Genomic DNA, 55,324 nt, shown 5'->3' on the forward strand with positions numbered 1-55,324 from the left:
AGAGAAATATAAAATCCTATAGAGACAGTGATGGATTGCTGTCTGAGAAAGCAATGGTAACTGAGCTGCAGGACTCACTTCACATTGCAGTTACAGAAACCTACCTGTACCCTCCACTAGATTGTTTTCATATGGGAAAAATCAGAGTGATGTGAAAGCAAAATTTCTATATTGTTTATTTAGTTGCTAATTTGTATCACTGAAGAATTTTTGAAGTCTGGAAACAAACAATATGACATTATTTGCATTGTGATTAAAGCCACCTTTTGAAACAAGATTAATATGCCCGCGGATGAGTTGCAGTTGCATGAGAACCACCTTCTTAGAGAATTCTGAGAGAAAGAAAGTCAGTAAATACTGTGATCTATTAATACACCCCACAAGGTTGTCATTTTGTTTTCTATTATTTAAGATGAGAAAGAATTAGAAGAATTAGTCTAGATGCAGAGACGAGTAAGTAAATAGATATTTTCCTGAGTAACTTTTATGGGCAGTATTACTGCAATGTACTAGGCTCCATCTTCAAACACACTGATCCTGGAGAATACATGAACTTGTCAGTGCAGAAGATGACTGATACAATCAGAAACATGTATAACTAATTCTCATATGATACATTACACAAGTATTTCCCCCTAAAGTAGTAGAAAGTAGTTCCTTAATAAACTAAAACCATATTCACTCCTATAATTATATCCATCCTGAAAATGAGTAGAGAAGAAAATTACATATTTTGGTTCATAATCTTCCTAACAATTTGTCAAACTTTAATTAAAAGATCTTAAATGTAAAATTCCATGCCTTTTTGAATTTTCTGTCTAAATGTGTGGAAGACGAGAAATATCTAAGGAAATGTGATTTTGGGATTAGAAACATATTTAACAGATATATAACTTTTGAACTTCGATCTATAGAGAACAACCACACTAGAGACCAGTTTTGGATGTGATCCAGTCTCGATAGTATGTCACCCGAGTGTAGACACCAGGTTTGTTTGGAAGTGCACATTCATCTCCCCAGCTTACAATACCGGCAAGAAACCAGATGCCATTAGAATCTTCACTAACCAGTGGTCCACCAGAATCACCCTGGAGAGAAAAAAGATATAGTCAATAATACAAATGAATGACATTGTCTGTTTTTTCCTGTGTAGAAATGGCAGGGGACACCAAAAAACGAGAACAAGACAAAACAATCCCCCCATACTTTGGCTATTTCAATACTTGAAGCAATGCTAGCCTAACATATTTTTCTGTCCCATTATTATTTTCTAAAGCCCAGTATGTCAGTATATACCTTTGGCTAATGCAATGTAATAGAGGGTAATTAGTATAAAATGTTTCAACTTAGTTATCAGTTAAGGAGTTGTTCAAGGTATTTCCTCTGATGCAGTCACCACCAATATTGAGGACTAGTCTTCCCTGTTATTCTGAGGAGAAAGGAAGGTGTGTATATTCACCCTCCATTAAGATTGTTCATAGTTTTCTATTCTTGAGCAAATGTTGTTCTGTACATTAAGGAAAGTAAGTTTTTACATCACATATTTACTTTCTTGTATGAGAGTACTAAGATTCTATTTTCATCACATTTCAAGGAACATATTATTATTATGAAGTAATTGTGCTATATATTAGACCCCAAAACTTACAATCTTTGTAAAGCAAAATTTGTACCCTGATTTCAACAGTTATCCCCATTTCTACCCACCTTCCCATTCTTGATAACCATTTATTATTATTATTATTATTTTGTTTTAAAGATGTATTTTTATTTCTGTACAATTGTGTGTATGCAGAACCTGAGCAGGGCAGAAAAGAGTTTATGTCCCATGAATCTGGAGTTAGAGGTAGTGGTAAACCACCCTATATTGGTGCTGAGAACAAAACTCACTCAGGTCTTCTGTGAGAGCAGTCAATGCTCCTAAATACTAAGCTACCTCTCCAAACTTGACACACACCAGTATATTCTGTTTTAGTGAGTCAGTCTTTAAAGATTTCATGAGTTCCCGCAGTTTTTAACTTTGACTTTCTCGGTAGGCTTTTTTTGTTTTGTGTTTGTTTGTTTTGAGAACTTTTCCATCATGACTGTTCCATTTTCTATCCATATCACTAGTGTATTTTCTCTATATCCTGGGAGTCATTTTTCTTTTTATTATAAACAATATTAATATCATCTTAAAGTGACATCTCATTGTGTTTAATTTGCACTTCCATGGTTATTGATTTTGAGCACATTTTCATATGAAAAAGTATGTGTTTTTGTGTGAGCACGTGTATGTGTGTATGTGCACATGTATGTGAGTATTTGCATATGTATATGCATGTTTGTGTGCATGTAGAGCTCAAAGTTGATGTCAAGTGTTCTTAGTCACTTCCCAACTTATTCTTTGTGACAGGGTCTCTTGCTGAACCTGGGCCTCACTGATCCAACTAGACTCTCAAGCTGGGGATCCCCCTTTCTCCATCTCCCCAGTGCTGGGATTATTGATCTGAATCACCGTGTTTGGCCTCTCCACCCCATGCATGCAGGAGAATAACAACTCAGGTCCTCATGATTGAGTGACAAAGCTATGTCCCTAGACCTTGTTTGCATTTTTTCTTTAGAAAAATATGTATTTAAGTCATTTTCCAATTCTGAAGTCAGAAAATGGTGCTTTGGGTATTCGTTTATGTGATTTATAGGAAGTTTCTAAGATTTGACTTGAATAAGGGACTTGATGATGTTTATAAGATGTGTAGAAGGGTTCAAAAGAATGAGGACTTTAAAATATGGAAGCAACATTAATAGAGAATACAAATAATTGGGTAGATGGGAGGAGACAGTGAAGAAAACAGGTGAGTGATTGGTTTTAAAGAGTAGAAGAGACTTGCTGAAACAAGAGAATGAACAGGGGTACAACTAGAAATGTATCACGAAGACAGGAAATAAAAGGGATTTAATCATTTTTCTAGTTATTAAGAAAACTGTAATATTCTAAAGAAGATTGGGACATATGTGTAGGAAAAATATGATGAAGGTTTGACATAGCACAGGTTAGAGTTGCATAGGTAAGGTCTCATATGCTATTAAATTCCTTAGGTTTACAAGAAGACAATATTTCATCTAGTGCACAGTATTGACAAAGTCGGCAGACTGCTCTGTGATTCACTGTGATTCCAGATTATTAGGATAGGTGTGGGGGAAGTGAGAGGTGAAGCCACAGAGGATGCAGTAAATACAGTTGCTGAAGCCTGGGTCTTAGGCTGTGGCAGGTAAGGACACACAAGTCTATTTAACCAATTATGTACAATGGGGTTTTAAGCTCTTCACCATCTCCAAGAATAGGTTTAGTATGTTTGAAAACTAGACACATGAAAATCTGCAATTAGAGAGGACAATTGTGTGTTATAAATATTTTTGTATGTCTTCTTGCTCTTAGAGTATAGGAATATGCTTATTTATTTCAATATCCCTATACATAGTACAAAAAACAGTGATTGAATAAGGGGTTTCTTCCTGGGTTTATCTCTAGTTGTGACTGCCTAGACCACTTTTCTTGTGTATTTTGTTAGCTCCAGAACTATTACTTATTAACAACATTGGGGGATTAGAAGCATGTTAATAAGGAAAAGTAATTGGGTTTAGAGTTCAGAAAACGGTCACAAGATCAAAGTTCCTCTGAAGTCCCTACTCTGTCAGTTTAATTAAATGAGCTACCTTGTCTCTTTGCCTGAACTCCTCATCAGAAATGGGTTTCAAACTAAACCATGCTGCAGAAGATTAATCATGACTAAAGTAAAGGAATTTTCTCAATGATCTTAAAGTCATACCTCGTATGTGGGGTTCCACTTAGAAGTTGTTAAGTAAATAAAGCAATTAAGCTGTTGGAGCCAGGTTGTGAGAGCTCCATAACTGATTAGCATTGGGGTAAGATGAAGACTTCTTGGTGATAGACCAGTCAAACTAACGTTATCAGTGATGTAGTTCACCTATTCATTGCTCATTCGGAGTCTCTTCCTCACTTCCACACAGTGCTTCTTGCAAAAAAACTGCTGACTTAGAATCCTACTATTTTAACCGATATCAATATACGTTTTAGTTAGATGACTGGGTCACAGAACACTTTCATTCTTTTGAGATTGAGAAAATTGCACTGGCCATTAGAAATAGAAAGCTATCAGAAAAAATATGTGTGTGTGTGGGTGTGTGTGTGTGAGAGAGAGAGAGAGAGAGAGAGAGAGAGAGAGAGAGAGAGAGAGAGAGAGAGAGAGAGAGAGAGAGAGAGAGAGAGAGAGAGAGAGAGAGAGAGAGAGAGAGAGAGAGAGAGAGAGAGAGAGAGAGAGAGAGAGAGAGAGAGAGAGAGAGAGAGAGAGAGAGAGAGAGAGAGAGAGAGAGAGAGAGAGAGAGAGAGAGAGAGAGAGAGAGAGACTGGGGCGAATTACCTGGCAAGCATCAACACGGCCCTCCAGGAAGCCGGCACACAACATCCCAGGGGTAATCACACCGCCATAAGCCTTTCCGCTGTTGCAGGTCTTGTTATCTATAATCTTCACTCTTCCTTTTTGGAGGATATTAGGACTTTCTCCTGAAGAAGTAATATCAGATAATTTTAAAAAGAGAATTAAGAAATTATATTTTTACATTCATGTGTCTATTTACCGTGTGAGAACACATGTGTGCACACATGCATACCTGTGCAAGGATGTGGGGGTCAGAGGTCACCCCTGGGGTGTCAGTTTTCTCTTTCCACCGTGTGGGTTTTGTGTCTAGGCTCAGGTTCTGATATTTGAAGGCAAGTGCTTTACCTGCTGAGTCACGTTGTCAGCCCTCTAAATTGTACCATGCTTTCAGAAACTCAATATTAGTTTCCCCGAATTAGTATTTAATTTTAAAATAATATTTGTTTTTCAGGCAATGTAAAACACATATTAGTAAAGCAAGAAATATTTATGAACATAACTTCATACCAAACTATTGCTGCAAACAATCACGTTTAGAACCAGCATTTATCCCTAGTGCACAAATGGACTTCGGGAGCCCATTCCTTATGGAGGGATGCTATTTCAGCGCAGATACATGGAGGAAGGCCTAGGCCCTCCCCCAAATGATGTGACTGATTTTGATGATTCCCCCATAGAAGACCTCACTATACATGGGGAGCGGTGGGAGTGGCCTGGAGGGGAATTGGTAGGGGGCATGAGGGAGGGAGAAGGTATAGGGGGTTGATATGTAAAATGATTGTTTCTAAATAAAAAATGTAAACAAAAAAGAATTCATTTGTATATCTTTTGTGAAAGGGTTTTTCTTTGAAAATGTTTTAGAGTTTTACATTTTCCATGTATGTTTTATAAAATAAAATTAAAAATTTATGTGTCAGAAGCAAATATTTCATAATCATTTATGTGCTTTTTTTGTCTAAGCTTACTACTATAGTTATAGATCTTAAAATCATTTAGCTTTATTTTCCTGCTTTAAAAATGTATTTTGAATAGATTTTGACACTAACTCTCTGCAGCTTTAAGGTCATGGAATACATGTGATAAGTGGGTTTTGTTCAAACATTGCCGTGTCGATGAAAGTTAAATATTTATTGAGTGAATTAATGACACAGAGGAAATTATGTATCAAATGAAAAGAAATTTGTGATAGCTGTCATTACAAGGGCATTATGGCAAACAGCTCTATGAAATTATTGTTTCTAAATAAAAGATACTGGGCACAATTTCCAGTCCATTTCACATTACACTATTTTAAATGATCTAGAGAGTATTTTCTCACATTTAGTTATAATTATGAATGTATTTCTTCTAATTCCTAAAGCTGGAGACCTGTAATGGAGAGATGTGAGGAACTTACCATCAGACTTTAATGTTCCCCATCCAGTGACCACCACATCTGAGTTGGGTGGGAACTTCTGAGTCACTTCTGGTAAACATGCCCTTCGGATGTTGCTTGCAAATAGTACTGGCGAAGACAGATGCACAACAGCTATGTCATTATCGTGTGCAGGGTAACTGTAGTTCTCATGGATTATAATATTCTTGACAGTTCGTTGCATTTGTGGTTTACTTAAAAGAAGCCCAAAACTAACTTTCCAGTCTTTTGGATTTGCATCCCTAAAGGAAATAGATTTTATTTATTAAAACTTCTTTATATTAGAGCTAAAGGAATTAGTCACTTAACTTTTGAAAACTAATTAGGTCATTTGTATTTCCTTCCTTCCTTCCTTGCTTCTTTCCTTCCTTCCTTCTTTCTTCCTTTCCTTTTGATACACAATTTCAGTGTCCTTTTCTTGCTGGCATGAATGTGCTATGTAAAAGCAAGTTTGAAGCTTGCCTTGAACTCACAGAGATCCATTTATCTCTGCTTCCTGATTTTATGCTGAGATTAAAGGCATACATCATTATTGCAAGCTATACCCCTCCCCCTGCCCCCCACACCACCCCCAGAAAAGCTGTATAGAAAAGAAGAAATAAAACAATGTTATTTACTATTTGTTTACATTTTGAGAAACTCTATAAAATATGCCTTAAAAGATGATCAGTAGCTGGGCATGTGGGCCTAACACTTGAGTGACCGAGGCAAGAGAATGCTGAGTTTGAGGCCGCTCTGGGCTAGACAGTAAATTTGAGACCATTCTGAGCAATGTGCATTGAAATGTTAACTTAAAAATAGTTAAAGAGAAAAGATAATTCATAGAGAGTGCATTTTGTTTCTTAGCTTGAATAGGAAATATTAAAGATAATTTAGAAAGATAAATATGATGGCATAAAATGACAAGACTTAATAAAATGTGGCCGGAGATGTGAATACAAAGAATTTATGGAAATTATATCATTTAAATAATTTCTTCGCCATTTTACATAACAAATAAAATACCTTTGTCTTCCATCTTTACTTGTTTGCTACTTTGTATGCTATTTTCTGAGAAGTAGCCCTGTTGAAATGTTTCCAAGCTCTTTACAAAATTGTTATTGTAAGCAAGGATGGTTTTGAATAGAGCTGACCAAGTTAGAGATAAAATTCTGCTTTTATCAAGCTCAGTGGTAGGGTGCTTGCCTGGTATGCAGGAGACACTGAGTTCAGTCCCTGGTACCGAGAAAAGACGAGGAGCTAGGGAGGTGGAGATCTCTCAGTGTAGTCACACACTCCTTAAAGCAGTCACTATTTCCTCTGGGTGTGGTAGTCCACACCTGCAATCACAACACTTAGTAAGCAGAGGCAGGAGGATTCCAAGTTTGTGGGCAGTTCAAGCTATACAGTAAGTTTGAGGTCACTCTGTCACTGAGACCGTTTTGTCAACTCACCTTTGCCAATGTTTTGGAGAATTTACTGTTGTTAATACTAAGATATATTACTGCTGGTTAAGGGAAGGAGTGATGCCAAGTGTTCCACAATACACAGGCCAGCTTTCTTTCCACAATAAACGATTATATCTAGTCAAAAATGTCAATATTTCTACTTTTGACAAAGTTCTTTAGGATGACTACTGTATTTACTATTTTCCTGATAAATCACTGAGCAATTTTGAGGCTTTATCTCACTGTAGTATGAAGTAGTTGGAGACATAGTTGCATGATCACACTGATAGTGAGATATCAGACTGTTAGTACTTGAATGCCTTTTATGCCTTCACAGGTCATACCTTACCTTATGAAACAGTGAGCGGCGGTGATAAGCCAGTTGTTACTAATCAGGGTGGCTCCACATCGGTGGACACTATTCTGTTGAAGGCTCGCTTGCCAGGGCCATTCTCCTTCTTCAGCATCCTGGCCTCCTGCTACTTTGTGACCTAAGGGAGTAATCGTGCGTCGTCCACAGCCTGTTCAAAGGAGAGCTCATCAGTGTTGATAATGCTTATGCATAAGTCATGCTGTGGTAAATACACTACCTATAACATATGTCCCTATTAACTGGTAACTGAGAAAAACCCCATTGTCTTGGAGAAATCTGGATGGATTTACTGCTGATATGATTTCCTGAAAATATATGCCAGGTACATTGACATCTCATCCCTCTGTGCCTATAACTCACATGTTCTCTGTGTTTTTCTTGTCTTACTATGACTTGATGTATGAGGCAGGTAGAATTGTAGGTTTGGTTTTAGAAGAGGCCAACCATACTACATTGCACAAGGAAGTATGTGGTTTTAAACTTTAGTGAAGGTTAGAAAGCAATGAATGCAGTAAAAATTCATATGAAAGCATGAATGACTATGCATGTTATGAGATAGAGTAAATAGAAGTCCTGATACACAGTGGTTAGACAAAAGAAATTGCAGGAAGATAGTCAGAGCTTCCAAAGTCACATGTTTATGTAAGGTAGGACTGTACATTATTTTCAGTTTAGAAGTGTAGAGACAGACTTTGCCGACTTCAAAGCAAATTTGTAGTAATAGTACAGTTTGTCATTCATCAGACTGGTTCTAATTCCCTTGCCTATCTTAACTTTTCACCAATAAAGTGCTGAATTTGTCCTTTAAGTCTGTGTCTTTTACTAGAGATCACTTTATAATAAATAAATACTTTTAACGATTAGGAGTAGGCATACATATATATTATGCCTATATATATATCATAGACAACATATCACATAAAAGGAACTCAATAAAGATTTGTAGAAATAAAGCCTATAGAACTTGAAATAAAAATACTTATCTACTACTTCATTTGGAGAGTGAAAAATTGTAATCAATTCAAGGCATAGATCAAGGCAGTAGCTAATATTTGGCAATGTTGAAGACATTTAGTATTATTATAAGTGGGTGGGAGCTTGGGGGAAGTGTGTATGGCTAGCCAGTGAACAAAGATCAGGAATATTGCTAACTACCCTATAGTATACTGGAGAGCCACTGAAACAAAGAATTAGCTGGCCTCATGTCAAGAGTGAATAGTAAGACACGGTAGATAACAGAATTGACTTGTACCAAGAATAAAAATGTTTAGCTGGGCGGGGTTACTCACACCTTTAACAACAGCACTCGGGAGAAGAGGCAGGCAGATCTTGGTGAGTTCAAGGCTAACCTAGCCTACAGAGGGAGTTCCAGAACAGCCAGAACTACTACATAGAGAACCCCTGTCAAAGAACATTTAAACTCTTAAAGGAATGAGAAAATTTAGCTGGTCAGTTGCTTCACAACTGATGTATGATTATAGTAGCTAGGCAAACTTTGAGCTATTCTTTTCTGAAGTAGGAAGGCATGAGAAGCACAGCAGTCATGTCCACTTTTAAGGGCCCCAACTGACCTCCAGAAGCTTTTTGGTTTGGGCACCACTGCTTTTAACATATTTCTAACCTCAGGTTAAAGCATCTTTGAGTCACTTGGCTGGGCTGCCATGTATAATGAGTACCTCACATTGACTCATTGGATGTCACTCCCTTCTGCTTTTCTTTCTACTCCCACATCATTGACTCTACAGAGGATAAAGCAACTAATCCGGAGCCCAAGGGATGATGGCTCCTCCCTAGCCTCCTTTCTGTTTGGGCTACTCCTAGAGGAAGCTGGCTTTTACTCAGCTTCCTTCAGAGAAATATAAAAACAAAGGTCCTTCTCTGTGGGATAGGTGCCTCCCTAGGAGGCTTGATGTCACTATTTCTGACTTTACTCATAATTCTTAATTTCTATCCATTCGTCAACTTCCATGCGAAGCTCTCAATTACTCATGGTGTATTTGTTAAGATTTCAGCCACCACCTCTGCAACCTTCCCTTGTTATTACCTCTGCTCATGTCCTATATGGAGTCTTGTAGCTTTATTATATCAAGGGAGAGCAGATGGTTAATTTCAGGAATTTAAAGAATATAGTGAAGATTGCTGGCTAATACTTCCAGAAACATCATGGAAACTACAAGGGTTTTTATCGCTATCCTACCATTTCACTTCTAATTTATTTTAATATACTTTATTGTGTCACACACTGATGCTCTATTCTTTATATTTATTTTGCTTTTCTGCATACCCTATGCTTTTTATAACAAAGGTGATCAGAACCCTAGATGGATCAAGTTAAATTGTGAATTCTGATATGAAATGGTCTTAGTGTTCCAGTTGGCAAGTAGATAAATTGCACGATATCTTTATTACCACTGCCCACAGACTTGTAAAAATTTCTATGAACTGACAACTTTCCAATTGGGGATTTTCAATTTACAGATACTGAGAATTGAACTGGAATAATTTTTTATGATGCTTTATTAAGTTGCTTGTGTATTGTTTAATCAAAATCTACAAAAAGGAAAACTTAAATAGCCTTGTGTTAAAATTTTGCTCAAATTCCCCCTAAATACCTAAGCGGTGACTAAGGGATAGTAAGAGCAGCCTGGGTCAGTGTCACCTAGCTCTTTGTCCCCAGATAAATGTAGTGATTTCCTTGACAGCTTGCTTCAGCCACTTTGAGGATCATATTTCCTAAGACAAGTAATGGGGTGGGGGTGAAAACAAAGCCTTGCCCAGCAAGGAAGAAGTGGTTTGCATATAAAGCATATAGCTTTCTGCACACCAATTTAGTTGCTAGGGGCAGAATTCCAGACAAATTTCCTAGGCCTGGCATACTTATAGGCGAAACAGAAAACACAAATAACTGACATATACTAAATAACTGACATATACTGAGTGCTAACTGTCAGTGCATGTACTCTGGTAAGTAATTTATTCTTATTACTTTGCTTTACCTTCACATTAATTTGAAACAAGGCTTTTGGAATGTTAAGGAACTTGTTAATTCTTCTCTTTAGATTTTGGCAGATCTAAAACTCCAAATGCACATGTAGCTGTTTTTGATTCTAAGTTCTTAAATACCACTGCTTATCCCTAGGTTCTCTCTGCCATTATGGTATGTGATAATGCTCATCATTTTACACTCATGGTATCAGTCAGTTTAAGGACAACCACAGTAGCATTCACACACATTTCTGAAAGTCAAGCTTCTTATTATACCTCAACTGCAGGCCTCCTCGGTATTCTAAATGAATTTGTGATGGAAAATAACATTGATAAACACTTACAAGTATTGAGAAGATCTTCTGCTATTGGCATTGCAATGTCTAAAAGTCAAGAAAATGAAAATATTTACATTTATAAAAACATTTATTTTTAACATCAATGTTACTCATGTTGTTTTTGGAGATATCCTGTAAACATTTTATCTATATTGATTGCCAGTTCTGTTCATGGATTAGCATAGAGAAAATAAAACATTTATACTTACTTTTTAAAAATACTATGTTCCCCACTATAATTTATTTGCAAAGCAGTTTAGTCTTGAAATGTCCTAAAATATATGAGAAACAGTGACCTTTAACCAAGTCCTAGAATATACCTTCACAAATCATCCTAGTAACCAGGATGTTGTTACTTTTACTACACCTTTAAAATTAAAATTATTTTTTTGGTTAACATATTAAGAGATGGATTGCACTGTGATTTCTCATACACATATAATTATACTTTGTTCTTATTGCCAGTCAGTTTTCTGAATGCCTCTCCTCTTCACTTTTACCCCCCAACATTGGTTAATTTCTGCTTTCATGACACATACTCCATTTCCCTTTCCTGTTCCTACATCTTCATCCCTTTAGACTTTTTCTCCTCTTTCATAACGTACCCTGATGTTCAACACACACACAGGCACACACACACACACACACACGCACACACGGGTACACACACATACATACACAGGCACACACAGGTACACATATATACACATAGGCACACATATATACAGACATACATACAGGCACACACACAGTCACACATACAGGTATAAAGACATACATATAGGCACACACAGGTACACGTACAGGTATACATGCATACACACAGGCACATACACAGGCAAACACTCAGGTATGCACACATACACACAGGAACACACACAGGTATACCCACAGGCACACATGCAAGTAAACACACAGGTATACACACAGACACACAGACACACAGAGAGGCACCCACACATGTGTACAGATGTGTGCATGCACACTTTCAATTAAGGTTCCACAAATGAGGGACAAATGTGTATTTGCATTTCTGAGTCTGTCTTATTACTCTTGAATGACAATCTGCAGTTGTGTCTATTTTCCTGCAGATGTTATAATGCCAGTCTTCTTTATAGATGAACAAAATTCCGTTTCATGTAGGTTCCACACTTTAGTTATCTAGTCTTCTGTTGATGGATATCTAGGCTGGTCCATAGCTTGGCTAATGTGGACAGCACTGTAAGTACACATGGATGTGCTGACTTAGGATTCTTTAGAAGTGTGTCCAGGAGTGCAACAGCTGGGTCAGGCTTTAGTTTTAGCGGTTTTATTTATTTATTCATTTTTATTTATTTATTTACTTATTTTTGTTTTTCGAGACAGGGTTTCTCTGTATTGCTTTGGAGCCTGTCCTGGAACTTGCTCTGTAGACCAGGCTGACTTCAGATTCACAGAGATCTGCTTGTTTCTGCCACCCGAGTGCTGGGGTTAAAGTCATGTGCCACCAATGCTCAGCTTGCTGTTTTATTTATATTAAGTGCATTTGATTTTGGATCAAAAGAATTTAATTGGGAAAAGAGACATAGTTTAATTTTTTTCTCTCATTTCTATACAGATAAATCATTTTAGAGATTTGAAAAGAAATCATTTATACTAGATAGTTTTGCTATGCAACCCATTAGTGAACAGAACTGCAAGTTTTCTCAGTTGATATGGAGAGAGTAAACTTCATATGTAGAAAACTGTCAATTCTCTAGCTAGTTCTACTTAAGAGTTCTAAAAGGCATTGCCAACTGCAGTATAAGGTAAACTACGCACATCTATGTTGATTTCTATAAATCAAGGTGGAAGTACCCAATCCTCCATGTCTGTTACAGTTACAGTTTTACATATGGTGGCACAATAAACCAGGGAGGTAAAAGACTCCTTTATCAGATGTTGACCCGTCTAAACAAAAGGCAAGGACACTCAACAGTCAGCTGGGCTAGAGAAGAAAGGGGACATACCTACTCAAAGAGAAATTTGTCATAGTTTCGTATACCTACCCTTTACTGTTTTCTTATAGAGGCTATTTTTGTTTGATATGATGTGTCTAGTTCAGTTTTGAATTTTTCATGCTTGGTAATGTATCAAATCATATTAAGATTTTTAGGAACAAATGTTTAAATGAACTGAACAAATGTCCTATATTCAAAGAACTAATATTTTTAAAACTCCATGTTATTCATACAAGTTTCTTCCTTTTTTGAAGTTTTTTTATTAATATATTCCTTGCCAAAGAAAACAAATGTCTCAGACTTGTAGTTTGCTTTTAAAAGTTGTGCTGTTCCGTAGCTCAATAGAATACTTATCACTTGGGTATGTGGAAGACAATTTACCATGAATTGAAAAATGACTTGTGATTTTCCTTTTTGATTTAGTCACACTTGTGGCTGTGTCTGTATTTCCTGCCATTTATGTTCCCTGACTGACACTCAGAGGTTAGAAATTGTGTGGATTGGTCTCACAATGACAAATTCAACAGTGTAACCTAAGATACCCTGCTTACAGTGTACTATATAAAGGAAGTGACAGAAAACAATAGCTGTGTCTGCGCCAAGGAGGAAATGAATACACAGAATCCTGGGAGTGGTGGCTCCCAGCTGTAATTCCAGTACTCCTGGGCTGAGGAAGAAGGAGTAAGGCTGGGCCAGACCAGTTTATAGGACAAAGAAATTGAAAAACCAAACAGCTCAGCAAATGTGCATTGGTCTTCTCCAAGGACACAGATACCAAAACACAGACATGGATTTATCTTCAGTGAATCCATTTGGTGGAGATGGAGATGAAAACTCATAATAATTTAAAAATAACCTCCCATTCTGTCCATTTTCCTTGCGGTAGATTTAATGGCTGACCTGGAGACAACTGAATGCATGAACAAAAGTTGTTAAGCAAAAAGGGAGGATTTGAATAGCTGACAAAATATTCTTTTGGGAAGGAGTCAAGGAATTTAGTTTAAGGCCAGAGAAATTTGGTATGATTGATTGCAGGTGAATACTAGATTTGAAACAGGCCCTCTGTCAGTCCTGTAAAATATCTATGTCTACTGTTCATATCGGGAAGTGTGAGAGCAAATTTGGGTGGACTGGAAAGAAGGAGGACCCCTGTCCTGGGATGGTGCTGCCCTCCTTTCATCTTAGCACTCAGGCGACAGAGGCACATGGATTTCTGTGAGTCTGAAGCCAGCCTAGTATACAAAGCAAGTACCAGGCCAGTCGGTGTTCAAAGTGAGATTGTGCGCCAGAGAAGAAGGAAGAGGAGCAGGAATAGGAGGGAAAGGAGGAGGAAGGAGCAACAACAAAAATGGACTCCTGCCCTTGGTGGTAGCATGTAGCCTTACACTCTTTAATTATAACCTTTGCATAGGGAGATCTGCCTCAATCCGTAAATCAATCAATTGATCGATCAATCAAAAAGATAAAGTAGTCAGAGAGGTAAAGACTTACAAAATGGAGACTCCTCTACAACCTGACTCTAGTGAACATTTTCCCTTGAAAGAAGAACTCTGAAACAGATAATAATAATGGAAACCAAACTGTAACACTCTAAGAATAATTTTTTACAGTAATAGGAGGTTCATCTGTAACATTAATCATATAGAATATGGACTTTAAGTCTAATTAGATGAATTCATTACTTCAACTCTACCTTTGAGATGCGTTTCCTGGATTGTTCTAGGTAGAAGCATTCAAACTCTTAGTAACATTTAAAAAATGCTCAACTGGTGGATTTTGGAAAACTCTAAAATCATAAATGTATATGGCTTTTTAACCTAAAGTATACAGTATAATTGTTTAATGATGCAAAAATGATATACTACCATAGTTTCTTATTTGGGATATTTTAGCACACACATAGTGATGTAACTGACCTGCATTAAAAAGCAAAGGAGGGGAGTGTGGCTGTGGACTATGCTAGAAGAGAACCAGAATGTTCCTCTCCCTATAGGTTTTGGTTGGTCACCTGGCTGCATATCTAGCCTTAATAATTGCTTTTCTTTATGTTTTCAGTTTGACTGAGAGGTGTCATGTGGTCAGATGTTGGGTGTCATTTGCTATTCCTCAGACTGACGTAGGTTAGTTTTTTTGAGTAAACACCTTCCCTGCTCACATTCTTGAAGATGACGATACAAACATCAATATTAAATTAATGATGAAATGTTTTCATAAATGATAGGTTTTATGGGTGGGTGACACATGCAAGGTCAGAGGATAACTGGTTTGGTATGTCATTTTATTATAACAATATTATATAATAGTCTATAAACATATCCCTATAGTATGTTTTGGACTTTTTTGTGTATGTTTATCTCATGTGCCCTGTTGATAATAGCCACATTTAAATAATGACTGTCTTATTAATGTTTATGATTTTCAGTGTCTAGTACATAATTGTGCTACTGAATTGTAAGTATCTCAAACTCTAAGCTGAAAACTACATTTAAAAATATACAAAGAATATTTGAAATAAATTCTTAGTGACTGGAAGCCATTTTCAATGTTAACAGGCATAGTCTTCTATACATTTTGAGAAACTTGATTACATTTTCTGTGTGGTAAAGTCAAGAATTGGGAAATAAAAGGGTGTCTGAAGTTTCTGTAATTAGGTAAACATCCAACGCATGTAAGTGGCCCAACACACTTTCCTTCAAAGGCCTTGTGATTATATATTTTTTATATATATGAACCACTCTAAAATACTGAAATAAATGGGGTGAGGGTAGAAAGAACTTAGGTGAGAGCACAGAGGAAAAATATAACAGTAAAGCTCTTGTTGATACAGAAAGATGATAAAGGAATTAAGTATAAAGAAAAAATATGAGGACTCAGAATGCCACATATTCAAGGAATTAAGTGAAGATGCCAATAACCTATACTTTCTCAAATGCCATGAGGCTACCACAATACCCATTCTGTATTAATGGATATTATTTATTTATTGTTGGTTCTTTTGGAGCCTATCCTACACTCATTCTGTAGACCAGGCTGGCCTCGAACTCAAAGAGATCCACCTGCCTCTGCCTCTTGAGTGCTGAGATTAAAGACCTGTGCAACCTTAACACTTGGTTAAGAAATTATTTTAAGAAAATATTTTTTGGGTGGGTAGAGGAGAAACATATAAATGTTTTTATGTACTTATGTTAAATAATCAAAGTCAGGTGATATAATTCTCTTACCTGGTAATGATTTAGTATAACAATAATGGGGTTATATAAAATGATTTTCTGAGGTAGGAGTGTTCATTAAGTATGGAAATGTTTGTTGACACTTTACTTGACTTAGTGCTTCCACGTTTACATGAGCAATGATCCTTATGCATGATTTACTTTATCCCTCAGCTTGTAAGATCACTTTTAATGGGTTTACTGCCCTACTTTCAATCCATACATGAGAAACACATATGTACATTCCCTAAGACAGCTGGTTGTACAGTGAGCATCTGATGTTTAGTGATAAGAGAAATCAATGAAGGAATAGTTTCTTGATGTATTTTACATAGAAACATTTCTTCCACTCTTGCTATGTACCAGGTACCACACTAAGGATTTTACTGTGATGTCACACTCTTCTTTAGAAGATGAGATAAATGATTAGGTTTTTGTGGGAGCTTGGGGTAGAGAGCATAGTTTCCTCTACTGTTGCAGTGTTTAGGAGGCTGTTTTTAGAAAGGTCTCGGTTTTATTCATTCAAATTACTAAAGCAACGTGAGTTTGATAAACCAAGAAGAGCATTGTTATAAAATAACACTTTACTAAGTGAGAATGCCTTAAGAGCCACCTATGGACCAGGATGAAAGCTCTCAAACAGATACCAGAATTATTGGACTTTGTTCTTGTATTTCATCTTCTAGGACATCGAATCCTACTAAACTTCAGCCTGATAGCCCTGGGAAGTTTACTCCAGAAAAGAAACTGTCATTTGCTCACCATTTGCTTTCTCTTGACTGTTGGATGGCATAAGAATTAAATTATTATAGACAACTATCAGAAACTATAAAAATGAGACAGGCAGTTATCAGTAGTGACAACCCACTCCAAGGATAGTCTCAGATGACAGTTTTGACAAGAGATGGTGTATCTGCTATTTGCCAGGATTTCATGGGAGAAATGTCCCTCTTCATTCTTCATTCATGTAGTTTAACTGTCATGTAACCTGAGTTGTACAGAATTTTCTACCATACTGTTCCCACTTACTGGTTATCTAGCAGGGGAAAGCAACACTTCACACTGGACTTTTCTGGCTTACTTAACAACACCCATTTCTTCTTTCATTAGAATTGCCCACTTGATGATTTTGTAAGTTGAGAGCTGCTGATACCCAGATTTGCCATTAGAAGCAGTGGCAGGAAAAGTTTTCCTGGAAATGATGCTGAAATGGAAAATCAGTTCTCTGTAACCTGTTTAGAGGCTTCAAATATACCCTACCATTAGCAATCTGTATCCTGGTTCTCATGGAGGTATGAGGCAATAGAAGTTAAGTTGAATTGGTTTCTGTCACATAACAGTGACTCATGCTATTGAGTGGTATTTATCGACTTTCTGTGATAGATTTTCATTCTTCCAGACAAATAAATTTAAATCTTTACATGTAGTACACTGGTGCTCAAGAGCCAGTGGAGCAGATAAATCTTGTTTGGACTAATTGTGGATAGTTAGCAAATCTTGAGATGTCAAAGGTATTTTCTTCCTTAATGTCATTAGTTTATTCAGTCTAACCAGTAAAGACTATGCTTCCATTGTGGGACTTTCCCAGTAGGATGCCACATTATATTTAATGAACTCTTAGATAATCACCACTTTGAATGTGGTTGACTCCAGAAACTTATCTCTATTAGGTTCATTGTGATGGTGTAATAATATATCACAAATGGTGTGATGTGACATAGTTTATCTCTTATAGTTATGAAGGCTAAAGTCTGAAGTCAAGATAGCAACAGGGTTATGTTCTTGAAGTCTCTGGTGAGAAATGCCTCCTTGTTTCTTTTAGGTATCTGGTCCTTCCCAGGACTCCTTGATGTTCCTTGGTTTATAATGGTTGCTCCAACCCTGTCTATCCTCACATGGCTGATGTGTATTTATGCTTTCAGATAGATGTATTAGGACACTCTTCATAGGAATAAGGTAACCCTACTCCTCTGTGATATCTTTTAATATTTTTCTTTTTATTAAAAGGATATATTTATTTTTATTTTATGTGCATTGGTGTTTTACCTGCATATATATTTGTGTGGGGGTGTCAGATACTCTGTAATTGGAGTTATAGAGAGTTGTGAACTGTCATGCTGGTGCTGGGAATTGAACCTTGGTCTTCTAGAGGTGCCGAGTAATCTCTCCAACTCCACATGATAACATTTTAACTTAGCTAATTTAATGTGTAAAGACTCAGCAAATACAATAGTTCCTATTTATGCTGAGGATCTAATACAGGGTCTTCAATGGATCTCTAAAATGTTTGGTATGTTTATTCTAGATATTAGACTCAAAAAATAGTAAAGAAAAAGTAAAAAAGTGAAACAATACAGTGAAGTCAAATGAACATGGAAAAGAATGGGGTGATCTAGTGCAAATTTGAAACCTATTTCTCATCTGGGAGTTGGTCCATGATGCTGTTCCTCTTCCCCCGTGACAGACTACATATCCAGCACTGTGGAGGGCACAGAGTACTTGTGCTCACAGACAAGCTCCAGGGAAACCAGGAGTGTTAAGCATGGTTTGTCACCTGGAAGACTGGATGCAGATGTGGTTAACAGCCTGGTGACCTCTGTGTTATCTGTATGGCTACAGGCTCCCCTAGACTCTTACAAACAGAACCAGGCATGATTAAAATCTTAGTGACCTTTGCCCTAACAGGACCAGGAATGGTTAAAAGCCTAGTGACCTTTGCACTATCTGTATGACCATGACCATACCAGATCCCACTCCAGGCCCTTAAGATGACATATGTAGTCTATCTATAGAACTTATTTCCATGGAGGAAGTGGCATGTTCAAAGAGTTTTGATATAATCATGCCTTATTATACAGCTGGGATTGTGTTACACCAGGAGATAGTTTCCTAAATTTTACTGTACTTAAATATACCTAAAGTAAATGGCCCAGTGTCAGATTCTTAAAATTTGAACCAACACAGCTTCTTAGTTGTGTTGAACCAGATTTCCTCAAGGCCTCATGTGGATCATTATTTTGCCACCCTGGCGTTTGCAGAGATTCAGCCCCCGCAGTGTGATCTGAGGAATGTGTAATCATAACATAAGACTTCAAGCCATGTGTTTTTGTAAAAAGTAACATATTTTATGCTTTAAAATGTACTAACAGATATATAAGAATAGAGTATGAAAAATACCATCTCTACTTTTAGAAGCAGCCACTGTCTTTATTCCAGAGTAGTGAGTGGGACCTTGACATCCAAGCTTGTGATTCAAGGACCAACGCAGAAACTATCAAATTAAGTAGAATAATGATCTACTTACCTACCTACCTACCAGCCTACCTACCTACCTATCAACCTTCCTATCTTCTGTTTTTATGACTTCATTTTTTTATTGTATCCATTTATTGGTGTGTGTGTTGTGTGTGTGTGTGTGTGTGTTAGACAATTTGTGAGAATGGCTTCTCTCCTTCCACCATAATCTCAGAGAGTAATCTCAGATCACCATACTTGTTATTAAATATATCTACTTGCTGAGCCATCCCACTAATCCACATTTTGTCCTCTCTCTCTCTCTCTCTCTCTCTCTCTCTCTCTCTCTCTCTCTCTCTCTCTCTCTCTCTGTGTGTGTGTGTGTGTGAGAGAGAGAGAGAGACAGAGACAGAGAGAGAGACAGACAGACAGACAGACAGGCAGGCACATTCACAAAAGGCCCTCAGTTGATGAAATTTCTGTAGGTAAGTCAGCTGGGCATTTTCTTGATCTATGAGTAATAAGAGAGGACTTGGCTTATTGTGGGCAGTGACAGCCCTGGGCTGGTGATCTTGAGTTGTACAAGAAAGCACACTGAACAAGCCATGGGAAGAAAGTCAGTAAGCACCATTCCTCCATGACTTTTGCTTTAGTTCCTGTCTACAGGTTTCTGTCTTCGAGTTCTTGCCCTGACCTCCTTCTGACCCATCAGTGACCCACAAGTCATAAGATGAAAGAAATCTATTTGTTTGCAAGTTTCTTGTGACTATGGTGTTTATCACAATGATAGAAACCATAACTAAGACAACTTCCAAATATATAAAATATATATATTGAGTGGTTTTGTTTTCTCTGGATAAGAACTCAATAATTGATAATAATTTGTGTTAAACTTGTCTTTAATTGTTCCTTATAGTGTATCAGTTCTCCAAAATCTTCACAAGAACTATAAGAAGAATTTTTCATCCTAATTCTCATTCCTATTATGACATGGTTAGACTGAGGCATTCAAACGTTAAGTAAATTTCCCAAAGTCATATAGCTAACATATAGAGGACTGAAAAATCCAAACATCAAAACACCTAATAGCAGAATCTGTGATTTCAACTTCTGTTTTATATTGCTTTTTCCCCTCGTCACATTGTAGGATACTTGTGCTACAACCAACCATTCATTTAGTTAGCAGCTCTGACCAGTGGCACATAAGGTTTGTATTAAAAATGTAGAGATTTTCTTGTATATTAAGCAGCATGGATGAAACTGGACTACACAGCCTTGGTGTATCCATTGTAAGAAACTGAGCTGTTAGTCATCATAGGGTCATGGTATTTAATAAAGAGCTGAAACAACGACTTTGGCTGCCAAATAAATTTCAAGATCCTTATGGCACAGGCCTTTTTACATCTTGACCAATGATTAAAACTTCATCTTGGCAAGGGATGTCCTGAGTATAAACCCTGTATTAACGTGTTTCATTGTGGTTTTGGGAGAATGGCTTTGTCAGCTACTGGATTTGCTTCTACATGGGTGAAACCTCACTCAGTTTTATGAGGCACCTAACTTATGATGAAGGATGAAGAGGGAGGGACAGAGTCTCTAAGACTAAAGACAATACCAGAACACAGCCTGTCCTTAATCTACTTTGTGTAACTATTCCTGACAATGATGTAGTTTAGCATTGTGACATGACTCCTAAGGAAAATGAGTTGTTTGGAAGAAACCACAAGAGTGTAAGTTTTTCTGAGATATCATATAGTATTTTACAATTTGGAAGGATGCTGGGAATATAATATGTCTTTTATGTTTTAGTTTATGTAGTTAGCAGACGAGTTTCTAAAAATTTCCCTTTGGTTGTTAATTCTCTACAACTTGGAAGGTTGCTTTCTTCCCGCCTTTCTAGTGGCCACTATTGTATAGAATGAACCATGTGAGAAGGAAGGTTGTGAGAGGAAACATCTCAGGGAAGTTACAATACAGCAGTGATGGCCACTTACCCAGGAGAAGCATGTTCAGATTTTTCCTTTTATGCTTTGATGTTCAGTGAAAATGAACACTTGCCCTGGGAGCCCCCATCCTAATCTTTTAGACCTTCCTGTAGTAGTGGCAATACTTTCTGTTTCAATTCTGTCCCCCAAATTTTCTGCATGGTTCTTATAACAGGATTTGTAGTAGGAACTGACAGCCTATCTTAGAGATGACTGCACTTTATTGCACTACAAGTTATGCTCACAAACCAGGGGTAAGTTGTTTCTTCACTAAGAATCAGATCATATGTGATCATATGAGACAAGTTCCATTAAATGCAAGTCAAGATGGGAGATGGAATCTTAAAAAGTTCCACCAGTCCTGGCAGTCTACATTGTTGAGACTATTAGAATAGAAGGGGCCATCATGGCTGCAGAGTAAGCCATGTTTGAAGCTGCTGTGTTTTGCAGCAAACAAACAAACAAATGAAATGTTATTTAAGAAACTGATTACTTTCATAGTGCACAAACATAGGTACCATCTTATGTGGTACAATATTTAAAGGAAGAAATCCTGCTTTGTGTGTATAACAAAACACCGTATTCAGATTAAAAGATGAAAGTCATTCCACACCATAGGTATTCTTACCTGAAAATCTAAATGAGGAAGGATCTATAAGTAATCCAGTTTGGCTTTTGAGCTTCTGATATAAAATGCTTTCGATTCTGTCCCAGAATTTTTCTACATTATTCTTATAACAGGCTTTAAATTTCAGCACAGCATGTATCACCACTTTCCCATTGGCTTTGCTGTAAAACACAGACAGATGGTCATTTCACAATGAAACCCCTATCATTCTTAGTGGCTGGGATGGGAAATTTGTAGAGGCAATGCCTGATATAATTAAATAGAACTATTTTGTTTTGTGAACTATAGAGTCCCTCCCAAGAGAGAGGAGACAACATTTATGGACATTATAAAAGAGGCTTTAAAATTTTTTTTAGATCCTAGGAAACTGAGTTTGAATTTTATATCTAGCATCTGCCACTGTAATTATATAGCAAGTTTCTGTCATTCACTTTTCCTGGCTCTCATCCCCAAAATAGCATGATAATCTTATTTACTAGTTTTTTTTCAAAAATCATTACAGAGCAGTTGAAAATGAATCATTTGTTATCTTTTGTTTTGCTGTTGTTTCAAATGGAGGCACAGCTTGCAATAGTGAGCCATTACTTATTGACCTGTTGGATATCAGGACTGCGTGTTACAAAGAATGAATCATGTTATTTGTCATTTGTAATTGAAGATGTAAATGTATAAACTGTATTTTACACAGTGGTAACTGTAATTTACTCTAGAGAAGGCCTACTATGTATGGCTTTCGATTTCGGTGCCTTACAATGTCTTCCTAGAACCTACCTACATTTATGCACCTGAAAATCAACAACCTGGAACTCTGTGTAATCCCTGCAACACCCTCTTTCAAACCTTCAAAACATATGTGTACAAAAATGGAAACCATGCTCAGGATTCCATCAGTGACCTCAAACCTTTTTTCCATTATTTTCTTCTGTTATATTTTAAATAAATCTGACTACTATGTTACTCCATACTAGAGAATTTATTTTAATTTGTTATAGACTTGATTATTCTTAATCTAAATGCGAGCCTTAAATAGGTCCAGGCTGACTTCCAGTTGTACTCATTTTAAATACATCTAGAGGGAAAAGAAGGAAAATTTAAGTTTACAGGCACATAATCCATATGTAGTCATATATATCCAGCTGGATTTAATATAGTTAAAAATGCTGGTTATTTTTGTGGATCATGAAAGTTTAGAAACTTTTTCTGAATTTTTGCATGATTGTTCTCACAGGTATGTGGTATTACTACATTTTAAGAATGTTTTTCCTTACATGAGTCATTGATTAATTCATTTTGGATGCTGTCTCTTCTTTCCCAAGAACCCCTTTATTTTAAGAATGCACCAGAATTGATACCAAAGAATCGTTTAAATAAGATGGTCTCCCTGTAACACAAATAATATAAACGCAGGGACAGATATTGGGGTTCAAGCTGAAGATCAGAGAAGCAAGCAGCCAAGTAACCTGAGAGCTCTTACCTTTAGCAAGGCTGGAAGGGAGATCCTGTCTTCAACGTGGCTGGAGACTAATTGCCTAAGACTGACTAGAGAATGACCTGCTCCTATTTTATATACCCCTCTAGTGCTGGGAATAAAGGCATGAGCTCTGTTTCTCTTTTAGAATGATTCAGTCTCATGTAGCCCTGGGTGGCTTTGAACTCGCAGAGATCCATCTGCCTCTGTGTTGTGAGTGCTGGGATTAAAGGTGTGTGCCAACCCTTCCCAGCTTCTATGGCTGACTAGTGTGGCTGGCTTTGCATTCCAATCTTCAGTGGCTTTATGAGATTATAAAAGATATCACTACATCTTCCATTTTGATTATATATGTCATGTTGTCCCTTGCTACTTAAATATCTTCCCATGTTAAAATATATTGAGAAAAATCCTGTGCATGATGTTATAAGGGAACAACATAATTAACATCCATGAACACTCAATAGTTTGCCTTTTCTGCACTGTGGAAAACCAAACTCAGGTTTAGACACATACAAAATTCTCTCTTCATTTTAAATGTAAATTATTTTTTATTCCGTGTGTGTGTGTGTGTGTGTGTGTGTGTGTGTGTGTGTGCGCGTGCGCAAACATGTGTGAGCATTCACGTTATGTCAGTGTGTATATTAGGTCAGAGGACTGCTGTCTAGGTCAGAGCTCTCTGGGATCCTACATTGGAACTTGGGTCACCAGATTGTGCCCCAATGTTTCTATCCTATGTATGTGAACTATTTGCATGCAGTACCCATGGAGGTAAGAAGAGGGTGTTGGATCCCTTGGAACTGGAGTTATAGATGGGTAGTGAGCCACCATGTGAGTCTAGGTAATGAACCTTGGTCCTCTCCAAGAGCCCTTAACTGAACTGCTGAGACATTTCTTCAGCTGCGTAATCATTTTTATAAAAAATGATAAAAAGAGCATGGGGAGTTTTACTACACTAAATTCAATTTTATTTCAAACCTAAAGTTGCACACCACAGAAACATATTTTGTTGGAAAGCAATATAGAAGTAAAGGTCAAATTGTTGCTCGTTTTGCTATGCATACCTTACTTGGACAGTGTGAGATTTGACGTACTGTTTCCTCAGTTTTGATTCATGAAATGTTTCATTCATCTATTAAAAAGAAAACAGGGTTAATGACATGATTTTAGCTTTTTAAAAAAGTTTCTGTCACTTTGGAAAACTTGAAATACACCTAACAACAGAATAATACAAAGAATTATCATCCAGCTTGACCTCCCATGCCCAAATATGTTTAATCTTACTTACTTACTTACTTATGAATAACTGACATTAAATTATCCCTAATTTTCATAAAGTATATAATGTTCATGTCTTCCAAAATTCATGAAGAGTAGCATGGTAAGTTATAATATTAATTTGGAAGTGGTAAGTCCAATGGACTAGAGTGGATATTATGAAATTGTTTTCCTTCTGTGTGCAAATTTAAACTACTATCAATGTAATAAAAGTTGGCAGTAATATGCATGGAGATGTTTCTAAATTGTGTGTGTGTATGTGCATTTGTGTGTGTGTATGTGCATTTGTGTGTGTGTATGTATGCATATATGTATGTGTACTATGGCACACCTGGAATGGCAGTCTACTTTTTTTCCTTTTCCAAATATATGTTGTTGATAGGCTTACAGGGGGATAGTAGGGCATGGGTGGGATACTTCAACTGGGGAGAGGAAGGGTAATATGGAAAGAGAAGGAGGAGAGCAAATGACACGAACAATGTTTAAAAATCCCCAGGGAAAACACAATATTTTATAAGTTTATTTAAACTTATATCCACATAGGGTGATAATGTGCCTGCCCCCACCCCCCAGAGTCTTAGACTATCTAAAAGTAACCCTAGTCCCAGGCATGTTTGAGTTGTTAGTCAGGGGCTTCTGAGAGACTCTAAATAATATATGCTATTGTCATTGAAATTGATTGCCTCCCAGAAATTGAAGAGAAGACCCTATTGCTGTAGACACAGTCACTTTGGACATAGGACTTGAAAGAATCAAATTAGAACTGACCTGGAAGCCTCTTCTCTAAAGATCAACTCCCACAATAACTGAAGGTATTATGCAAGCTGCCAAGGGAGAGAAGCAATCAATAGTCCTACCTAGTTTTATAGCCTAGGAAGTAGAGGCTAGTCTGCCAGAAGATCCCCAATGGTGCAATGTGTGGCAGCTATATCTCGGGGATGGGGATAGCCAACAGCTGTCTAGCTGGACTTACGGCCTGCTCAGTATGAGGGAATTCATGCCTGCTACTGTAAATGTAGCACATTACCAATGGCTGGAGAGATCATAGACTCTTGAGGAGAAACTACTATTCTCACTTTCCTAAATTAATATGATTTCTAATTATACTTTAAATACTTATCCATATATCAACATGCAAATGTAGCTCTTAACCCTCATCAACAAAGCTTCTTTTTTTGCATGAGATGGAGACTATTACAGGAACTCATCTGGTCAACATGTGGAGAATAAGTGACATTGTGTATGTGTGTGTGTGGCCAAACTCCAGTTGATAAATCTAAACTAATAACCCTATACTAAGTCTTAGGGGAAAATCACAGAAGAAGGTGTGGAAAAATTTAAAAGTCAGAGGATCAGGATGCCTGTCATGCAAGACTTAACAGTGAAGTTGTACTTGTGAAATCTCAACAACATGGTTGCTTAAGAGAAGATCTGCATAATGATCACACAAGTCAACAGAAAAACATGGGTTTTGGAAACTTTTATAAGACCCCATCCCTAGATGAAAACTCCCAGCCAATCCATGGCTTCTGAGAGATAGAGAATCATTTTTCTCTGAGAATAAAGGACCAGATAGGTTATCTAATCCCAAGTGGTCAGTCCTAATCACATGAACACATAAGGAACATTAAGTAGACATAATTTATTTATTTATTTTTGTGTGTGTATGTGGGGTATGTGTGTGCATACAACAAAATTAAAGAAGAGGTCTTGAATATGACAGGTTATTGGGAACACAGGAAGTTAGGAGAAGGAGTAGAGGGGGCAGAAATTATATAAATACAGTATTCTTGTATGAAATTCTCAAAAATTAAAAGAATCAAAACTATACAGAGTTGTTTCAAGAGAAATTTTATATAAGAATCATTTTCTGTATCACTTCTCTGTTTTCCAGTGTAATGTATGACTTCCTACAACAGGACCTTCAGCATCGCTACAAGCACCTGCTGTAGCTTCCATGTTGGCAAATATAGTCCTCAAAAACTTCATTGTGTTGGAATTGACAAAAGGTTGAATTTTTATTTTTTCCTGTTGTCAAGTAATGGTAACATGTAATAAATACATTATCCTGTGAAACAAAATAGTCTTCCTTTTTAAGTGTCTTAATGCATAGGAGAGATGATTATGCATACCTAGAAATAAATATATAAGTATAGTGGTTTGAGATATGATTGATATGAAGAATGTGAAATAATGAAATAACGAGATGGAGTGATTCAGGCCTCAGTTAAGGCCTCTTTGAAGGAGTGACATGTGAATGAGACCCGGAAGATGGAAAGTCAAAAGTAAAGGGAAGAAGAGGATAGTGTTCTAGATGATGGGAATGACAATTGTGAAAGTCCAAGATAAGAACAGACCGGTGTTTTTGACGGATTTATGACTCAGATGACTAAGCAAACATCATATAAGCTATATATATCTGCACAAATATGCAGAAATGAGGTATCAGAGGACCTTATAGACCAAGGTAGTTTGGATGTCATAGGTAAGTTGATCAAATGCAGAGATCATAAAACAGTAAACAATCATAGGCTCAATTCTTAACTCCAAGGAGAGACAATTGAGTTTTATGAGGATCAAGGACTAGTATGATGATTAAAAAAAGCCTTCTTCTGCTTGGATGAGTCAGGAATCCTGAGAACCTTCTGCAAAGAAGGACCCATGTCACCCCCACCCCCAGTCCTGGAAAGGCTCGGGATATCTGTGGACACTCAGGAATGAAGTTGACTCTATCTTTTCTGTAATTTTCTGTAGCTCCATAAAAGCCAATAAGGATTTGAGTTCAGACTGGTCATACAGCAAACTTGAAGCCAACCAAGACTACATAGTGAGACCATGTCTCAAAAAAAACAAACAAAGCAAAACAAAACAAAAAAGTCCAAACAAACAAACAATCCAATAAGGAACTGCAAGATAAGTGTGAAGCTTCCTTCTCTCCCTGTAGTGTGCAGAAAACAACAAAAAGCTTCTTTTTCTTTTTCAGCCAGTTCTTTTTTTTTTTTTGTCTTTCCGAGACAGGGTTTCTCTGTATTGTTTTGGAGGCTGTCCGTGAACTCGCTCTGTAGAGTGGGCTGGCCTCTAACTCACAGAGATCTGCCTGACTCTGCCTCCCGAGTGCTGGGATTGAAGGCATGCGCCAACTCCCAGCAATAGAAAAATTTTTATAAATAAAAATTCTAAGAGCATTATTGTCCTAATTGTACATATATGGCAATTGGTGATTTTATACATATATAGCATTGCTTATAGATATTGGTTATGGATACAAAATTCAAAGTGTTATGAAGTGTTTGGTACTATATGATGACTGTCACTTATATGTTATTAAGTTCACATATATGGAGGCAACTAGATTAAGAAACTAACATAATGGTAAAACAAACAAAGGCCCAGTTTTCTTGCCTGCATAAAGTAGAGCCCCACCTTATTCCCAGCCCTTGAGGATCTTCTTGGGCTGCTTTTAAATGGCAGGCTGCATTTTGAGATACTAAGAAAGGATCAATTATTTTATTATTTATCTCAAAAGGCAATCTTATTAAAAATCTTAAAAGAATCACAAATCTAAACTTTTTCTAATGTTTTTTAAAATTAATTTTTATTTAAATTAAAACCAATCTTATTTTACATACCAATCCCAGATCTCTTTCCTCCCATTCTTCCCATCAACCCCCATCCACTGCTCAGGGAAGGTGACGTCTCCCATGGTGAATCATCAAAGTCTGTCACATTACTTGGGCGCTGGACCTAGCAGCACCTTGTCCGGTCCCAGCACTAGGGAAGTGTCCAGGGATCCACAAGGATGACCCCAACTACGAATCTGCGCAATAGTGAAGAAGCTACCTTAAATGCCCTTCTCTGATAATGAGATTGATGACTACCTTAAATGCTATCATAGAACCTTCATCCAGTAGCTTATGGAAGCAGAAGCAGAGATTCACAGCTAAGATCTGAGCAGAACTCCTGGAATCCAACAAAAAGCTTCTTTGTGGGGCTTTTGCTGTGTAGAAGAAGGTCTTTGCCCCAAATTAAGCTGGCAGGATTTAGAGCATCTCCCTTTCTGCCTTATGTAGTTGCCTTGGATAAAAAGAAAATAACCAACAAAGGAAACCAAGAATGAAAACAAAGGAGTCCAGCAGGCTGAGAACATAAAACAGGTTAAGTGTTCATCCACACAGAGCTGCTGGAGTAAAAGATAACAACTTGAGCAACAGTTTTATGCAAAACACATAAAATAAAAACAAATAAAAAATCCTCACACTTAAGAATATTTAGATATAGAGGGGATTAAAAAGCTAGTACTACAGCCGTCAAATAGTTACATGGTTCTTCCTAATTACTTCCATGTGGCATACTTACACTCATATTTGAACTCTTGCAACAGCCCTCTGGGGAGATAGTATTGCTACCATCACAAATGAGGAAGGTGAGGGGCAGAGAGGAGCACAAGATTAGCTGAAACTGGTATGTCAAGAAACTAAACCTGATGAATCTGAGACCAGTTCCTCAGCATGACCACAATGAAATGGGAGAATATGGATTTAAAAAAAAGCTAGTACTTAAAACAAACATTTTAAGGTTGAAAATTTAGTAGTTCAGCCAGGCATGGTGGCACTTGTCTTTAATCTCAGAATATGGGGGGCAAGAGCAGTAAATCTGTGTGTTTGAGCCTAGCCTGGTCCACAAAGCTAGCTACTATTAGCCTAGCCAGTGAGACCTTGTCTCAGAAAATACTGAATAGGCTAATTGAAAAAATGCTAATTTTTGTTTTTGAAATATGAGTTTGTGATTGCTAAATGGAGTAAATAATATATTAAAATATTAGTTAACATTCTTGAACACATTTACAAAGAGGTATTATGAAAAACTGTTTTTGATGGAGATGGAAGAAGGGTACTCAACTGAACTATTGGGGTTGATATGAGTTAATATAACTTTTTGTATAGTTACATGGTAAAACTTCTTAACATTTTAATATTATTAGTTTTTTAAACCTTAGTCTAGAAACTTCTCAAATGTGAAAAAATGTAAGGATGAAGGTGTATTATTTTATTTTATTTTTTATAATGCCTATTTGTATTAGTCAAGGCCTGGATCCTGCAACTACCAACAAATACAGAAGCACTTGAAAACATAATGCTGTATGTGATGTTTGGAAAGAAAATGGCCCCCAAAGGGCGTGGTACTATTAAAAGGGGTGATGTTGTTGTAGTAAGTGTGGTCTTGTTGGAGGAAATGTGTCACTGCACAGGTAGGCTTTGAGGTCTCATGTATGCTCAACCCACACCCTGTGTCTCAGTTCACTTTCTGTTGACTCTGACAAAGATGTAGAATTCTCCAGCGTCATGTCTGTCTGAACACCTCCATTTACACAGCAGCCATGCTGTCTGCCATGATGATAATGGACTAAACCTTTGAAACTGTAAGCTGCCACTTCAATTAAATATTTTCCTTTATAAGAGTTGCTGTGGTCATGGTGTCTCTTCACAGCAATAGAAACCATAAGACACTGTGTCACTACGAAAGAATAATAAGATAAATACTATGGTTTTAAAATACATAATATTGTAATACTTGAATTTATGTTTCTTGGATTTTATGCTATTTTTTTCTGGTACATTTTGAGGGTCCTAGAACTGAATGAATGCTAACAATTTTTACTCAAATTATAACATTTGCTATACTATATTAAACTGAACAAAACCAACTATAATTATTTGCTTTATTATTATTTTTTAAATGATATGTTTTTAAATCTGATGAATCCTATAGAGAACCTTTCATCTGGTAGACTGCATCAAAAAGATATAGGTCTAATAGGCCTCAAGCTCCTAGCATGCTCTGGTTATGTTAGGGGGAATTTATTTGATGAATGCCCTGGTTGTATACCTAACTAATATGTCCAGTAAGTAGTTTAATGTATAAGGTTGGCTAACTGGTTAATATGGGTGCCTTGACTATCTATAAACTCAATGCATTTATGTGATGAAAATCATATTACATTATATTAAACACAATGGATTATTTCCTGGTCATATTAACTTCATACAATTTTTTAGTGTTTTGGTGGCCTTTAAATAAAGGACAAATAATCAAGGAATTTGACTTTGGCAACTCGATCTCTTAGTGTCTCAGTTTCTTCATATAATATAGGGACATTTTGAGGACTAATACTGTTACTTAAGTACTTACACTGAAAAATAGTAAAGCTAACTATATTAATAAGATCTTGTGCCATTTTAATTGTTCTCAGAATTTCTTTTCACTTTGTTGGATTACATAACTGTTGAAGAGGTTAAAATAATGCAGGAAGGTATGGAGATTTCTTGATCTGCCCATTAGAAAACCATATAAAATATGAACTGTGAGACTGCTATCTATCAAGACCTTTCTCCAATAGTTTATGATAAAGCAGGATTTCTCTTGGTTTAAAGGGTGAGTCATCCAATGAATTATATAGTGGTAATCAGAATTAGACAGTCTACAGGAATTATTATACTGACTGTGAAGTTTATCTAATGATTTGTAACTCCATTAGGTACATGTTATTATCACAGTGTTGTACTTATGAATGTTGTTAATACTGATGATGAATGCAGCATTATTATATTCAGTGAAAACAGAAAGAAAGCAAATGTAAAAACAAGGCATTGTACAGCATATATCAGGCATATGTATTGGAAACTAGGCATGGAGTTGTTAAATACACCTGAAGGAAGACATTATGATTACTGCTTCAAAGGCAAGGATAATGCAATATTAGTTATACCAATTGTTGTAGAGCAGTTGTTCTCAACCTGTGGGTTATGGTCCCTTTGGGGGGGGTTAAAAGACCTTTTCATGGGTATCGCTTATTAGATATCCTGCATATCAGTTATTTACACTATGATTCATAACAGTAGCAAAATTAGTTATGAAGTGGCAACGAAAATAATTTTATGGTTGGGGGTCACTACAACATGACGAAGCATGTTAAAGAGTCACAGCACTAGGAATATTGAAAACCACTATGCTAGGGCTAATTGATTTGAATGTATTGGTCTGAAGTTAGAGCTTGTTATAAGATGATTTTCTTAGAAACTCAATATTGGCATGAATGTCATGGGAGCAGTCATGACTTAAGGCTGTCTTTACAAGATGAAACCCATACCTGACATTATAGTTGGGCCAAGAACTTGTGACTAGACATATCATAAATCTTATAAGAAGAAAACCTACTACTACTATTATGCTGCTAAATGAATATATTAAATGGACTCTTAATGACTTTTCATTATACCCATAGATTAAGGCTATCTTTTTAAAAGACTGACAAAATAATTTAAAAGACTTTGGCTTAAATCACATTTCACTTTTTGTGAGTCTGCAACACCTTATTATTTTAGCATTTGTGATCTAATGTCCATATAAAGAAGTTGAATTGAAGGAGAATTAAGGAACAAAAGTCATACAGATAGTAAAGCACTAACTTTGGAATTGAATAAGGCCCCTGAGTCCATTTCTTTCTTTCTTTTTGTATGTTATTCTTTTTATTAGTAGTATTTGCTGTATAAAATGATTGACTTTATTATGATAGTTTCATATAGGCATATTATATATTTTACTTGTTTTGCCCTGTACTGCATTCATGTTCTTGTCTTCTTTCTACCTGTCTACTGGGCTCCTTCCTCTTCCAAAATGTTCCACTGTACTTTGATGTCCTACATATATGTTTTTAAAGTCTAGGTTTCACATAAGAAAGAAAAGCAATAATTGTCCCCCTAAGTTTAGCATATTTCACTGCAGACTCTTTCTTATCCATTGTATTATATATTGCTTTGTTTCCTTTCTTTTCTAAAGCTAGCAGCTGACTTTTCTGCCTTCATTTTCTGATTCCTTCTATGATGGCAAAAACACACCAGGACTTTCAGGAACTCTGACTTATTAAAAACTTGTGCATAATGGGGTGACTTGGAAGGACTACAAGCTTTTGTCAGATGAATGAGGTGTGTCTGCCATGTCCTATCAGGAGATTCTAGCAGAAATGGTAGACGAATGATGTCATCACTCATCCTGACACTGTCAGTCTGGTTAATTTAGTTACTTTAGTTAATTATAGTAGTGTCTATGATAACAGAAGGTTCTAACTGAATCCAGTTAGACTCTTGGTTGAATCTTTAACCTGGTGAACATGAATAGAAAGCCCATTCATTCCTAAGCAAGAGATTTACAACATTTCCTCAGCAGTGAGGACATTGTCTTTCAGATTGGCCAGATTTTTTTCCCACAAAGGACAGGTTAATTTTTGAACCAGAGGCAACATGCTATGTTATGAATCTTAGAGGTCAAGCATATATAACTCATGTAATTGATTAATTCATTAGAACTATTGACTCTCTTTCATGTGCCCCTATCCTCGGGGTTTCTTGAAATGCATCCCTTTGCATATTTCCAAGTTCGAGTTTTCAGAGGACTTTCTGAAAGGGTTGATTCATCTAATCTAGAACAAGGTATTGGTTGGAAATTATTTTGAACTTGGAAGGTGACTTTTAGGAATGCATAGACAATCATTCAACTTACCAAAAATACTATCTTTTTATTTAGGTCCATATATTCCTCAGAATATGACTTTGCAAATTTGCTGTCGTAGTCAATGTTGTTAACCTTGAAGCTGACATGGTAGTAGAAAGGTGGTTTTCCTGAGGAGACAAAAGGAAAATAGTTTTTCCATCGTGCACAGCCACTTTCATTCTGAAAAGTCATGCACTCATAAAATGTCAGGTTGCGTGACATCTAAAATTCTTAATGCCCATTGCTTGTGAAAATTGCTTGAGGGGAGGAATGCTAAATTACAACCTTTCACCAAAATGTATTCAAGATTTTTTAATGTAAATTTTTAATATGTCAGTTTGCAAGTTTGAGCAATGTGTTATGAAACAAAATTACATTAAAATATAGTAATTATCTTGGTCTTTGTGTTTACCATACTTTACATTTCTGAACACTAGTCAAATCATAGGATTTCTTACTCACAGAATACCTAAGGAATTAAAAAAGAATAAGGGAGAAAATGAAATAAGTCATGACTTGAAAGTCCTGCGCATTTATTAAACCGAACAAAGAAATGAAGTGTGTGATTTTAGACAGGCAAGGGAATGAAATAGGCCAGGAGCAAGGTTGACCAGAACCACTCAAATTCTTCTAACAGAACAGTGAACACTCTCTTCTTAAATTTTGAGATCACTTTGTATGACTCCAGTCTATATAGTAAGGGGAAGATTATAGAGGGAGGGAAAGTGAGGAGACATAAAAGCAGCAGCATTAAAGTAAAACAGTGAAGAAGTACATTGTACAATGTTTCGAGAAAATTCTTCATGTCAGTGTTTGCAACTAATTATTTGGTGTAGTCTGCCATGACTTTCACAAATAATTAAAGAAAAAAAGTAAAATAAGAGAGTACTTTGTATATGTGGTGTGTGTGTGTGTGTGTGTGTGTGTGTGTTGGTGGGAGTGTGCGCCATGAAGCACGTGTGGAGGTCAGAGGGCAACTTGTGGGAGTCACGCCTCTCCTTCCACCATGTGAGTCTTGGGAATTGAACTCAGGTAGTCAAGTTGGCAGCAAGTGCCCTCAACTATGGGCCATCTTAATGGTCCAGAAAAATAATGTTAAAGTAAAAGCTGCCTCTGCAATTACTTATTTTAGCTGCTGGTTTTCTGGTATTTTCTCCATTACATTAAAATTTTTGACATTAAATATTGTATGTACTGTTTCCTTGCCACAGGTTTTATTTAGAATAATTCCAATGAAACAGATTTTCTCATTACATATTTATTAGCATAAATCCCACATAGCTTATCTTTAGAAATGTAAAAGTTTTGTTATCAGATTGTGAATCTAGGCACTATGGAGTACAGCCTTTTGTAGTTCTTTATCCTATTAAGTCACTGAGTACTGACCCAAAAAGAATAGAAACAAATTGAATGTTTTCATTTGCACTTAAGGAATTAACAGTAGTCATAGTAAAGGGCTAGTTCAAATATAATCCAGACGATGAACAGAAAAGAAAGAGGGCATTAGATCTGTTTTAGGTATTATTTTCACTCATTACAGATTCATTAGAACAAGTATGATTAGCAAAGATTTAAGCTTAAGGGGAAATAAGAGTCCCAATAACTGTCTTCTTTACATTTAAAAACTATTTGAGGCCCGGCAGTGGTAGTGCATGCCTTTAATCCCAGCACTTGGGAGGCAGAGTCAAGTGGATCTCAGTGAGTTTGAGGCTAGCCTGGTCTGTTACACAGAGAAATCTTGCCTCTAAAAAACAAACAAAAAAGTGAGATAACCTTTATTTACTTTCAAAGAAATGGATATTTAGTCTGACTGCCTAGAAAGAAGTTGTCATATAGGAAATGCTATTTTTTATTTTCAATTTGCACTAATCCATTTATCTTTGAACTTGTGCATATATATGTGGGCTTATAATAAACCCATAAACACTATGCCCACTCTTATGCATAGATTCACAGCTGAATGCCATACATATGGCTTATTTTGGTTATATTAGAAGTTGGTCTATGTTCAATGTCTTCAGCTTCAACTTCTGCTGTCTACTTTTCAGACTTGTTGTTTCCTGCTGTGTTCTCTCAGATGGGCCATTGGAGAGTTTACAATGCCCCTTACATAATGTATTGCTCTGCTTGATTTTAAAGATGCACTCTGGGAAGAAAAACTCACATATTTCTAATTTTTGCTCATGGATACAGGGTAAAATTCTGAAGTAATTGAAAGGATATTGAGAAGGCCCTCTTTGCTTGTAGTCTTACATTTATACTTTCACTTACTATTCCCTGAAACTAAAGTACCTATTTGTAGAAGGGTGGAAAAGAGTGAAGAGTTTCCACTTATGATTAGTATAAACATTTTGGGTATAAATTGTACTAGAGGTGATAAAAAGATCAGTGAGAAAGCTTAACTTTCTCCAAACACCAACCATGTGGAATTTATTGATGTTTTCTTTTCCTAGGGTAATACAGTCTCATCTTTTCTGAGCAGATGCTAATTTGAAAACTGTTTTCCAGCCTCTGTTATAGCTAAGAGTTATGATGTTGCATTTGCATTCTGAAAAAAATGGAATGAAAATGCCTTTGGATGTTCTGAGATGTTCTCTTACTGAGAGAAGACACTCTTGCTTTCCTGGTTTCCCTGTGGGATGGCTGGAATGTGGACATAATGACTATAACTAGGACAGATGACTTGGACATTGAGATGATTTTGGCAAAGTAGGACATGTATATCAGAGCAACATGGTTAAAGGAACCTGTATCCTAGCATCTTAGAATTATATAGTGAACTTGGTCACCACCTCTGAACCTCCAAATGTTTTACTGTTGTATGTTTGTCTATCTTCTTTAAGGTCATCTATTCTCAAACTTGGCTCCCTGCCAGAAATACACAGAGAACTTTGGACAGTGCAGGTTCAACTACAGATGTACATCTCATGGTTTTCATAGTCATAAGACTAGAGAAACACAACTTAATTTACTTTTAATTGACATAATATTTATACCACCGAGGCAAGGACCATTGTGGAACAGAGGATAGAAAGATCATGGAAGAGCCAGAGGTTAAAGAGAATTGGAATGAAACAGTGGTTTCTGTGTATGCCAGGGCCTTGAGACTCATGAACTCATAGCACCTGAGGGAGTTGGAATAAAATCAAACTAGTCAGCATTCCAGCATGGAAGAGCTTAAGGCCTCTGGAGGAGAGAGTCAATTTTCTTTGAGGATATGTCTTCTGACAGGTCACCTACACTCCAGTGGATGGCCCCATACCTATGAGAATATAGGCAGCACAAATTGGATGTAAGGGGCTTAAAAAATTAAGCCTCCAGGCAGTGGTAGTGAGCACCTTTAATCCCTGCATTCAGGAGGCAGAGGCAGAAAGGTCTCTGTGAGTTCAAGGCCAGTCTGGTCTACAGAACAAGTTCCACGACAGGCTCCTAAGATACCTTGTCATGAAAAACAAACAAACAAACATACAAACAAATTAAGCCATGAAGTTAAAAGGGATTTGGGGATAGGTAACAGATCTAGGAGAAGTTAGAGGGAGGCATAGAGGTGAACTTAGATCAAAATATACTGTATGTGTATGTATGAAGTTCTAAAGAAATAGTATAATGTTGTATTGAGACAAAAATGCTTTATATTATCAATATCTGTGGTCACCTCATAGTGCAATGGAACGTCTTAACTTATTACTACTATAGAACTATAATTTAGGACTAGTTGGCTAACATTTGATAATATTTTCTCTCCTTTCATCTTCTTTCCTTCCTTCCTTTCTTTATTTCTTTCTATCTTTCTTTCCGAGGCATTGAGAATTGAACTTAAAGATTCATGCAGTCTAAGCAAGTATTTTACCACTGAGCTCTATCCCCAGCCCATTTAGTAGTTCTGTGATACTGAGTTGGTGTTAAAATTCATTGATCTGCAGCAGGGATTATCAATGATCGTATGCAGGATCAAATCTGGTCTGGTTTTGAGTACTCTATGATATAAGTAGCTTTTGCTTTAGAAAGGTTGAAAAACTCAAAATAATAATGAGATTTGGTGATATGCAAAGTTCAAATTTTAGAGTCCAAATACTTATTTGAAAACTTTACTGTGTTAAGTACCTAGATTAGTACATTATTTTAGTGAATGAATGTTAACTCTGTGGACACTTTGACACACCCTTACTCTTTTTCTCTTTTATTTAGAGTAGTAATTTCCCTACTTAAAAAGTTAATGAAAGGGGAGTCCAGGGAAGCAGCTGTTCCTCCGGCAGCATCAGGTAAACAGGCCGGCTTGCCAGCCTGTGTTCCAGTGCCTGCAGATCACCTGGGAACTGCACAGAGCTCCCAATCCCGGCGGGAGCCAAGCACCCCAGACTCCAGATCTTCTCTCCCACCAATGAGACCAGGAAACCAGAGGAGCCAGGGAGACCAGGGGAGTTGCTGTTCCAGATCAGGTACAACAGGACACAGCATAGGGTCCAGGGGACCAGGTAGGAGGCTAAGCGCCCCAGATTCCTGTTCTTCTTCTCCACCCATGGGACCAGAATTTGGACAAGGAATAGAAGAACCACCAGATTATTGGACTTGCTAGCACCCACCAAAAGGGAACTCTTGTCCCCAGACCAGTAAGGGGCTCTTTCTGCACCCACTAGAAGAAGAGATGGGAAAGAGACAATACAAAAACACAGTCAGCAACAGAAAAACAATTATGACACCGCCAGATTCTAGAGACTCCACACCAGCAAGACCCCAACATTCCAATGCGAACGAAGCAGAAGAGAACGACCTTAAAAGCACTTTCATGAAAATGATAGAGGCCCTAAAAGAGGATATAGGAAAATCCCTCAAAGAAATGGAAGAAAAAACAAACCAAAAAATGCAAGAAATGGAAGAAAAAACAAACCAAAAAATGAAAGAATTGGAAGAAAAAACAAACCAAAAGGCAGGAAATGGAAGAAGAAACAAAGCACAAAATGCAAGAAATGGTAGAAAAAACAAAGCAAAAAATGAAAAAATGGAAGAAGAAACACACCAAAAAAGGCAGGAAATGGAAGAAGAAACAAAGCACAAAATGTGAGAAATAGAACAAAAAGCAAACCAAAAAATGCAAGAAATGGAAGAAAGAACAAACCAAAAAATTCATAAAAGGCAACAAACGGATGAAAAGATAAACAGAAAATTGCAAGAAGCAATGCAAACACTGCAAGGGTTGAAAACTGAAATAGAGACATTAAAAAAAACACAATATGAAGAAAGGCAGAAAATAGAAAAGCTGGACAAGCAGTCAGGCACTACCAATACAAGCATTACCAACAGAATAGAAGAGATGGAAGAGAGAATTTCAAGTGTTGAAGATACACTAGGAGAAATGGATTTATCAACCAAAGAAAACCTTAAATCCAACAAATCCTTAACACAAAACATCCAGGAAATATGGGACACCATGAAAAGACCAAACCTAAGAATAATAGGTATAGAAGAAGGAGAAGAAATCCACCTCAAAGGGGCAGAAGGCATATTCAACAAAATCATAGAAGAAAACTTTCCCAACCTTAAGAAAGACATCCCAATGAAGGTACAAGAAGCCTACAGAACACCAAATAGAGTGGACCACAAAAGAAATCCCCTCGCCACATAATAATCAAGACCCCAAACATACAGAATAAAGAAAGAATATTAAGAGCAGCTAAGGAAAAAGGTCAAGTAACATATAAAGGCAGACCTATCAGAATTACACCTGATTTCTCCATGGAAACTCTGAAAGCCAGAAGGTCCTGGATAGATATTCTACCTACACTAAGAGACCATGGATGCCAGCCCAGACTACTATACCTGGCAAAGCTCTCAATCACTACAGACGGAGAAAACAAGATATTCCATGACAAAACTAGATTCAAGCAATATGTGTCCACTAACCCAGCCCTACAGAAAATTTTGGAAGGAAAACTCCAACCCAAGGAAGCTAACTACAACCAGAAAAACATAAGCATTAGAGAATCCCTCTCTACCAACAGCCAAAAGAACAAAGGGGTGAAATTCCACCCATAATTCCACCAACAACAACCATTGCAAATCGAAGAAGGATGAGCAATCAATGGTCATTAATATCCCTCAATATTAATGGCCTTAACTCACCCATAAAAAGACACAGACTAGCAGAATGGATTCGAAGACATAACCCTTCCTTCTGCTGCATACAAGAAACACACCTCACCCTCAAAGACAGACATTACCTGAGAGTTAAAGGTTGGGAAAATTTTTTTCAATCAAATGGACCCAAGAAACAAGCAGGGGTAGCAATCCTAATATCTAACAAACTAGACTTTAAAATAAAATCAATCAAAAGATATGAAGGAGATCATTACATACTCATCACAGGTGAAACCCACCAAGATGAAGTGTCTATCCTGAACATCTATGCCCCAAATACAAAGGCATCCACATTCGTTAAAGAAACATTATTAGAACTTAAATCTCATCTAAAGCCCCACACAGTTATTGTGGGAGATTTCAACACACCACTCTCACCACTAGACAGGAATACCAGACAGAAACTCAACAAAGAAGCAAAGGGTCTAATAGAAGTAATGACCCAACTGGGATTAACAGATATCTATAGAACATTTCATCCACATAAAAAAGAATATACCTTCTTCTCACCACCACATGGAACCTTCTCAAAAATCGACCACATACTTGGCAACATATCAAACCTCAGCAGCTACAAAAAAATTGGAATAACTCCATGCATCTTATCAGACCACCATGCTTTAAAATTAGAATTCAACAACAACACAAATTGCAGAAAACCTACAAACTCATGGAAATTAAATAATGCTCAACTGCACCATCCCTGGGTCAAAGAGGAAATAAAAAAAGAAATTAAAGACTTCCTCGAATTCAATGAGAATGAAGACACAACATACCCAAACCTATGGGGCACTTTGAAAGCAGTGCTACGGGGGGAAGTTCAGAGCACTAAGTGCTCACATGAAGAAACAGGAGAACAGTTATACCAGAGAATTAACATCACAGCTGAAAGCTCTAGAACACAAAGAAGCAAACTCCCCAGGGGGAGTAGACGCCAGGAAATAATCAAATTGAGGGCTGAAATCAATAAAGTAGAAACCAGGAAAACAATACAAAGAATCAATGCAACGAAGAGTTGGTTCTTTGAGAAAATCAACAAGATAGACAAACCTTTGTCCAAACTTACCAAACAGCAGAGAGTGAACACGCAAATTAACAAAATCAGAAATGAAAAGGGGGACATAACAACAGACTCTGAGGAAATCCAGAGAATCATTAGGTCATACTTTGAAAACCTGTACTCCACAAAATTCGAAAATTTAAAGGAAATGGATGACTTCCTGGACAGCTATCATTTGCCAAAACTAAATCAAGAACAGATAAGCAATTTAAGTAGACCTATAACCCCTATGGAAATAGAAGCTGTCATCAAAAGTCTCCCAACCAAAAAAAGTCCAGGTCCAGATGGCCTCAGTGCAGAATTCTACCAGAAATTCAAAGAACAGCTTATACCAATTCTTCTCAAAGTGTTCCACACAATAGAAGCAGAAGGGTCTTTGCCAAACTCTTTCTATGAGGCGTCAATAACCTTGATCCCCAAGCCATACAAAGATACAACTAAGAAAGAGAACTTCAGACTAATATCCCTCATGAACATTGATGCAAAAATACTCAATAAAATACTGGCAAATCGGATCCAAGAACACATCAAAACAATCATTCACCACGATCAAGTAGGTTTCATCCCAGGGATGCAGGGATGGTTCAACATACGAAAATCCATCAACGTAATCCACCATATAAACAAGCTGAAAAACAAAAATCACATGATCATCTCACTAGATGCTGAAAAAGCCTTTTACAAAATCCAACACCCCTTCATGATAAAGGTCTTGGAGAGATCTGGGATAACAGGGACATACTTAAACATAATAAAAGCTATATACAGTAAACCAACAGCCAACATCAAACTAAATGGACAGAAACTCAACGCAATTCCTCTAAAATCAGGAACAAAACAAGGCTGTCCACTCTCTCCATACCTTTTCAACATGGTACTTGAAGTTCTAGCTATTGCCATACGACAACAAAGGGGGATCAAGGGGATACAAATTGGGAAGGAAGAGGTCAAACTTTCACTGTTTGCAGACGATATGATAGTTTACATCAATGACCCAAAGAACTCTACCAGGGAACCCTTACAGCTGATTAACACCTTCAGCAAAGTGGCAGGCCACAAGATCAACTCAAAATCAGTAGCCCTACTATATACAGATGATAAAAGGGCTGAAAGAGAAATCAGAGAAACATCACCCTTTACAATTGCCACAAACAACATAAAATACCTTGGGGTAACGCTAACCAAACAAGTGAAAGACCTGTATCGTAAGAACTTTGAATCTTTAATGAAAGAAATTAAAGAAGCCCTCAGACAATGGAAAGATCTCCCATGCTCTTGGATAGGTAGGATCAATGTAGTAAAAATGGCAATCCTGCCAAAAGCAATCTACAGATTCAATGCAATCCCCATTAAAATCCCAGCACAATTCTTCACAGACCTTGAAAGAACAATAATCAATTTTGTATGGAAAAACAAAAGACCCAGGATAGCCAAAACAACCCTGTTCAACAATGCAACATCCAGAGGCATCACCATCCCTTACCTCAAGCTCTATTACAGAGCTATAGTCCTGAAAACAGCTTGGTATTTTCACAAAAATAGACAGGTAGACCAATGGAATCGAATTGAAAACCCGGGTATTAACCCACACACGTACGAACATCTGATCTTTGACAAAGAAGCTAAAAATATACAATGGAATAAAGAAAGCATCTTCAACAAATGGTGCTGGCATAATTGGAGACTGGCATGTAGAAGAATGCGGATCGATCCATGTCTATCGCCATGCACAAAACTTAAGTCCAAATGGATCAAAGACCTCAACATAAATCCAGCCACACTGAACCTCTTAGAAGAGAAAGTGGGTGGTACCCTTGAACGAATTGGTACAGGAGACAGCTTCCTGAACATAACACCAGTAGCACAGACAGTGAGATCAACAATTAATAAATGGGACCTTCTGAAACTGAGAAGCTTCTGTAAGGCAAAGGACACAGTCAGCAAGACAAAAAGGCAGCCCACAGAATGGGAAAAATATTCACTAATCCCACATCTGACAGAGGGTTGATCTCCAAAATTTACAAAGAACTCAAGAAGCAAGTCTCCAAAACACCAAAGGACCCTATTAAAAAGTGGGCTGCAGAACTAAATAGAGAGTTTTCAATAGAGGAGTCTAAAATGGCTGAGAGGCACTTGAGAAAGTGCTCAACATCCTTAGCCATCCGGGAAATGCAAATCAAAACAACTCTGAGACACCATCTCACTCCTGTCAGAATGGCTAAATTCAAAAACACCAATGACAATTTATGCTGGAGAGGATGTGGCGAAAGGGGGACACTCCTCCATTGCTGGTGGGAGTGCCAACTGGTTCAGCCACTTTGGAAATCAGTATGGAGATTCCTCAGAAAAATGGGAATAAACCTACCACAAGACCCAGCAACTCCACTCTTAGGCATATATCCAAAAGATACCCATTCATACAACAAAATGTCTGTTCCACTATGTTCATAGCAGCTCTATTTGTAATAGCCAGAACTTGGAAGCAACCTAGATGTCCCTCAACCGAAGAGTGGATAGAGAAAATGTGGTACATGTACACAATGGAGTACTATTTAGCAGAAAAAAATAATGGAATCATGAGATTCGCAGGCAAATGGATGACACTAGAAGAAACCATCCTGAGTGAGGTAACCCAGTCACAAAAAAGAGAAACATGGCATGTACTCTCTCATATATGGATTTTAGACATAGATCTGGGAAGTGCCAGCCTACAATCCTATGGCCAGAGAGTCTGGGAAACAGAAACTTCATTTAGTGGCTGATCGAAGAAGAGGCAGACTCCCTTGGTTAAGTACTGAGCTGAACTCAAGAAAGCCAGTAACAGAGAGGGAGGACCGATGATCAAAGGGATTAAGACTGGGCTGGTTTAACCCCCAGAAACAGCTGACCAGACAAAGGTTAACTCTTGAATCCCAGGCATCAGCCTGGGAATCCAGCATGGGACTGATCAAGACCCCCTGAATCTGGGTGTCAGTGAGGAGGCCTAGGGAATCTATTGAGCCTTGGGCAGCAGATCAGTACCCATCCCAAGTATACACACGGACTTTGGACTCCCATAGAACAATGTGAGGTGCACTCTCACCCTGAACTCTTGGGGAAGGGTCTAGGCCCTGCCCTATATGAAATGACAGACTATGGACATCCCCATGGAGGGCCTCACCCTCCCTGGGGGAATGAGGGGATAACGGGGGGGGGGTTGGGAGGAGGGCACGGGAGGAGGGGAGGCAATGGGAGAGGGACTTGGAACTGACTTGTGAAGCAACCTCGTTTCTTATCTAAATTTAAACTGGAAAATAAAATTTAAAAAAAAGTTAATGAAATACTGGGATTGGAGAGATGGCTCAGTAGGTGAGAAGATTTCAGGTTATTTACCATTACCCAGATGGGGGTTTCAAGTCATGAGTATCTGACGCCCTCTTCTGAACTCAACAGGCACTAAACACATGTGGTGAGCAAATATACATACAGGCAAAACACTCAAACACATAAATTTTAAAGATAATAATAAAAATAAAAGAATGATTATCATTTAAGGTAACATGAAGCAAAGAAAGGAAGTAATCCATGAGGTAAAACAGTTCTGTGCTTTGGTTTTCTCAGTTGTTCTTTAGCTAAAGACTGATTCCAGTGAAATAATAGTTGTGAAAATATGGCCCATAATTTCTGGGTTTGGAGTTTACCATGGTGAACTGCCAAATAGTTAAATACTACAGATTCATTCAAAAGGAAATGTATGTATGTACCTCTGTGTGCTTCCAACCTTTGATTTGTGCTTTCTGGCTGGAGTAGTCTTGACTACAGTTCCTTTCCATTGACAAATTCATCTATGGTGCTTGTGTTTATTCCTTCTTCAGCATTTAGGCTTAAGACTCCCCTGTCATTTCTTTAACTGGAGATATAAATGCTCTGTGGTCCTGAAAAGGACCTCAAATGATGAAGATTCTTTGCTGGAAAGTCTCTACTTGCTCCCTTGACCTTGGCTTTTCATGGGAATTGTCTCTTCTTTACACTACCCAAACACCATGAACCACTTCTCTTTGTTTTAAGGTTTATTTATTTATATTTATTTGTGTGTCTGTGTGATTTTTCAACTGTATGTGGGTACCTTCAGAAGATGGAAGAGATAGTCAGAATCCCTGGAGCTGGAATTACAGAAATTTGTGAGTTCCCTTTTAGATGGATGTTCTGGGAACTGAACTAGGGTCCTCTGGAAGTTCTACAAGTTCTCTTGACCACTGAGCCGTCTCCCCAGCTTAACAACTCATTACCTACATTTTAGATATTCCACATGAGAAGCAGACTTAAGTCTGTTGTATTCCTTAATGTATAAGGATCTTTCCAGGATAACATTGTTCTGCTTTATGAAGTCAATTTCTCAGCCTGATGTGAAGTGAAAATATCAATTCATCAACATTAAGTTGATGATAATATTGTAAGAAATAAAAGCTCATATATTTCCAAACGTAATTTCCTTAAATAATCTCTTCTTACCTTCAGTTTCTGGCACCTACTCTTGATGAATGAGTTTAGAATCTGTCTTTTTTTAAAGGCGAGGTTTCTCTGTGTAACAGTCCAGGAACTCACTTTGTAGACAAGGATGGCCTTGAACTCACTGATCTCTACCTACCTCTACCTCCCAAGTGCTGGGATTAAAGACATGGGCCACCGCCACCTGGCTAGTGTCTATCTTGTAAGCAAGTACTTAGTCATAGGTGTTTGTTTGTTTTTGTTTTTGGCATATGTTATAGCAGTTGTAACACCTATCATTACAACCTGTCTAATGAGTGTTCATGGAAGATAGAGTGGAAACAGTTCAAATCCCCTACTTCCTGGGGCGGGGATGCCTAAATAGTTCACTGTGCACTGTTCTCTCTATTTCAGTCTGTGTCAGTGTTGTTTTCCTGTGTAAACTCTTCCCATTCCTTCCCTCCACTTTCCCTCTGTACCCCCAGTCCTCTCCCCTCTCTGTTTCTGTTCAGAAAGGGGAAGGTTGCCCATGGGTGTTAACAAAGCATGGCATATCAAGTTAAAATAGGACTAAGCTCCTCCCCTTGTATTAAGACTTGGTAAAGTAACCTGGTATGAGGAGTAGGTTCTCCAAAGCCTGCCAAACCATCAGGGACAGGTCCTGCTCCCACTGTGAGAAGTCCGCAAGTAGATTAAGGTATACAACTGTCACACAAATATAGATGGCCTAGCTTGGTCCCATGAGGACTCCTTAGCTGTTGGTCAGTGTCTGTGAGCTCCTATGAGCCCATGTTAGTGGTCTCTGTGGGTTCCCTTGTGATGACTTTAACTATTCTCATATATTGCCTACATTGCTTTTCTCAAAATTTTATTTTATCCAATTAGCAGTTTTTTCACTTATTTTATATACCAACTACAGTTTCCCCTTATTTCTCTCCTCAAGTTCTCCCTCCCATCCACTCCTCCTCCACTTCCATCCAGAAAGGGGCAGGCCTCCCATGGGTTTGAACAAAGCATGGCACATCAAATTAAAGTGGGATGGAGCTCCTCACCTTGCATCAAGGCTGAGTGAAGTAATCCAGCATGGAGAACAGGTTCCCAAAAGCCAGTTAAGCTCTAGGGACAGGTCCTTATTGCTTACATTACTTATAAAAATTTCCTCATGTGCAAATATAGATACTGTGTTTTCTTGCTCATATGGGGAAGCTATAAAAATTGATCATATAAAAACAGAGAAAAGAATAGTGGTCTGTAGGAAGTTCTAGGAAAGGGAGAACAAAGAGGTGTCAGATGACAAGTGCTAGGTACACTCAGATGGAAGAAATAAATTTTAGATAAGTATATTTTATGATCATATGTTTTATAAAGAACTAGAAGAACATAAACTGATGATTATAAACACAAAGAAATTTAAGCAAATGGACATGGTAATTGCCTTGATTATTAAACATTATATACATGTATCAAATTACACACTGTGCCTCAATATGCACAATAAAATATTTTTAGTGATGAAAAGAATGTCTTCATGCTTAAAATGATCAAAAGAAGACGCAGAAAACTTGACACAATGCTATACTTATAAAAGCTCAGTGATCTTAGAATTTTTCCTATTTTATGCATAAAAATAATGAAAATTTGTACACATATTTTCCTTCACTGTTCAATATTAGAGAAGACTCTACATTTAAGGAAGAATTTTATGAGTAGGAAATATTGTACAGAGGAAACACAGGCTTTGGAGTAGAAAATCCTATTTCTTTAGTAAGATATCTCAAGTTCCTTAGCTTAATATTTATTTGTTAGTTCATTGATTGTCTCCTCAAAGAGTTACCAAGTTCAACAAATAGGGAGTGTGTCTACTTTCTTCATTAATGTAGCCTCAATTCCCAAATATTTCAAAAAACAAAACAAAATAAAACAAAACAAAATACCGCATCTCTAGTTTTAGAATGCACTGAGTAAAAGTCACTTGAGGACAAAGTCTGAGGACAAAGTTTTGGTATGAATATTCACTATCTTAATTGTAATGATAGTGCTGTGACTCATATGTCAAAACTCATAAAATATATGTTACATGTGCAATTTTTACATATTTGTTGTTATTCAATAATCTTAAATGTTAGTGTAGTCAATGTTAATGGCCACAGGGTAAAAATGCATAACAAGCACACAAAAACTTTTGTTTCCTTTCCATATTCAAATTTCTTAGTTTTCCAATATAGTGTCAACAAAACCTTGTGACTGAAAAGATAAACATAGTGAGTACTTACCACAGGCAACAAAATAGGCAATCAGTCCAATTACTACTGCAGCAACCACCGTCATTAAGATGACTAGGGTAATCTTTCCACATCTTGTGAGTCTTACTTTTGTTTTGGACTCTGTTCTGAGTAAAAGGACAGGAAGGTGTCAGTAATATCTTGATTTGGGATCTTGGGAATGCATATGAACTTAAAGTGTAAAAGTGTGTTATTTTACATTAATGATATATTCAATAGACGGATGAGTTCGGAAATAGTGTAGAATTAGTGGATATCCTATTGGGGATGCTTAGTTTTAAGTACCTATAATCAATAATGGTAATACAAAATCAATATTCTTTTATTCCTTCAAAGAATATTTGTAATTGGTTTTCTCTGCCAGGCACTAATGTAGGAACAGTTACCTGTAACCTTATGGAGCTTATAAACTACTGAGTGCAGATAAAAAGTACAAAAATAAGTAAGTTTAATTTATAAGTGGTTATAAAATATTAGATGCTATAGAAAAATTAGGACTGGGAAGATCATATATGGGTTTTTGTGTTAGCCATAGCTGTGATAAATTGCTACTAAGTAGAGTGATCAGGGTAAAGTACAAGCATAGTTAACACAGGTAAGGGAGGTTTGCATACTGACATACTGACATCTGGAAAACTTCAGACAAAGACAATGACTCAAGGAAGACCCAGGGGTGACGACAAGTGTGGCATACTAGGTAGTGTGGCTGGAGTAGTGGATGAGGGCAGTGAAGCGTAATGGGGAAGTAAGGTTGGGAGCCATTAAGGCCCAGATTTCCTGAGCCTCATGATAATAATTTTGGTTTTTCACAGCAAAATGGCAGCATTGAGCAGTATTATATGATAGACAGTAATGACTTGGCCTAATATTTTGTGGAACATCTTTGGAAGCTGTGAATAAGAAATTGCAGAGAGCATGTAGAAAGAGAGGGATAGGACAGAAAATATGACAATGACTGAAACAGAAGATGATGTTGGCTAAGACTGGGAGAACAAAGGAGGAACAAAGAGGTTGAATTTTGTATATATTTTAAATTTAATGCTGAGGAGATATCCTGATGGAAAGTTGGGTTGTGAGAGAGGAACTGAGGATGTGTTCTAGGTATTTACCTGGAACATGTAAAAGATGGTGTTGTCATCATGTAAGATGAAAGGATTTTGTGCAGCTGTATTGTTGTTACAGATGTTCAGCAGGCATTCCCAAGGCAATGCGGGTCAGATATATAAGTGTGAAATTTGGAAAAGGAGTGTGAGTTGGTCATGCTAGTTTGTCATCTCTGAGCATGTAGATTAGAGTCTAGCAGTGGATGTCAATACCAAGGGAGTCAGGGTGGGCAGAGAAGACCAAGATAGGATAACCTGCATAGTGTTTTTTTGTTAGAATATTAGAGAGAAAGAAGACCAGGTAGAGGATAGATGCCAAAAGAAATAACCAGTGAGGGGTGGGAAAGCCAGGCAAAGTGGATTCTTGAGGCCAGTGGAGGTGAATCCAGGACAAGGAACAAGCTAAGCTGTACTAGAAGGTAGCTCAGGTAGAAATGCCCAATATACTGCCTCTATGCATGCCAATGTCCAGGTTGTGATATTGTAGTACAGATTACTGTCAAGGAAAATTATTTAAAGGATATAAGAAATTTATACTATTTTTATAGTTGTATAAAAGTCTGCAATTACTTCAAAGTAGAACATTGATTTGAAATGTTTTAAAAATACAACAACATGTCTAGGGAAAGCATTCTATGAACTAATTGAATCAGGTAGGGAATGAGGATGTGAATCACAGATGATCATCATAAAGATGATTTTCCTAGAAAGCTTCAAGAACAACACAGAGTTTAGGAGACAATGGAACTAGTGGAAATAGAGACTTGATCACTGGATTTTACTTCAGAGAGTTTGCTGAAAGAAAAGTTGAGTGAAGAAAAGGCACTATACCAGGGGAGGAAGCAGCATAACGACTTTTAAGAACTCTGAATACTCATAAAAAAAGAGACTAGTTGGACAGATGGCCACCTTCCTATTTCATAAACTTAAGAACTATGTTTTATAATGCTACTTCATGTTTTTATGTAGTTTTTTCAAGTAGTTCACCTAGGTAATTTGTATTTCATCTAAAAAATAAGAGCACCTTTCTCACTGGGCCATGGTGGCACACACACTTAATCCCAGCACTCAGAGGCAGACGCAGGTAGATATCTGTGAATTCTAGGCCAGCCTGGTCTACAGACCAAATTCCAGGACAGGCTCCAAAACAATACAGAGAAACCCTGTCTTAAAAAAGGTACCTTTCTGTGACCACTGGTATACCTAGTGAATCTATCATTGATTACTTAATGTCCATTAATACCAAATTCACATTTAATGACTTCAAAATGCCTTTTACATATTTTTGTTTGAGCTGAACTTAAATCAAAATTTCTACATTACATTTGGTTGTTCCATATCTCAACTTTTTAAACTTGAAATAGTTTTCAAATTATACATTTTTCTTTTCTTTTTTGACATTGCTCTGTTGTAATTCTTGATCAAATTAGTTCATAGAACACTTTCCCTAGAAATTTGCTGTATTTTTCAAACATTTAAAATCAATGTTCTACTTTGAAATAATTGCAGATTTTTATGCAACTATAAAAATAATATAAATTTTTTGTATCCTTTAAATAATTTTCCTTGACAGTATTCTGTAACACAATAGCACAACCTGAACATTGGCATTCATAGAGGCAGTATATTGGGCATTTCTATGAACAGAGGCCCCTAATGTTTCCTTTTACCCATTTGTCCATTCATTTCCTGTTCTCTCACCCTCTTTAACCATTGACAATCATCATTCTGTTTTCCTTTCATATTTTTTTGTATTGCAAGAACATTATAGAATAAAATCATATGATATGTAACTTTTGGGGATATGCTGTTTTTCATTCAGCTGTGGATTTTTTTCATTACTATTTACAGATCATGAGGTTAAGTGCATCTTAGAAACAATAGAGGAACAATACAGAGAATATATAAAATTTTAATTCATCTTTAAAATCTATATGTATGTGCATATGTGATGGGGTGCAAATGTCTGTGGATGTGTATGCAAAGGTCAGAGATCAATGTTGTGTGTCTTTCTTTCTCTCTCTACCTTTTAAATGAGCAAATCCAAATTTATTTTAATGACATGCAATTTTAGAAACCTCATAAGTTAGTGAGAGCCCTGGGTCCCTGGGATAAGATCTCAGTATGGAAACATGTAATGTCTCCCTGCGAGTCATCCAATTCATAGCCACAGACTCAGAAAACCAACTGTCTTTTCAGTACGTTTCACCTCAGTGTTCCAGTCAGTCACCCAACATGGGGTTTCTGATCTAGTTAGACCCCCAAGAGCTGCATGTCTTTGCCATTCCCACACTGTGATTATAGGCACTGTGCCCTAAACTTGGCCTTTTACTTGAGGGCTGGGGGTCTCAGCTTAGGTCCTCATGGTTGCACAGCAAAAACTTCACCTATGGAGTCCTTCCCTGACCTTAAAAAGCTATTATGAGAAGCCGTCTTATGATTTACAAGCTGGGAAGCAATTTTTTTGATATATTTATGTTTCAAGACTGTAAACGCTATTTTGTCTTTCAAATGTGGAAGAAGTATAACTGGAAATAAACTGAAGGATTTATGAATATTTGTTAATCACTTCACATTTTTCCTCATAAATGTTACATGAAAGAACTCTGCAAAATTAGCTTGTTCCATGTGCTCTATCTTGCTGTCGGCTTGCAGGACTTCCATAAGAAGTTCCACAGACTAGAAATGGTAGTGCAGAAAGTTGCATTCTTGTTTATGGAGGATGGAAATCCGAGAATAAGATTCTGGTGGACTCACAACCTCCTGAGGCCAAGCTCCTTAACCTGTCGTGGAGGGTCTTCCTCTGTCACTTCATACTGTTCTTTTGCTCTCATGTGATCACTCCTCTTCTTATAAGAACAAGCATAGTCATCCTGGGTTAGATTCTATCTGAAAACCTCACCTTAATATAACTGCTCCATTTTAGTTTTCCTTAGATGCATTCATGTTCTGAGATACCAGGTGCCAGAATAGTAATATATTAATGTATGAATGGGAGGGCACAATTAAATTCATATATATATATTTATGTTTTATGTAAATATTTTAATTTGTATTAATGTTAAGAGTTATTATTAATACATGCATAAATATCAATATTTTATATGAGCACAAACTCATAATTTGTTTTGTATGTCACATTCTATATTTTATATTCTATATTTTATCTAGTGTATATACTACCCATTTATGTGCATATGTATCTGTGTATTACATGCTTACATGCTCATATGGATGTCTTTAGGATATTTCTAACATCAAGAAGCATTAATATATATTTTAGCGACTATATGAGATACTGGTCAATTTGAATCATCCATATTAGTGCCTGTTTTATTTTGATTTTCATTTGGTAATAAAATCAACTATCTGTTAGGAAGTCTACTTTTTAGCTAGTTGGTGCTGATTACTTGAATGAATAATTTTTCCTATAGAAACAGTATCAGCTAGGATTCTAACATCAATGACATTTCCAAGTGTTTTTCAGAAGTTTTATTTTACTTCAGATAAGATTCTCATCACTAAAAAGTACATTGCCTAAATTTTTTACACATAGAAATTGTCTCTCAATGTTTCCATATGATGCCTTAGAACTTTTTGGGTTGGTAGAAGAGAATTACTCCAGATGTGTAGCAACCACCACACAACCCTTTCCAGGTAAGCCTTGAAATCCTGGCTTCAAGAGATTCTTCTGGTTTAGATTGAAAATATATTCTCCAGTTGGATCAACTCATATATTGAATCTAGAATAGTGTTTAAAATCTTGGGTGAAGTAAGTGACTCAATGATAGGCTAAACCCTGGTAATTTCACACTGTGCATGTACTCTCAGATGTGCATGTGCTCTCAGACATTTTCCTCCATAGTTTAGCAGTAAATGCATGTCATTTTACTCACATAGCTCGCCACTAAGTCCCAATGAAAATGTTACAAATGGGGTCTATTTCTCAACTCTTTTTAATTGTGTCCTTATGATAGATTGACCCATTTAAAATTCTGCTTCTATAAGTAAGAATGAATGCTAGCAGTTTTATAATAATTTATAGATATTTAGAAACCATTTACCGGTTTACCTTCTGATTTCTTGCAAACCTATGTAGCAGTGATTCTTGGATGTAAGAATTTGTTTGTCTGGTGTGGAATCTTCATATGACTTCAAAGTTCCCTAATACAACTTTCCTGGAGGGAGAAACTTCCTGGTTGGGGAGCTGGGAGGGAATTTGCAGATCATCCATCCTAAATTTCCGATTATAAAGAGGGCGGACAACCTTTATAGTGATCTTGCTCTGGGGTGTGGCAGTAAGGGGGCAAGCGAGCTGCACTATGGCTATCCTCATAATGTAGGTGAGGTGAGGATTAGAGCTTCCTTCACAGCCCAGAAATTCTTCCTATTTCCAAAGGCTTTATTGGAGCAGAGCTGCACATTCCTAAACCCAAGGGGAAAGTCCCACTTTGTTGTTATTCTTTTCTCTAGCACATTCTTACAGACAACACCAGGCTTGGGAATTCTACTTTCCTAAACTCCTACTAGTAGACGAAATGTTGTTTGAAAAGCAAACTGCCTAACATGAGACAGAAGTTGAGTCTTGGTAAGGAGTTGAGGTAAAGAACAGAAACTCTTGATTTTAGCAACACATTTATTTTCCACATGCATGTGGCTAATGAAGTGTGTATTAGAGTCATTTGGGTACAATGATAAGATTAGTGATGTGAAGGATTATTTACAAAGGACATCCAGGGATTTCCAACTTTAGTCTAAATAAAATATTCAAGTCCTTGAAATCAACTTGAAGCCTGTCTTCACAGTGCTGCTCAGATAATATTTGTGCCATATAAGAGGCTAATTAAGTTGATCTGAAGGACGTAGAATACACCACTTAGGACATGAGCTGTTTTAAGGAGGTATTGATAGTAACTTAGTTTCACGGAAAATATTTCAGTATTTCTCTAGCAGTTAAATAAGCTAAATGTTAATGTGAAAAGCTGAATTATTAAAGTTGTTTATGGAAAATTGCAACATCCCAACATGCTGGTCACCCAGAATCTAGATTTTGCCCAGACTTGTGTCATGTACATATGGTAGTTGTCAATGACACTTATCAGTGTCTGCATTTTGTGATAGTACTGGAAAGAATAGTGTGTATGCAAACACTTACCTCCGTGTTTATCTGATTAGCTTAAAAACTAAAATATAAATTAAATACTCTGGTCCACCTGCCTCCTTTATAATAGTAGGTCAGCACATTTCTTTGTCTTCTGGGCCAGTTACATCACTGCTAAAGTCAAGAACAAAAATCTCCTTTTGGAGCCGGGAGTTGGTGGTGCACGCCTTTAATCCCAGCACTCGGGAGGCAGAGGCAGGTGGATCTTTGTGAGTTCGAGATCAGCCTTGTCTACAAGAGCTAGTTCCAGCACAGGCTCCAAAGCCACAGAGAAACCCTGTCTCGAAAAACCAAAAAAAAAAAAATCTCCTTTTGGTTTTGTCTTTACCTCTGAATTCAATGTAAAATCATGCTGCTAAAAATATAGAGTAGTGAAGCACTGTAGTTTTCCAATAATTAAAAAATAAGACCCCTGCTTTTTATCACTTCCAAGGGGAATAATAGCACAGTAAATAAAACAGTAAGCACAACTACATCTCCATCACCCCACACTACTAGAAACGTGAGTGAGTGTGGTGTGTGTGTGTGTGTGTGTGTGTGTGTGTGTGTGTGTGCTTAGTTTCCTTTCTGTATTCAGAGTGAAATTGTCTTTTAAAGAGATGCCTGGCCCAAATCTTCAACTTTCAGTTATTCCACAGGAACACCTTGCTTATAATTGAAGGGTTTCTCAGGAAATTTAGAGTTAACTCTAATGGTGAAAATTCTTCCACTAAATCTTTTTTCCTTCCGTTTTGAATTTGTATTGGTTCTATATCCATAAAAAGTGGAAGGAGCTGCTCCTTTGTTTTGTTTTGCTTTTTTGCTGGTTGTGGTGAAACTGATAATTTTAAGAACTTTTCCACAGTGTCTTCCTGAGCCGTAACAAACTCTCCAGCTGCCACCCCCATGCCCCTGGCCCTTACACACACCTGTTCTGCAGGGATGTCCATGGCTCTTCGCTCCTCCGAGGCTGTCCCCTTGCCATCTTCCCCTCGAGTGCTGCGTGACACAGTCATCCTCCACCTATTTAGCTTACTAGAATCTATGGCTTTTATGTGTTTTATGATAATGGCATAATGATAATACTTAGCACTTACACAACTTTTCGTCTTCAAAGTGCTTTCCAAACATTTACTAATTAATTTTAAAACATTAGTAAACCATGAGCTGTGTATATGCCAATCCATAAATAATAAACAGTCATATCACCCCAGTGGGGGCAAAATTTAGAATTAGGTTGTGGTGACTAAGGAAGCAGCTAGACCGGCTGGCCTGAGAAGGGTGGGTTTGTGTGTCCTGCATCGAGAGACAGTTCTTGCTCTCCATACTCCCTGCTTAGACTTCACTTCTAAAACTTCTGGCAATTTCTCTTTGTTCCCTGTGAACAGCCAATGGCTCTTTAAGCCCTAACCTTCCATTAGGCTCTGAATATTTTCCAACCCATAACTCTCTTGCAACCATATATCATCCTTCCATGAGTTCCCTCCTGAAATTTTTACTGCCACTTTAATTCTAGTGCTCTTTCAAGAATGCTTGATACTCTGAAATCTACAGGGTGTTGATTTTTAATTAAAAGATAAATGGCTTTAACCAGCAATTTTCCACATTTTGGATGGAATTCTGGTTTCTTGTAGCCAATTTTGATACTGGTGTAGAGGCAAGATAGGACACATCTTTTTTATTTTCTTTCTTTTTTTTTTGTAGGAGACGAAAGGATTTATTTGGTTCACATTTCCATATTGCTGTTTATCACTGAAGGGAGTCAGGACAGGAAGTCAAACAGGGTAGGAACCTGGAGGCAGGAACTGTGCAGAGGCCATTGAGAGGTGCTGT

General features: G+C 37.2%; 1 protein-coding gene across 1 annotated transcript; it reads right to left on the bottom strand.

The window, feature by feature from the left end:
- Window positions 1-926: 926 nt before the first annotated feature.
- Window positions 927-54,476, bottom strand: LOC101823178 (transmembrane protease serine 11C). Its single transcript, XM_040746587.1, has 10 exons — window positions 54,421-54,476; window positions 47,240-47,355; window positions 33,314-33,432; window positions 24,544-24,611; window positions 22,012-22,172; window positions 10,983-11,021; window positions 7,630-7,801; window positions 5,836-6,095; window positions 4,422-4,564; window positions 927-1,088 (listed from the first exon to the last, which is right to left on the bottom strand). The coding sequence occupies exons 1-10, from the start codon at window positions 54,474-54,476 to the stop codon at window positions 927-929; spliced, it is 1,296 nt and encodes a 431-aa protein (XP_040602521.1).
- Window positions 54,477-55,324: the final 848 nt, after the last annotated feature.

Source organism: Mesocricetus auratus, unplaced genomic scaffold (assembly GCF_017639785.1).
Source record: "Mesocricetus auratus isolate SY011 unplaced genomic scaffold, BCM_Maur_2.0 Super-Scaffold_100006, whole genome shotgun sequence".
NCBI classification, from domain to species: Eukaryota; Metazoa; Chordata; class Mammalia; order Rodentia; family Cricetidae; genus Mesocricetus; species Mesocricetus auratus.

What these genes read in the sequence shown, in the direction of transcription:
- LOC101823178 (XM_040746587.1), bottom strand. Translation starts at nt 54,476, where the DNA reads ATGGCAAGGGGACAGCCTCGGAGGAGCGAAGAGCCATGGACATCCCTG. An exon ending in TTCCTCATTTAGATTTTCAG is followed by an intron (nt 11,022 to 22,011) that starts GTAAGAATACCT and finishes CTTGACTTTTAG; the next exon opens with ACATTGCAATGCCAATAGCA. An exon ending in GGGAACATTAAAGTCTGATG is followed by an intron (nt 4,565 to 5,835) that starts GTAAGTTCCTCA and finishes TTACTTCTTCAG; the next exon opens with GAGAAAGTCCTAATATCCTC.